This window comes from Propithecus coquereli, unplaced genomic scaffold (assembly GCF_000956105.1).
Source record: "Propithecus coquereli isolate 6110/MARCELLA unplaced genomic scaffold, Pcoq_1.0 Scaffold119, whole genome shotgun sequence".
NCBI classification, from domain to species: Eukaryota; Metazoa; Chordata; class Mammalia; order Primates; family Indriidae; genus Propithecus; species Propithecus coquereli.
Genome location: NW_012135969.1, coordinates 5,607,752 through 5,674,436, shown reverse-complemented (window position 1 = coordinate 5,674,436; position 66,685 = coordinate 5,607,752). Strand labels below are relative to the sequence as shown.

The 66,685-nt window shown below is 55.7% G+C and overlaps 5 protein-coding genes across 7 annotated transcripts; 4 read left to right on the top strand and 1 right to left on the bottom strand.

The window, feature by feature from the left end:
- Positions 1-14,591: 14,591 nt before the first annotated feature.
- SP6 (Sp6 transcription factor) lies at positions 14,592-25,306 on the top strand. Of its 2 annotated transcripts, none has more exons than XM_012662674.1 (2): positions 14,592-14,815; positions 21,660-25,306. In XM_012662674.1, exon 2 carries the CDS (start codon positions 21,713-21,715, stop codon positions 22,841-22,843), a length of 1,131 nt encoding a protein of 376 aa, XP_012518128.1. In that variant the 5' UTR covers positions 14,592-14,815; positions 21,660-21,712; the 3' UTR covers positions 22,844-25,306. The 2 variants fall into 2 exon arrangements, with proteins under 2 accessions (XP_012518128.1, XP_012518136.1); XM_012662682.1 differs by lacking the exon at positions 14,592-14,815 and adding an exon at positions 19,201-19,478.
- A 3,648-nt stretch (positions 25,307-28,954) lies between these two features.
- Positions 28,955-32,879, top strand: SCRN2 (secernin 2). Of its 2 annotated transcripts, XM_012662655.1 has the most exons (8): positions 28,955-28,996; positions 29,428-29,601; positions 29,906-30,087; positions 30,999-31,198; positions 31,649-31,864; positions 31,943-32,111; positions 32,209-32,389; positions 32,606-32,879. In XM_012662655.1, the coding sequence occupies exons 2-8, from the start codon at positions 29,428-29,430 to the stop codon at positions 32,762-32,764; spliced, it is 1,281 nt and encodes a 426-aa protein (XP_012518109.1). In that variant the 5' UTR covers positions 28,955-28,996; the 3' UTR covers positions 32,765-32,879. The 2 variants fall into 2 exon arrangements, with proteins under 2 accessions (XP_012518109.1, XP_012518118.1); XM_012662664.1 differs by lacking the exon at positions 28,955-28,996 and having other exon boundaries at positions 29,232-29,601; positions 31,946-32,111; positions 32,606-32,796.
- A 624-nt stretch (positions 32,880-33,503) lies between these two features.
- LRRC46 (leucine rich repeat containing 46) lies at positions 33,504-37,593 on the bottom strand. The gene is made up of 7 exons (XM_012659870.1): positions 37,451-37,593; positions 36,034-36,142; positions 35,211-35,257; positions 34,833-34,942; positions 34,555-34,624; positions 34,123-34,271; positions 33,504-33,874 (listed from the first exon to the last, which is right to left on the bottom strand). The coding sequence occupies exons 1-7, from the start codon at positions 37,591-37,593 to the stop codon at positions 33,504-33,506; spliced, it is 999 nt and encodes a 332-aa protein (XP_012515324.1).
- A 1,284-nt stretch (positions 37,594-38,877) lies between these two features.
- MRPL10 (mitochondrial ribosomal protein L10) lies at positions 38,878-46,039 on the top strand. Its single transcript, XM_012662642.1, has 5 exons — positions 38,878-38,967; positions 40,920-41,089; positions 43,391-43,555; positions 43,809-43,953; positions 44,685-46,039. The coding sequence occupies exons 1-5, from the start codon at positions 38,901-38,903 to the stop codon at positions 44,939-44,941; spliced, it is 804 nt and encodes a 267-aa protein (XP_012518096.1). The 5' UTR covers positions 38,878-38,900; the 3' UTR covers positions 44,942-46,039.
- Positions 46,040-47,311: 1,272 nt separating this feature from the next.
- OSBPL7 (oxysterol binding protein-like 7) lies at positions 47,312-60,310 on the top strand. The gene is made up of 23 exons (XM_012662630.1): positions 47,312-47,427; positions 48,713-48,867; positions 48,975-49,100; positions 49,281-49,334; positions 49,973-50,086; positions 50,426-50,536; positions 50,656-50,773; positions 51,382-51,485; positions 51,868-51,960; positions 52,046-52,178; positions 52,254-52,348; positions 52,525-52,620; positions 53,322-53,459; positions 54,020-54,113; positions 54,708-54,955; positions 55,146-55,283; positions 57,089-57,152; positions 57,269-57,347; positions 58,189-58,333; positions 58,444-58,588; positions 58,673-58,799; positions 58,996-59,118; positions 59,278-60,310. The coding sequence occupies exons 2-23, from the start codon at positions 48,793-48,795 to the stop codon at positions 59,384-59,386; spliced, it is 2,529 nt and encodes an 842-aa protein (XP_012518084.1). The 5' UTR covers positions 47,312-47,427; positions 48,713-48,792; the 3' UTR covers positions 59,387-60,310.
- Positions 60,311-66,685: the final 6,375 nt, after the last annotated feature.

Here is a 66,685-nt window from a genome sequence, read left to right as displayed (position 1 = left end):
CAGTTTTCCTGCAGGGGTGAGTGGATGGAAAAGGAGAGGGAGGCAAGCAGAGGCTGGGGGTCCCCCAGCTGATCAGACGCGCCCCTTTTCCAAAGGTGCTTGCTCTGACGATTTTTAAGATGGGGTGGGGGAGAAGAAGAAGCATTTGCGTTTGATTTGCATATCAGTTGTGTGAATTCCAGGCCTGGCCAGTGCTCTGGAATCTCCCTGGCTCCTGCTCCCTTCTCTGTGGTTTTCCCACCTGCCCGAGAGCCTCCCGGTTGCCAGTGTGTGGCCGCAGCTGGGGAAGGGGGGTTCAGAGGTTGGCCACTGGCTCCCCAGGACCAGCAGAGCCCTTCCGCCCTCCCCGGCCGGCCGGGTACCAGGCCACGCTAGCTTCCCTGTGGGGTGCCCGGGAGGCCTCCCGGAGGCCTTGTGGGAGGCTCCAGGCTGGCTGGGGGACGGCTCTAATCACGCTGAGAGCCTCCTAGCTCTGCCCGCCCAAACCTCGACCCCCTCTAAGGGTAACCTAGCGGGAGTCCCTCAGGGCCCTGCCCCTGCCCCTGCCCTGGGGGGCTGGTGAGAGTGATCCCGGCACCCCACCCTCTTCGTCCTCAGCGGAGGCCGGGGTGCTCAGCTGCAGTGGGCCGGCGAAGGGCTGTCCCCTCCCACTGGAGCCAAATAATTGCCTCCTGCTTTGTTGTGTGGTGTCTGGGGCCCGGGGCCTCTCATTTGTGGGGACGTGCTGTGGCGAGAGCCTCCCTGCGTAATTACCCTCCTCCCCATCGCCGCCGCCGCCGCCACAGAGCCTCCTGCGTCCGCTGGGCCTTACTCACCCTGCCCGGCCTGCAGCCCCCCCACGGCCCAGACGCGGGAACTCCCCTCGCGTCCCAGGCTGTCCTTTCCCGGCAAACCGGCTCGCTGGCTGCCTCGCCAAGCCCGCAAGCCGGCTGCGGGGAAGCAGACCCGGCCGGCGTCCGTCTCGGGGAGAGGGACCCCAAGGGCTGTTCCTGGTCCGAATACACCCCCATCCCCGGTTCTCCACCTGGGAACGGACCCGGGACTGGGCTCTGGGCACGCGCCTCGCGTTGCGCAACATCCGAATCGGAGTTGCACCTGTTGGGACTCGTTCCCAGTTAAGATTGGAGCTACCTGCGACCCTGATACCTGGGCGAAAACACCCCGCTATAGCTTCTTTTCCCCCTTTTCCTGTTTCTCAAGCACCTGTTTACCTATTTGCTGTAAAGGAAATGAAGGAGAGGGAGAGGGAGAGAGAAAGAGAGAGCGCCTGGGACACACACACACTCAAAGGAAGAAATAGAGAGGGGGCTCCCCAAGACAGACTCCTCAGTGAAGAAACAGCCACAGAGGGAAACAGAAGGGGACATATGCTACGCAGAAGCCCCAGACACACGGAGACAAAAAGACAGGGACATGGAGAGGTTTTCACTTCTCTTAAATGGAGACAAAAGAAGAACCAGAATGGACAAACAGAATCATAATTGGAGACAGCAACCCTCTTGTTCTTATTAAATGTTGAATATTGGACCAGCGGGGTTGAATGAAGGCTGGACTTGGAGGGGGAGGGGCACAGTAAGAGGCACTGGGACAGGCCGAGACTCTTTCAATTATGAAGAGGCAGTCACACTCACAATGGTTTGCACACAGTAAATCCATAAATGATGATTGATGGGGACAGAGGACTCCTCTCTTCCGGGGCCAGAATTTAAAGCTTAAATGGTAGTAAGAGGGATGTAGGGTGGACTTCTGGAGAGACTTTTTTCAAGCATAAGAACCATTCATTCAACCAACAGATATTTATGGAGGTCCTACTATGTGTCAGACCCTGTTCTGGGTGCCTATGATATAATTAGTGACCAAAACAAAGATCCCTGGGAATACTTGAGAGGGTTACAGACTCCGCCTGCAGAAGAGAACAAATCCCTCTTTTCAATGTGTTTTAGGGGAGCTACTTAAGGAAGATGAGTTCGAGAGGGGCTGGGATTTGCCAGAAAACTAGGGAAGGTGAGCTCTAGGCTCTAGGTTAGGTTATGGAGCCCGTCAAACCAGTGGAAAGCACATCACCAGTGGAACATCCACTGGTGAGTTCAGAGCAGGAGGGGCTGGATCCCTCTTGAGGTCACACAAAACAGGCAGAGTTTCAGAATCTGGTATGGCCATGGGTTCTGGGGTGCCAATTAGGAAACCGAAACATTTAGGATCCCTTTCCAGCTGGGTATTCTATATCAGGAGTAAGTACCACTATTGTGTTCATGCTTGGGTGCTGGGGTTCTTTGCAGTGGAAACCCAACTAGCTTAGGATCCTGTAGGGTGATCTCCTCTCTCCCTCTGTCCCCAGACAGGTCCGTCTTTAAAGCATCCTGGCTTCTTTCTCACCCACTCCAAGAACTTATCACAATCTCAGTTATCAGAAGTTCCAGCTCAAAGCCTTCTCTCTCAGTGGCAGCAGAGGAAAGCAAAGCCTCCTGTCCTGTTCCTGGGTGGAGGAAGGACAGAGATGCAGGGATGTCATTTGATGAGGTGTGGACCAGCGGCTGCTTCACAAACAGCCCTCCGCCTCCCCCCAGCTATCTCTTTTATGCCCTGAAGCAGAGGAGGGAGATGAAAGGGACAGAGCTGACCATGAAGGGGAGGAGAGGGTAGGACTTTGGGAACAGGATTTCAGGGCAGATAGAGGGGGTGGGGCAGAGAAGAGCAGTGATCTTGGCCATCTCATTGGTTCCCTTGGCATCAAAGCATCCATTGGTTTTCAACAAAGTAGAATAGTGTGTCTGTGAGTATTGGGGTGGGGTGGGGTGGGAGTAGGGAATGGGGTGCAGGATCCTATACCAACGTGTTGGCTCTGCACAGCTTCCTATCCCTCCCTTCTGACCCCCACACACAGTCAAGAAATTCCTTAAGAATCTGGTCTCATCGGGTCTTCATTTTGAGCAAACCCTGTGATATTCCAGCGGAGGAAAGAGACAAATCCAAGAGCCCCTTAAAGGAATCATAAAACAAAGTATGGGCTTGACATAGAAAAATATGTTAATGTGAATGTTTATTGAACTATGACATGCATATAGAAAAGTGTTATAAATACGGAACATAAATAAATCATAAGTATAAAACTGGATGAATTTTCACAAAATGAACACACTTGGGTAACCAACGCTCAGCTCAAGGAACAGAATGTTATCCCTAACACTACTCTTAAACATCCACTGTACCCCCTTCAAGTTACTGAACATCCCAAGGATAATGAATCTCTATGTGGACTTTGAAGGATGTAGATTAGTTTTTCTGCCTGTTTTTGACCTTTACATATGTGGGATCACGTTCTGTGTTTACTCCTTTATATCTGGCCTCTTTCACTCTGCACGTTTGTGGTGTCCATCCTTTGCTGAGTTTGAACCCAGCTGTGAGGGAAGGGATGGGGTGCATCTGGGATCATCCCCCTTTGGGTCTCAAATTCAGGCTCCCCTGAGGTCCCCGCTGGTCCCCCTTTCAGAGTTTGGTGTTAGCACCCACACTTTGCTGTTCCTCCAGACTGCCCAGCTCACAAACAGGATGGACCCTGGGAGATCTTGCCCTCTTGGGACTCCTATCCAAGCTGGGATCTGGGAACTGCTGGTCCCAGACCACACCCCTCCAAAGGGACTCCAGAGGAAGTCCCCGACCTGGGCGGGGTTAATTAGATGGCGCTTTGAGATCTCAGGATGAAAGGACTGCCTAGGGCCATTGTCCTTGGCCTCAGGTCCAGCTTGGCAAGGGAGGGGAGGGAGTACCCTGTCCCTTCAGGCCCCAGGGATGGGGCACTAGCCTATTGGGAGTGGCATTGCCAAGCTCTGGAGAACTCTGCGTTTTGAGAGGCTCCTGCCCTTGGAGGCAGGGAGTCCAGGGCCGAGATATGGGGGAGTGGGGAGTCAAGGCCTCACGCCCCTGGGGTCTGCCTCCCGCCTCCCGGGCAGCGCCCAGACAGCCCGGCTCTGGTGCCGTGTGTGGTTTCAGGATAAGCTGCCGATGCCACCCAGAGCGCCCTGCTGACAGACAAGGATCTCGCCTGCTTTCAAAGACGCCCTTTCATCTGCCAGGGCTAATTACACCTGCAGAGCGGGAGGAGAGGGCACTGGAGCCAGCCCCCTCCCTCTTCCCCCATCCCTGCTCCCAAGCCCCCTGCCTCAGGAACCTTCCCCCTCCCTCCTCTCTGCCTGTTCCAAAGCCCTGGTGGCAGCCTCAGCACCTGCCAATTATGGCTTCTCTAGTGACAAGTGGCCCTGTCTCCCAGAAAAATGGGCCTGTGTGCGTGCGTGAGGGTCGGGGTGGGAGGATCTGGGCATTAGGAGGCTGCTGAGATGCACCAAGGAGTGGGTGAGGGCCTGCGAGTATGAAGGGTCAGTCCCTGAGGGAGGCAGCTTGATGGTGGCCCTGAGTACTTCGGCTCGGATTCGGGCAGCTCTGGGTTGGCTGCCGGTGTATGGACACGGGAAGGTTCTGTGGGCCCCAAGACTGCAGCCATCCCCATAGAAATTGAGGCTTACTCCTCTTCCAGCCCCTCACGCACTGCTCTGTGACAGTCAGGACTCATGTCTCATGTCACACTCATGGCTCCTGAGTCTCCCATCACCTTGCGAACACGCTCTTTGGGGCACCATGTTGCTCTGTGTTTGCACGTCAACATCAGCCCAGTGCCGGAGCATCGTAGGTGCTCACCACACACACTGCCCCATGCGGGAGCGGAGACTGTGTGGGGGCACGTGTGTGAAGCGACCTCAGGAGTGCGGGAGGGTCTCTGGGAGTGGAGGGAGGGGATGTGCCTGCTCAGTGGTCTCTGTGGGCCAGTGAGGAACCAACCCAGTGTGGCCACAGCAACCGATCGCATTGGGGTCTGGATGAGCCTCTCAGTGAGCAATGACCTAGGAGGCGTCATTGCTGCATGGCTGAGTGAAGGGGTGTGTGTGTGTGTGTGTGTGTGTGTGTGTGTGTGTGTGATGGTGGAGGATCTACACGTGTGTGGTTGCGGGTGAGGCTCGATTGGGAAGAGCTATATCCATGTGTGTCTGGGCGCGTGAGGGGTGGTGGGGGGACACATGCAAGGGCGGCTGTGCCTGAGGCTCTGTTTAGGGCTCCGCATGGAGGTGAGGTCTTTAGAAGAGCAGATAAAGTCCCCAGACAGAGGATGTCTTCCTTCCCAGGCCCCTCACCTCAAAACCGGGAGAGAAAAGACACTGAGAGCTCACCTCCTTCCCCAGTGTGGAGTAAGCAAGAGGCAGCCACCACCCAGCCACAGCCCTCGGCTCCCCTCCTGGTCCAGGGAAACAGGTGAGATGCTGGCCATGGGCTTCCATGGGAGGTGCAGGAAGCTAGGTGGGTCCATGGGGGCTGAGGGCGGGAGGGCCAGAGCCCCCCACGGGCTGTGTTGGCGAGTGGCAGTCTACCCTCGCATGGGAGGCGATTCCAGACTTCCCGTGTTAGTTGTGGGGTCCTTCGTGCAGCCTCTTAATGATCCTACTACCCAAAAGCAAAGAAGTTCTTGGTGTCGCACCCACATCCTGTCTTCCAGGCCTAGCCTGGGCCCTGCCCTCCCACTGTCAAAATTCTTAGACAGACATGAACAACTGAGAGTAGGGACCTGGATCTTCAAGGCGGGGTCACTGACATCCTGTTCCCCACTTTCCCTCGAAGCCATCTCACTTTTCACCCTCCCATGTCCCCTCATCTGAGCCTGTCCATCTCCTGGGAAGGATCATCCCTAAGTGTCTCCGACAGTGAGACCTCCTGGGCACCTAACTGGCTTCTCTCCTGATCTCAGGTCCTGTCTCCGGGCTGGGTGCAGAGGGATCCCACTGGGACAGCCCAGTGAGACAGGGTCTGACTGCCCGGCTGAGGTCACTGGCTGCTGAAGTACGTCAGCAGTGGGTGTGTATGTCCCAGCCGGCCACACAACCTCCCTTTCATCCTTTGTTCTGCCAGCCCGGCCCATTCCCACCGCAGATTCTCGGATTCCCAGCGTGGCGTGTCCGATGAGCAGGAGTCTTCGCCCGGACACGATCCTCTCCTGGCCCTGCCCTCTGCTCGCCTCCCCTCCCTGCCTCCCTCACAGCCACTTTCAGCCGGGCAGTGGCTGTCAGTCTCCCTCTTCCCCTCTCCTTGGCGAGCCTCCAATGGCCACCAGAGGAATCGCGGTTGGACACGGGGGGGGGGGAGAACTTTCCAAATGGGCAACTTGGGCAGGTGGTGGGCCTCACTTTCAAGAGTGCTGATCATCGGGCTGGGAGGGAAAGGAACGCACGTGCTGGGGGCAGAGCGGTGGGCAAGGTGACTTTTCCCACCTTCCATCTTCCCTCGGGTGCCATCCCTGAGCCTTTGTTCACTCAGCCAATCCCCAAACATTTCTCCACTCACCCTGGCTTAAAGCTGGGTTGCCACGTCACCAGAAATGGCTGTGTCTGACCCTCCCAGATGACTGCTCATCTCTGGCAGGGATTTGAATTCCATGTCCCGGCTCCCAGCCCCTTCTTGGGCCCCCCCTAAGCCTCCCCAACCTGGACCCATTTTCCTCCTCGTCTCCAAGTAGTCTGTGGCTTGGATTTTCTGTTCCAAACACCTCCTCACCTCTCCCTTTCCCTCCTTCTCCAAGGAGCCCTCTCAGAGACCCCTCCCTGGCCTTGCTTCCTCCTTCCTTCCCCGCGCCATTTCCCCAGTCCTGACACCCACCACTCTTTGCAGCCAGAGTCCCCCAGTGTCTCCTAGGGGTGTTTTTGTATGTCAGGTCTTGCCTAGGTAAGTCAGGGCTTCCCTGAGGAGGGGGCCTCTATCTCCCTCACAGGACAGGAACCTTTATATTTTCCCAGATTTCCAGAAAAGTCCATGAGACCAGGGCTTGAGCAAGTGAGAGAGGGGATGAGGGCACTTATCAGGGGAGATGATGAGAATGAACTGGCAAGAGTCGAAGTACAGAGAAGAAATGTGTCTCCCCCGAGCTCTGGCCCAGGGATCAGGGTAGAGAAGAGAAAGGAAGGGCTGTGAAGGCCCAGTGGGGCGGGAAGAGAAAGATCCCTGATCATTCCTCGGGTGGGTCTGAAGGGAGGCTCCCTGGATGAGTTTACCGGGGCAAAGGCCAGGAGAGGTGACAGTCTTTCCCACAAGGGCTGGGGATGGAGGGACCTGTTCCACCTGGCATTTCTTTTGACCCTACCTGCCTAGCAGTAGTATTTGGATGCCTTGGGCTCACTGGAGCAACCCAGAGTCTTAAAAGTACTAACAAAATTCCCCAGGCAGCCTCCAATCTTGGCCTGGAAGAGAACCCACTGGGTTCTAATCCTGGATCTGCCATTAATTAATTTGCTGAGTGATCTCTGGCAAGTCCCTCAGCTTCTCTGGGCCTCCCTTTCCTGTCCCCACCCCTCTACGCCAGGAACAGGTGCCTGAGGGAGAAGGTGGAGCCTCCTCCAGGCTGGCTCTAAGGCAGGAAGATGGAGGGGATGATCCTCCCAGAGACCCTTTCGGTACTGGTGGTCTGGGCCAGTGGTACCTTCTTGGACCCTTTCACCGGTCAGTGCGGGAGGTTGACAAGGGGGACACAGTGCTGTCTCACCCCTGAGAGGAACGTTAACCTCTCCATACCTTCTCTTCCTGCCCCTCCTCGGGTGGCTCCCCAGGAACCCCGTCCTGTGCCCTGGGTCCCCTCCCCTAACACCCCCACCCTTCTCCTGCCCAGGGCCCGCAGGAGCAGGCGCACTCCCTCGGGAGAGAGACTAGCCCAGCACTCCTGATGAGCAATAATTTGTTTTATGACAGAAAAGGAAATTGTCTTCAGTTTCACAAGAGCGAAACGAATTCGTTTGAAGTAGTTTGCCCTGCGGCAGGCAGGAGAAGAAGGTTTCTCTCTAGAGCTTGCCTTCACTCTCCTTCTCTCCCCCTCTCTCCCTCTCCCCTTCTAATTACTGCAGCTTCCAAGCTGTTGGCAGGAGTCGATGCCAGGCTGTCAGATGCCAACTGCCCCAGGATCTCACCTCTTGGGTGTGGGTAGGGGGATGGAGCCACAGGAACAAGGTGGGGTGGCTCTCGGTTCAGCCTCTGCCATGCTGGAAGCCTTACCTGGCACCCTTAGGTAGGGAGGAGGAGGGCCAGGGCAGCGGGCAGCATGCCAGGGCCCAGGAGAGCTGTCGGTTCCGGGGCCTTGGGAGAGCACGAGCACCTTGAACCCCGGGAAGGGGTCTGTTGTGGCCTGGTGGGCTTTCCTACAAGGACTGCCCATGTTTCCTGGGCAGCTCTCCCTCCTCATCCCCTGTGATTACAACCTAGAAGCTGAAGTCCCTGGGGGTGTCTGAGCAAGAGACTGGACCATGGCCACCTACTGGTGTCAAGACTCAAAGATTCACCTGGGGGTGGGCAGGAGGGGGAGCAGAACACTTGTCGGTCATCACTGCTCCCATTTAGAAAAGCCACGGGACCCTCCTATGCCCAGTCTACGGCACATTTCCTTCCCTCCCTCTCTCCCTCTCTTCCTTCAGTCCTTGCATCTATTCATCCTTCCATTGATTTATTCAGCAAACTTATAAAGCACTTACAGAGTGCCAGGCACCGTTTCATGCGCTGGGAGTAGAGCGCAACCCCTGCCTCCACAGCACAGGGAAAGGGGTCTTGCCCAGCACGTGCCTGGAACAGAGAAGGCATTTAAAAATATTTGTGGAATGAGTGACTAAATGCCTAGTCTGAATCAGAGGGGACACTATAAAAGTTCAGCTGGTAGGTAAAAAAAAAGAAAAAAAAAAAATCACTTGCTTAATCCCTTCCCTGCCATGCCCTGCCCCATCTTCCCTTCCTGTCCAGAGAGCGCTCTTGCCTGCCACGGTCCTGTGACAGGGTGTGAAGGGGTGGCTGGCTGTGCAGAGAGCAGGCAGACACCAGGCTCCAGGGCTGCCAACCTGGCACCGCTGCTTGGCGCTGGGCGCCCTCTAAAACAACAAACTTCATGTCTCTAATTTGGTGCTTCCTGTTTGTTTTGATATTATCGCCTGTCCTTGAAGCCCACAGGCCCTATCAGGGATAAGGCAAAGGGCCGGAGATTTGGGGACTTGGAGAGGCGAGAGGCGAGGGTGCTGTCCCCCACGGGTTGCTAGGCTGCGCCCCAGGGCACCAGGCAGAGGTCTGACACCCAGCGCTCAGGGCACTAAATGATGGGCCTGAGCCCCTTCCACACCCACACTCCTGGAAGTGCCTCGATGTTGGGTTCTAGTTGTCCCAGGTTCATAGATCAGTGCCACTCTTCGCCTTTTATGACTCTAGGTTTTCTGAACACTGCAGAACAGGGAGGACTGAGCGTGGGAATCGCCCAACTTCGCTGCTTGCTCTTTCTCGTTCCCAATATGGCTGGAGCCTCTCCTTGGTGTCTAGCTTCAATTCCTTTCACCAGGCTTTGAGGAATCACTCAGACTTTGGGTGCTTTATTTCCAAGGCCTCTCTGTCTCAGGTTCTTGACACTCTAGGCACTTGACGGACGAAGCTTCTTCTAGACTTTGAAGCCCCCTGGGACCAGCTGTCTCCCAAGACTGAGTGTGTCCACCATGCTGGGGATCAAGATGGTTGTCCTGTGGGTGGTAGGATCAGGGCAGATTCCAGACAGGCCCCCGCCCCGGCCAGAGGGGCAGCCTCCGCCACCCCCAGAGCTCCAGGTAATAACCCAGGGGCCACGCCAGGCTCGCCAGCACCTGAGCCACCGGCAGCAGATAATGACGGGGGAGCTGGGCAGGCAGAGCCAACCCCTCAATCAGGAAGCAAATTAAAAAGGGGAGGAATCTCCCAGACAGACCACAACAATGAGACCGGCCCCCTTTCCAGGGCACTGCCTGTCCTCCCCCCTACCCGCCTGATCCCGCCTGCCAGGTCCTGGTACCCAGCCCTCCTCTCTAATTCCCTCTCGTGGGATCCAGCTGGAGATTCTCTGGGCGACCCTGGCTGCAGGTTGGTGGTAGTGTCCAGCCGGCCAGGACACAGGATGTTGGGCCTCTTACTGAGCCTCGTCTGCCAGCCCTGACCTTGGTTTCCTGACTGGGCACTGGGTAGAGTGTCAGGGTGAAATAGGAAGGGCCAGGGAATGTTTTTGGTGCAGTCTCTTGAAGTCCCTGAGGCAAACTCTGGGTGGCTGTGACAAGGAGATATATAGAGAACTCGCCAACCTCTGACCTGGCGGCCTCTTCTCCTCTGCACAGGGCACAATTCAATCCAACAATATTTATTGCACACTCAGTACTAGTCACTGCATGAGATGCTGGGGAGCTACAAAGATGAGCAGAGAACATTCCAATGCCTCATGGAACTCATGATTTGACACACGCACAACTAATCGTATCACTCATTAGACACCTATCACCCATTAAGCCCTCCATATTTTAGGACTCTGAGAGCACAGAAAAGGGTAACTTGGAGAACTAGAGAAGGCTTCATAGAGGAAGGAGGCATATGAGTTGGGCTTCAGAGGATCAATAGGAGCTCACCAGGCAGAGAAATGGGGAAGAGCATTTCACACACTGAACAGTATGGGGTGTGAAAGTATGTGGACAGTAAGGATGGAGTAGAAGCCTCCTGTGGCTGGAATCTAGGGAATGGGAAGGGATGCAGCCAGAAAGGTAGGCTGAGGCCAGATGGGGAATGGGGCTTAAATTCCAGGCCAAAGAGTGCAGATTACCCTGTAGGTAATAGGGAACTACTGAATGTTTTTGAGCTGAGGCATGACATGATCAGGATCTGCCCACCCTTGTAAGAGGAATTTTAACTTCCCACAGAGGGACTAAGGGGAACCTACTTGTTCTGCCTCTGTCTTTCTCTACGGTTGCCAGTCAGCCAGCCATTTCGCCCAGCTCCCAGTTACTGCCCTTGTTCTTTTTTTTGTCCCCAAACTCTAATTTCTCGTTCTAAGCAGCTTGATAGGGTAGGAGGCTTCACCCTCTCTTAGCCCCTCACCCCAACCCTGCAGGTACCAGATACCTTCTGGGTCCTTCCATCTCCATCACACAACCAGAGCTGGCCAGCGGACAGCAGGAAAGCTCTGCTCCATTTCTTCGTGGATCTTTGGGTTTCAAGCTCCCTGCTGGGTCTTCCCACCTGACCCAGGCTTCTGCCTTCACGGTTGTCCTCCCAAACTGAGGAGCTCCTGGAAGCTTGAACTCCAGGGAGACATTTGTCTAATTCAGTCAACCACGGCTCATCCTGTTCCTTCTCAAAGAAAGGCCCTGGGCTGAGGACCATAAGGCATGAAAAGGACATAGTCCTTGCCCTCGAGGAGCCTCCAACCACTAGGGAAGATAAGAGGACAACCCGTGGAAGCAGGGCATGAGGCGATAAATGCTAAGGAAGTGAAGAGGAACAAGGCAGTGATGTTCTGATAAGAGAAGACCTTGCGGGGGAGCAGCCTTAGTGCCGGCGGGTGATAGGCTTTTCCTGAGGCAGGGATGGGGTGGCAGGGGTGGAAATTGTTTGAGCAAAAGTAGGAAGGCCGGACATGTTTGGTGAATATCAAGTCTATCTGGCTGGGCTGGGCCGGGCGGTAGGATTCGTACAAGGACCAGCAGGAGTGAAGGCTGCACAGGGGATGGAGGCCAAGCGAGAGGGTCTTGGATGTCACAGTTAGCACTGGGGAGCCACTGGACGTGTTGGAGATGAGAAGTGCCAAGATGGAGTGGCATTTTAGGATGCTTCATCTGTCATTGGTTAAGCGTGGAACAGCTCAGGTGGGTGGGCACACAGGTGGCAGAAAGCCCACGGGAGATGCGAAAATCAATCCAGACAAGAAGTAATTTCTATCAGCAAAAGTGCCTCTTATTCTTGGCACTTTCCTAGAATTTTCATAGACAGTATCCATTTCTACTTCATTCATTCATTCATTCATTCATTCAACAAATATTTATGAAATACTTGCTAAGGACCAGATACCGTTTCAGGCTCTTTCTTCATCCTCCCTCCCCTGACTCTAGGGTCAGAAGAGGAAGGTAAAGTCTCACTCACACCCCTGGGGGACCTTAGCCCAGCCTCCCCCTCTCCACCTAAGCTAATCAAGTAGCTTCTGGCTTCGGAGCCGGTATATGGAGAAAAATTAGAGACAGACAGTAGGATTTGGTGGACAGCATGAGGTGGGAAAGTTAGGATGTGGGAGAGAGTAAGTTAGGCAGCAGAAGGCAGTCGGGGGGGTGGGAAAAGGAAAGTTGACAGCTGAGTGTTGGGGAGACCTGGGATCTCCGAGGGAGGGAGGCTGGAGAGGAGGAGAAAGATGGAGGGAAGAAGAGCAGGAGACAGGCCTCTGGGGCTGAGGACGGGGGCCACAGGGAGGGAGAAATTAGAGAGCTGGAGAAGGAAGTAGAGTCTTAGCAGCTAGGGCTGGGGGGAGGAGGTGGGGGACTGAGAGGCGAGGGCAGAGGAAATGGGCCCAGGCACTGGAGACAAAAGTCTGGGAGTCTGAGCCGCTGAGGAGCCACCTGGAAGGTGCAGGCAGCGGCAACATCAAACTTGAGATCCCAGGGTTGGCTCTGGGAGTGAGCTGGGGGGGCGGCTGGCTCCAGGAGGAGCTGAGAGCAAGAGAGAGGGGCTTGACTCTACCCTTAACCCTGCTGGGTCTTCGGCATCCTCAGCCCCCTCCTCTCTCTGCCTCTGAAGGCCCAAAGCCAGGACTCCAGAGCCCACCTCCACTCTAGCTATAGGCCCCGTGGTGCCCACCCCTGGCTGTCCCACCTCCTCTCCCGCCCGTCATTGGTGGTGGGAAAGCACATTGTTCGGAGGTGCGAACGGAGTAGGGAAGGGGGTCTCCTGCCACGTAGGGTCCTGGTCGTGGCCATTGCTTCCTTCCCCACAAACCAGGCAGGGTCTCCACACACCCTTGACTGACCCAAAGGCCGGGGAAGGTGAGTGGGCCGGAGGGTCCAGGCCAAAGGCCGGGTCTTTTTTCTCTCCCAAACTCCCCCACCCACCCCAAGATTCTCCCATCTTTTGGACTGGACCTGCTACCTAAGCATATGGAACCGATTGAAAGAATTTGTATGCTCACCTTATAATTTATGCAAATCAACTCTGTAATTAACTATAATTTGGAGGCATCCTTTGGTATTTGAGACATTTATCCATGAGGAAATGCCCTAGTGATAATGCTCCCGTATTAACATTATTTACTCCACCTGTGTGGTCTCCTCTGCTTGTTTCTCCCCCTCACTCTGATTTTCTGGGCTGGAAGGTGGCGGGGTGGGGGGGAACAGGGAAGCCCCTCCCTGGAGCCTACCTCGGTCCTGACGCCTAGGTTCCCCCAGCGAGCTGTGCTGGCCCTGTCCTCCCGATTTCACCTGGGATTGAAGGGAGGGGTGCAGCTCTGCCTCCTAAGTCCCCCACTGCTCCATTCTCTCCTGCTTGATGGGTGACTCTTTCCAGAGCTTTTATCTCTTAAGGGCCTCAATGTTCTCATCTCTGAAATGGGGAGAGGAAGGACCTGTCTGGGCCTTTGTGGGATAATTGCTGGAAAGCTAATGAAGAGACTGGGAATCCCCCATCCAGAGATTGCTGGGGGTGTAGTGGGAGGAGCACAATAAAAGTCTGGGGTGAAGCCTCCCTGGCTACCCTGTGGGAGGGAGGTAACATGCAAGCCTCAGGGGGACCGGGATCTGTGTGCAGAGGGGGTGCATAGCAGCTCCTGGCCTCAACACCAAGGCCTCTGGCAGAGAATGGGATGCCATCCCCTGAAAAGTCCCCAGGCCACTCTCCTATGTGGGTCAGAACTCCCAGCTTCAGAGAGCTTTGAGAGACTGGTATTATTGTTTCATCTCCTTTCCCCTTCCTGGTCTTTTGTCCCTCTCTGCTCCCGGACATGCTTCTGTTAGCCAATATGTGGAGACTTAGAGCCACCCTAAAATTTGGCTCATGTAAATAGTTGGGGATGTGGGGGCTCCACCTAAATTCACCCCCAGGTCCCTTCTGCCTTTTCCAGGCCACCTTCCCAGCCTCTTCACTCTCCTGGAGTTTCAGGAGTCGCGAACTTCCCTAAGAGTTCTTGGCTGGACTCTGCCTCTGCTCTGAGGTCACCCCTTGTCCATCCCAAGCTGCCCCTCCCTATTCCAAGTCAGGGAAAGGGTCTTCCCTTTGCTCTTGACACTGAGAGATCCCAGGTCCAGACAGTGGATTACACCAGACCCTCCTGGGGGGTCCAAGTTGGGAAGTGAGTATGTGAAAAGAGGGTGAAAGGGGAGAGGGAGGAATGAGGCTCCTAAGGGACGGGAGAGACAAACAACTCTGATGCGGAGCTCTGCAGGGCAGGACCGACTTGAAGCTCTGTGTGTATGTGTATGTGTGTGTGTGTGTGAGCGCCTGCATGTGTGTGTGTTTCAGGTCTTAATAGTGGAACTTCTTTCTTTCCCACCAATCCATGGAGGAAAGCTCCGAAGGGGGTAGATGGAATTTGGAGCGTTCCAGCCATCCCAGCTCTCTCCCCTAGCAATGCTCTCATTTCCTCCATCCCGCAAGAACCACTTTGTCCCTCTCCTACTGCCCAGCCAACTCTGGGGAAGGAAGTCCCCCCACCCCCCAGCCCAGCTGCCTCTTCCAGCTGAAATCCTCCCTTCCTGGCAGACCTCAGGGACTCAGATCTTACCCCCACGACTCCCCCAGGAGAGCCGGGGGCCACTGTTTCCTGGATTATCCTAAAAAGCTTCCGAGGCCGTGAGGACTTGGCAGCATCCCTGCCCGCTCTTTCACCTCCCCCTTTGGCTCTGCCTGTCGCCTCCTTTATAAAGGAGCCTGGCTCTTTTATCACCACCACTTGCCCTGTTCCGCGGCTGCCAGCTCTGGGCTCCATGGACTGGTAAGAGAGGCTGTTCCCTGTCCAGGGCAGGGGACCTCCGCAAAGAGGAGCAGGTCTCCACTCTAAAATGAGGACCACAGAGAAGAGTCTGGAAGGCTTGATTCTCTCTGAATTGGGGAAGGGGAGATAAGAGGGAGATCTTGGTGGGGTCTGCATGGAGAACCAAAGGGGTTCCTTGGAGGTCTTTTGACTGGGCTGGGCTGAGATTGGGGGAGAAGAGGGTTAGGGATTCATGACTGAGGGTTCCACTCTGAAAAGATGGGCAAACACTAATAGACCCACAGGGCACACACACTCATGTATGGAGGCTCATGAATAACAGAACACCTTCAGAGGTAGTAAGGGAGAAGCCACCGTACGTGTCCTGTGGGGAACTCCCTTTGTGATGGATGAGAGAGGACAGACACCCTGTGCTCAAGCCCACAGGTACACACAGGCACAACATGTACACATAGGCATGATGTGCCCACACATTTGCAGATACACACACACACCAACACACAGACGCACTACCCTCAGTTGGGTTCATCTTTTAGACTGAAAAGAGACGGTGGATGCTAGTGATATTTGAATTATAATAGAATTAGTGTTCAGTATAGTGCTTGGCCTTGGACAGATCCTCAGTAAGTGTTTGTTGAATGAATAAAGGACAAATGAAAGAAAACTATTTGACCTCAAGCTCTGGGCTCTGCCTGGTTTTCCAGGAAATCAGGAGAGTGGGGCAGGGAGAGGAGGGAAAAGGAGGAATGTGTTTGTGTCCAGAGTTACTAGTTCACAGTCTTGGAAGTGCAGCCTGGAGGTGGGAGTAAAGGAGAAGAGTGAACTAGGAAACCAAGAATCAAGAGACTGGGATTCTGGCCCTTGCTCTGCTTCTAACTTGCTGTGTGACTTTAAGCTACTCGCCTCCCTGTTTTGAGGTTCAGTTTCCCTATCAGTAAAATTATGGCTTGGACTAGACAATTTTTAGGGGCAGATCAGCTTTGATATCCTCACGGTGCAATTTCTACAGGGCCGTTGAGGTTTAGAAGGGACCAGAGGTGTAGAGTGTGACTTATCCGAGCAATTCAAGACGGGATCAGTTTGTCCTATTAGACTTAGGATGACAGATGGCTTTGATCTAGGGATCGGTTTACAAATGCTGTCCCCTCCACCTTCAGGATCTAGGGGAGCCAGACTCCCAGGGTCATCACTTCTGCCATAGTGAGTCCAGATGGAAGAGCAGGCAGAACACAGGGTTTGGAGGCTGACCTATCTGGACTCAGTTTCCTCCTCTGTTTCTTAAACTCTATAATCTGGGGCAGGTCATTTAACTTCTTTGATCCTTGGCTTCCTCATCGGTACAATGGGAATGTTAATAATTATTTTGCTGCATGCTCATGAGAATTAGAGATATTTGTGTAAAGCACCAGGAACCTAGTAGTGCTCAATTAACAAATGCTGGTTATGATGAACACACAGACTAATGAAGCTGTTCCAGGTACAAAATGGATCGTCAACTATAAATGAGGCTTGAGGAGAAGAGGGGTGGCAGAAATGGGAGGTGGACACTTATGGGGGAAATCTATTTAACCCCTTGAGGGAATGAGGGAGAGGAAGAGAGGAGAAATTGCCCAACTCTTGGGCAGATCTCATTTAGTGTAGGAGACATGGTGGGGGACATTGTTCAATTTTGAGTAGAGGAAAGAATACGAGCAGTGGGCTGCGGCAACCTTGGTGGTCATGTCGACGTTAGACCATGGCCATTATTCAGTGGAAAAACATCTAGCAAGTGGGAAACTGCAAGGGCTGGAAGCAGAAGACAAGCAGAGGGAGATCCAGAAGAAAGAGAGTGATGGTAACCTGAGCGAGAGGCAGAAACATAGATAGGAAATCAGAATGGCTGAGTTTTTCCAGAGACAACTTCGTTATTGTTGAATTTCATGCTGATGAGCCGCAGGAAGATGGAGGGTCTTTGCTGCTGGAAACCCCAGGTGGCTGTGGGTCTGGTTGGGGCATGGTAGGGTTAAAGGGGGCCTGGGGGGAAAATGGGATGGAGTATCTGCCATGCTAGGGCTGTATTCCCTCTCCCTGTTGCTTTCTAAGGAAAGACAGAAGGGCTGGGAAGATAAGGCAATCTGGCTTCTATAAATGGGAGGGGGGCTCAGTCCTCCCAACCCAGAGTCAGACTCCTGTGCAGGTGTCAGCACCTTAAGAGCAGGAGACAGCAACAGTAGGCGGCTGAGAGGAGAAGCAGCAATGCAGGAATGCCATGGGGTCAACCAGTCATAACCCAGCAATCGGAGTCCCTGAGTCGGGTCAGGGGCTTTGTTCTGGACATGATGAGCCCCTACTCTGTTCCATAGGTGGCTGTGAACTGGGATACAAACCCAGCTACCCAGCATTTGCAGGCAGAATGGATGGAGATAAAACTTGATGAAGCTGATGAAGAGAGTTATCAATTTAGCAGTGGCCACATAGATCCAAAGGTCCAGAGCACCCAGGGTCCCAAATACGGGGAAGGAGATCCTGGCTGATCAGAAATCTCAGTTCCAAATGTCTGCCCTTCGCCCTGCAGGAAACTGAGGCTTAGAGCCACCTGACCCACCAGGGTCAGATTAGCAATACAGGGCTGGGACTAGAATTTAGGTTCATCAACTTCTAGTTCAAATATCTTTGTGAATATACCTTAATACAACCACCATTTGCCAGAAACTGAATAATTTAATAATTATAACAGGGATATCTTCCATTTACCCTGTGCTTACCAGGGGCCCCAGGGGCTAAGTATTTTTAGGTACATTAATTCCTTCAAGCCCCAGGAAACCCTACCAACTTGTATCCAGGTTGTCCAAGATAAGGGAATTGAGCCTTAGAAAACAGGGAGATGCACAGATGACTCATACATTGACTCTCGATAAGAATATGTGCGTGTTTGGGGGGAACCACACGCACACAGATTGATTTCCATGTGGCTTGTGGACTCAGTTTAGTGGTTTTAAAGTCATGCTTAGTGCACCAAACTGGAATGCAGGACAGGTAAACTAATGGGGGTGGAGGAGGGGGTGTAGAGGCAAAATTGAATCAGCCCCAATTCCATTCCAGCAGCTGTACGAAATCCACTGTAAAGACGAAAACGAAATTTTGAAACGCCAATGGCAAAGAGCATAGCCGAAGCCAAACCGAGGGAGGACAGAAATAGGGAGAGTGATCAGAATCTCCCTGCAAAAAAGGGGCCACCGCCAGAGGTCAACCAGTTGGCAGGGAAGGCACGTGGGGGGTGGGGAGCAACCGGCAACCTCAGCGCGGGAGGACAGCAGGGTGTGGGGGGGGACTTCCCTACTGACCTGTGCTTGGAGGGTCTCGGAGATCTGGACTTATCCAGATCTTGACAGAAGCATATAGATGAGCACCGCAAACGCCCTGAAATTTTACCAGAATGTTGCATTATGCATGTGCGTTTGTTTTTCTCAAAGGAATCCAAGACCTTTCTCCAAAGTTAAGAACCTTGGGTTGAAATATTCAGGTGAGAACTGGAAAGGAGTGGTGGCAAAAGGTCGCTCAATTCTTTCCAGAAGTGTCCCTTCCTAGGGCAATTCAGGGACCTGCCCAAGCTTCAGAACCTGGTGTGCCGGGGTGAGGATGTGGGGCGCAGGCTGAGCTCCTCCGGGACCGAGAGGAAGAGGGTGGGGAGCGGACTTGAGAGCTGGATTTAGGAGGCTCTGGGGTTGCTGCCTAAGGCGAGGTGTAGAGTGAGAGCTGCGGGGGGGCCTGGGAGACGAATGGGGGCGACAGAGACCGGCGGTGGTGGGGACATTGCCGGTAGGGAGGAGAGGAGATGGTTGCCCAGAAAGGTCAAAGAGGGAAAACTGGAAAGCGAGAGGGAAAAGCACGGGGGTGGGGCGTGGAGAGAAGTGGTGCCGAGGGGGAGGGGGGGTGAAGGAGAGCAGCCGAGACAAAGTTCTTGTGGCCTGGGTCTGCACCCGACACATACTGGGCGCTCAATCCCATTTTTTTCTTTCCCCTTAGTTCCGGGCAGCGCTGCGGAAGGGCCGTCGGGTGGGCAAGGGCCGTCGAGGCAACCTAAGGGTTGCCACCTATGGGTGGCTCAGTGTCACCTCTAGGACCCGCCCCCTTCCGCATTCCCCCAGGGTCTGAGCCCTGCGTCCCCTGTCACACCGGGCCCCTGGGGCGAGTCTCAGAACCTGGGAATCCCCGCGCCCGGGCCCCTCGCCCAGCGAATGGAGGGGACAAGGCAGGAGCGAGGGAGCGGGCGGGATACGGCCTAGTTAACCCTCCCTCCCCCACTCCCGCCCGCCCCCTCTTCGCCGGGCTGGGCCTCCGGTCCGGCCGAGCCCGCAAGGGTTAAAGGCGGCCGCAGGTGAGGTGGGCGGGGCCGCGAGTTCGGGAAAAAGCAGCGCTGGGGAGAGGATGAAGGCAGAGAGCGCGGGTGAGTCACGGGCGGAGCTGGCCTCGCTCGCTCGCTCGCTGGCTCCCGCCCGCCCGCCCTCCGCCCCCCGCCGGCTCCCACCGTCTCCTCCGCCGCCGCCCGCCGCCCGCCGCCCGCTCCGGCTCGCCCTGGGCTCCTGCCCCTCGCCGCTGCAGAGCCCGCCGGCGCGCGGGGCCCGCGAGCGCCCGTCTGTAGCGCACCAGCCAGCCGCGCCCGCAGCCCGAGCGCAGCCTCGAGGTAGGAGCCCGAGTCCGGGTGGCCAGGGGTGCGCACCGCGGAGATCCCGTCGGAGAAACGCGCCGCAGCCGCCGCCGGCCTTGGGAGGGGGGTGGTTCTAAAGGATCTGAGGGCCTTAGAGTCCCGACGGAGGGAAAACCAGGAGAACGGGAGAGACTGGAGGGACCAAGGAGGTTGGAAACTAGGGGAACAGGAGCAACTGGGACAACCGGAGGACTGGAACTTTGGGAACTGGGAGTACTGAAGTCCCGACCACCTGAGCGCCGGTGATCCGGAAAGGCAGCGGTGGGATGAGACACAGGGTGTCTCTACTCGCCTTCCTGCGTTGAGGAGCGGGAAGCCTGAGATGTGCGCCCCGCTCTCTCCCATCCTGAAACCTTGGTAGCAGGCCATTGCATCTCAGGCCTGGGCTCTCTGGCTCTCCGTCGGGAGAGGCCACTCTGGAGTCTGGGTCGTCCTAGCCTTCCCACCCCCGAGCCCCTGGGGCAGTTCCCAGGCGCCAAAAGCTATTAGGGTCCCAGGTCTCACTGCTGCCGCCCAGCCCCTCCTGGGCTGCCCCGCCCCGGCCTGAGGCTCCATTACTGCCGCTTCACCCTGTTCCTTTCTTGTGGTGAGGCCGCTGGAGCCTGAGTAGGCGCCCCGTCCTCTCTCCCAGACTACCAGTGCCACCTCCCTGATCCCAGAGGCAGAAGTTGGGAGGGTCAGTTGAGCCCTGCTGTGGGAAGGGAAAGACCCTACCCTGGCCTTCTCCGCTCCTACCCCCCTACCCCCATCAGAGAAGGCCCAGGCACACAAACTCACACAGCTGAAGCACCGGCCATGGCTCCCAGACATTTGGGAGAGGTAGTGAGAAGAGGGGGACCTCCAAGTCACAGATATGTGAGGTGGGGGTCTTCAGGTACCTAATGGTTTAGGGACAGAGTAACAGACTAGGAGTCCAGGAGTTGGGAGACTTGGTTCAAGGAGGCACTGCGCAGTACATGTTTGTTGACTGAATGAATAAATGAACATCCTTGTTCAAGTCACTGCTCCAAATTCAGCCTGTTCCCTCTTCTTTAGAAGAAGAATGTGGGCCTGGAGCAGTGGTTCTCAACAATTGGCTGCATATTACAACCATAGCATCTATCTGGGGGACTTCTAAAAATGACCCATGCCTGGGATGCACCCCCTTATATAATCTAATCTCTTTGGGCAATTTTTACTCTTAAGTTCTGTGATTATGGCTTCTCTTGTTGCCCTCCTCTTTCCGCACTCTGACCCTGCAACCCTTAAGGGGGTGGTAATTGTACCTTCCCAAGCTTGCTGGTAAGTTCCTCTCTGGCTGCCCCCTTCTCTGGCAAAGCCACTGTCTCCCAGCTTCATATCTGAGTCTCCCTATCACGGAGAAGAGCATGGGTGGCAGTCAGAGAGTTGGCTGACACTGGCGTGGGTCAGGACAGGGAAGGGGACTTGACTTTCTCTGGTGGGGGGAACTCCCCCAGAAACTGGCACTGCAGCTGCACCCCAGGGAGGTGAAGTCCCTGCCCGAGAGAAAGGGGGGGGCAGGCGGTGGAGTAGGTTTTGTGGGGCTCATGCAACTAGGCTAGGCAGGAAGCTGGGGGGAGCAGTACAGAGGGGTTTTCTTCACAGAACATGCCTCGGTTGATTGCATGAGAACTTTATCTCTAAAAACTCAGGACCTGCTTTGGGCTTTCTGAAGGGCAGGTCACCTCAAGTTTTGGGTTTTGGAAACAGACCACCCCCTCTCCCTGTCTGTTTCAGGAGTTAAGCTGGGGAAGCTGAGATGAGTCTCGATGCTCCATTTGGGCTGGCAGCAGGTCTGCAGGGGGAAATGCCACTGCCCCTTGTGCTGGCCTGGGCAGCTGGGCTGGAGATGGTTCTAGCACTGTAATGTTGATAGGTCTGACCTACCAGCCTAGGAGCAACTCAACTCCAGGGATGAGCTGGGTCCTATGGGAGAGATCACCTAGAGGAAGTAGACCTCCATCATCCTCTGCCCTTGGTTAAGAGCCTCACATCGTCAACCTTCCTGGCACTCCCAAATTCTCTTATCTTTAGTCCCCACCCAGAGGTGCATCTCTCTTTTTCACTTGGGGGCCAGAGAAGAGCAGGGAGGGGATCTGGGTTAGGAGGGAAAGTGAGTTGGTTACTTTCCTTACTTCTCTTCTTTGCCTCCTTTAGGTCCCATCTGAGGTGCCGCTGACCGTCCCTGTCCCCCACCCCGGATCCCGGCAATGCTAACCGCTGTCTGCGGCTCTCTGGGCAGCCAGCACACGGACGCGCCTCACGCCTCCCCGCCGCGCCTTGACCTGCAGCCTCTCCAGACATACCAGGGCCATACGAGCCCGGAGGCCGGGGACTACCCCTCCCCGCTGCAGCCTGGAGAGCTGCAGAGCCTCCCGTTGGGCCCGGAGGTGGACTTCTCACAAGGCTATGAGCTGCCGGGGGCCTCCTCGCGGGTAACCTGCGAGGACCTGGAAAGCGACAGTCCCTTGGCCCCGGGACCCTTTTCCAAGCTCCTGCAGCCGGACATGTCACACCATTATGAATCATGGTTCCGGCCAACTCATCCAGGCACCGAGGATGGCTCGTGGTGGGACCTTCATCCGGGCACCAGCTGGATGGACCTCCCCCACACTCAGGGCGCGCTGACCTCACCTGGCCACCCGGGGGCGCTTCAGGCTGGCTTGGGGGGCTACGTCGGAGACCATCAGCTTTGTGCCCCGCCACCCCACCCGCATCCGCACCATCTCCTCCCACCTGCCGGAGGGCAGCATCTCCTGGGGCCGCCCGACGGGGCTAAGGCCTTGGAAGCGGCCGCCCCTGAGTCCCAAGGGCTGGATTCCAGTCTGGACGGGGCGGCCCGGCCCAAAGGCTCCCGGCGGTCAGTGCCCCGCAGCTCAGGCCAGACCGTGTGTCGCTGCCCCAACTGTCTGGAGGCCGAGCGACTGGGGGCTCCGTGTGGGCCCGATGGGGGCAAGAAGAAGCATTTGCACAATTGCCACATTCCAGGCTGCGGGAAAGCCTATGCCAAGACGTCGCACCTGAAGGCACACCTGCGCTGGCACAGCGGCGACCGTCCCTTCGTGTGCAACTGGCTCTTCTGCGGCAAGCGCTTCACGCGCTCCGATGAGCTGCAACGCCACCTCCAGACCCACACGGGCACCAAGAAGTTCCCCTGTGCAGTTTGCAGCCGGGTCTTCATGCGCAGCGACCACCTGGCCAAACACATGAAAACCCACGAGGGCGCCAAAGAGGAGGCTGCTGGGGCGGCCCCGGGCGAGGGCAAGGCCAGCTGCGCGGTGGAGCCCCCGGGGGGCAAAGGCAAACGGGAGGCCGAGGGCAGCGCAGCTCCTTCCAACTGAGCTTCCTTGGTGCCGCTTCCCTGCTGATCTCTGGAGGGCATTGGATGAGAGCCCCCAGGTCTGACACCCTTTGGGGGGCGACTTAAGTAAGAGGGGAAGGTGGTTATTTATTGAGGGGGGAAAGTGGTGCCGGGACAGGGAGATGAGGCGCTAGGGTTTTTTAGTCTCTGGGGCTGGACGCGACGCGTTTGTTGGGGCCGGGAGGAGCTGCGCGCACCCCTCTGTTCTTCCCTTCCTCACTATTTCACTCGTCCCTGGGCTGGGGGGTTAGGGTGAGACACCCCTACTGCAGCTGGAGGGTGGAAGGGACAGGCTGGAGGAGAGGGTGCCTCCCGCATCCCTGGAGGCATCCCGGGAGCCGAGAGGAGTGGGGCCGGCCGGGGCGCTGGGGGTAGATGTCTGGACACGTCCCCAGCGCCTGGGAACCGGAACATAAAAGCGCCTCCGGAGCCTCCCTGCGGCCCGGGTCTCTTTCATTCCCCATAAAGTGCTTCTGCCCCTAGGGTTTCCGGAGGGAGCGCTGAGATGGGGTGGGGGAGGCTGGGGGTCTCCCTTGGCGGGGTGTCTCTATCTGGCTTGGAAGGTTGTTGCTGTAAAAATAATTCCTTTGATGTGCCTCCTTATTAACCCTTCCAGACCCAGGCTGATGGAGCCATGAAGGAAGAGGGGAAGAGGGCTGAAATCCTTGACAGCCTCCCAGCCAGGGCCGCGGTGGAGGGCAGTTAGATGTGGGGGTGGGGGTGAGCGGGGGAAGTCTCCTAAAACAAGAGAAAGGGATTTGGTGGGGGAATGGAAGGAACTAACCCCTTCCCTTTCCAATTCTCATTCAGCCCTTAACTCTTGGTCTTTATAAAAAATACAGTTCAGTGGCCCACAGTCCCCATTTACTACTCTAGGTAGATTTTCAAGGCAGCCAGTAGCCCCAGCTGTAGAATTGACGTAGTTCCTTACCCTGGGTTCCCATCCTTTGCCTTTCCCTTGGGGATGGAAGGAAGAGGGTTATTTGGGCTATTTGGGGGCATTAGCCCCAGCAGAGGGACCTCCAGAGGTTCCCACTCAGAGTGGAGGACTCTGCCCCTGCCTGCCAGTCTCCTGGCCATCTCCTTGCCACCTCCTTGGCCATCACGAAGAAGCTGGGCCGCACTCTTGCTTCAGCACGGCCCTTGCCTTTCCCTCGCACCGGCAAGCCTTGCCCCCATGGTAGAGTGTGCCTAGGATGCTCCTTCCTCCCCATCTGATCTCCGAGTGTGGGAAGCTCCCGTTCTACATGAAGGTGTTCTCCTTCCACTGCAAGGGGTTCTGCCTTCTGAGGTGACATCCAGGAAGCCGTCCCCATTCCCTTCTCCTTTAGATGCTAGAAATACATTTTGATTATGATCATGGGGTTGGGAGGGAGGGATGGAGGGAGGGGAGAAGCCCAGCAGAGGCTGAGCCAGGCAGAGGGGAAAGAAGCTGACATTCGGAAGGGTCTGGCAGGCCACAGGCTCCTGGAGCTGGGGGGCTTTCCCAGGCTCCAGGGTGAGGCCTTAGATTCCCTCTGACCCCTCCCCCTCCCCTTGCTCCCTTTCTCCACCCAGAGCCCTCTGCGGGATTAGCTGTGTATTGATTTTTAAGTTATAAGCAAAGGGTATTTTATTTAATATTAGGGCATGTATGTGTGCACGTTGTGTGTGCCTGTGTGTGTGTGTGTATGTGTGTGTTTCTCTACTGAGCCTGGGGTCTCCAGCCAGGGAGACCCCATCTTGTTCACCCTGTCCAAGTTCCTGGGGCCTAGGCCCACAGCATCTCTTCCTCCCTTGGGGATGCTGAAGCCCAGTCCAAGGTCTGGGAGCTACATGGGAAGCGGGGCTGGGATCTGGGTGGGAATATGTGTTTGTGTAGAAAGGGGCCCTCCTTAAAAGGGACAGGGGTGGTTTTCCCTGAGGGACTCATTGGCCTGGGGTAGTTTAAGAGGTAATGTTCTTTCTTTCTTCTCCCTCTCTTCCCTACTTCCTGCTAACCTGAGCAGAGGTCACCTTCCTGGCTGAGAGAGTGGGGGGCAGGAGGAAAGCTGACAGTGCCTGCAGGTGGAGGGGGCAGAAAGGGAGGGCACTGTGGGTGTGGGATGCCTTTCTCCTCCACCCATCGAAACCAGCCACCCCCTCCTTGTGCCACCAAAACAGCCTTTTCCACTGGCCATTCTAAGGGGAACTCCCAGATGGGTGTTGGTGGTGGGAGGACATGGATGTTCCCCCCTATAGAAGCCCCAAGTTCTAAGGTATGCGCTGGGGGCTTTGGATAGGTTTTCTTCTGCTCCCCTGTCTTATAGATCTAGGTCGCTTGGCTGCCTGCCTTTCTAGGCAGCCCCCCTAGAGGAAAATGTAGGAATTTTTTTCTTTAACTGCTGTGAACCCACTTTGGGGGGGAGGAGGAGGAGGAAGAAACAGCCTGTGTTTTTTATGCAAAAATAAAGTCATCAACCACATCATGCCTCACTTGTGTTCCAGCTCCATTTCCTTTTTGACTCCGTGTCCCTCAGCCGTAAGGGCCAGGTCTGGGCTGCAGGGAGGGGTGGACACTTCCCTTGGGTGCTGCACCTCCATGGGGTTGGGTCAGAGCTGGGACCCTGGGTCTGATCCTTCCTGGAAGTGGCTGGTACAGAAGGTGGGGGAACATTCCCTTTAGGTTGATAGCTGGGCTGTCCCTCCCTGGTCTTCACCTGTGGGGATGAGAAGGTTCTAGGTCTTTCCTCCCTCCTCCACATTTAAGCCCCTTCTGTCTCCCGCCCTGCTAAGAACACTGGTTCCCTCCCTTCCCAGGCATAGCTGGCCTCTTGGCTCCCTCATCCCGCCCTCACGGGGGTGTGCATGTCAGCCATCCCTTTGGTGAGGGTGACTGGCAGTGATTTCTTCACCCAGGATGATCCTTATCAAGGACAAGGTGATGAAAGGCAGCCGAGATATCTGATGGGCTCCCGCCCAGCTGGAAAGTATGAGGGAAAGGCCCCTGCTACAACTCACAGCTCGAGACCCGCCACAGTTACACAACCGTGGTGTGCACAAACATACCCCCACCAGACCTATGGTGGGCCCGCCCTTGCAGATATGCAGAAATACCCATGCGCACGCATTTTCCCAGGCCTCCTGATGCCTGGCACATAGTTGGTGCCTAATTCATGTCAAATGAGTTAAAAGCCTCAAGACTCCAGAGCTTCAAAGCTAGGACGCTCAACAGAAGATCGGTTTTCGGATCCAAAGGGACAGGGTGTAGGTTATTGTGTTCTTTCACCTTTCCACCCTACTTTTTGCCAAAGTTATTTTCTCCTAATGGGATTCCTATTTCCCCCCATTCTAACCCTAACCCAATTTCTCGAAAGCAAATCTGGTATTCAGGTTGGCCCATCCAATCACTTATCTGGGAGACTCTGGGGTCACACGGTTTAAGGCTAGCTTGGGATGAGGGCATGACAATGATTTAGGGCTTACAGAGGAAACAGACAGGTTTGGGGGCCAGTTGTTTGTTTCCATCTGCTCCTGACTGAGAAGGCTGGGAGCAGGAGGGACAGGTGTGTTTTCCTGTGACTGCATGCCTGCCCCACTCCTGCAGGTGCCTCTTTTGTCCTCCTGGTTCTGAGGGAGTTAGACCCCAGGAACCTGGCGCACGCCCTCCTCCTCTCCCCACGGCTGCCCTAGGGACAGGAGGGCAGCTGCAGTCCGGCCGGGCCTGTCTGGGCAGGGCTGGGGCCGCCCCTCCTCCCCTTGCAGCTCCTCCCTCCCGCTGACCTGCATTCTTAGCGGGGGCCTTTGGTGGGGCTCTGACGCTTGCTTCCTCGCTTGCAATGCTGCCTGGCTGGCCTGGCCCCCCTGACAGAGCCCAAGGCCACTTCTGACCCCTCAGATGTGGCGCCTTGGTAGAAGGATCTGGAGGGAAATCAGAACATCTGGGCTGGCTCTCTGAGTGACCTCTCTGAACCATCTCTTCTCCTGGGAAGTGGGAGTCGAGTCTCTCTGGGGTGGTTGAACGAAATAAGGAATGGGAAAATGACAGAGAAGAAGGCAGCCTGGGAGCTGCAGCTTGGGGCTGCGCGGCCTCTCCTCCCCTCTCCTCCTGCCCATTCCCGTCCCCCAGCGGACAACCGGGGAAGTGCAGGAGGCGAACCACCTTCCCTGCAGGTTGCTTTGCACGCCCATGTTCGCCGGCACACAGCCTTGACGTTTGCTTCTGGAATGACACCCAATGGCAACCTCAGAACCCCTCCCCGACATTGCACCAGAAGCAGGCTTCACCTTCCCATCCATTCTGGTGTGCCTGACTGCTCAGCGTCCTGGCAGTGTAGGTTTGAAAGAATCCTTGAAACCAAACTCTACCAAATAACTGTTAGAACTAATAAGCAAAGGATACAAAGTCAACATACAAAAATCAGTAGTGTTCCTGTACGCTAGCAACGAAGGATCTGAAAAATAAACCAAGAAAACAATAGCTTTACAACAGCTATCAAAAAAAAATATTTAGGAATAAATTTAACCAAGGAGGTGCAAGATCTGTACACTGAAAACGATAAGACATTGATGAAAAAAATTGTAGACACAAATAAATGGAAAGACATTTTGTGTTCATGGACTGAAAGAACTAATGTCACTAGGCCTATTGCAGTGGCTCACGTCTGTAATCGTAGGACTCTGGGAGGCTGAGGCAGGAGGATCACTTGAGGTCAGGAGTTCGAGACCAGTCTGAGCAAGAGTGGGACCCCGTCTCTACTAAAAATAGAAAAAAATTAGCTGGGAAGCTAAAAATAGAACAAAAAAAATTAGCCAGGCGTGTTGGTGCGCGCCCGTAGTCCCTGCTACTTGGGAGACTGAGGCAAGAGGATTGCTTCAGTCCAGGAGTTTGAGGTTGCTGTGAGCTAGGCTGATGCCACTGCACTCTAGCTCAGGCAACAGAGTGAGACTCTGTCTCAAAAAAATAAATAAATAATATCGCTAAAATGTCCATACTACCCAAAGCAATCTATAGATTCAATGCAATCCCTAGAAGTAGATAATCTGCAGCATCTCCCCTCCTTCCATTCCTGGAGAGCTCCACAGAGCAAAAGAGATGCATTTGCTTAAATGCTGGTTATGGAGAGATGGTTTATGGAGAAAATGAACCAGAAACCAGAACGTTAGGGATCAGAGCCCACCTCCACATGGCCGTGTGTCCTCTTTGGCCAAGCTTCTCCTTTGCTGTCTCAGTTTCACTACACTGTAAAGGCGCCAAATCTTTGAACTAGAAATTTCTACATTTCCTTTCAAGGTTATCTTCCTATCAGTTTGAGCACTGTGAGACAGAATAGGCTTTTTGTGCATATGTGCCTTTTTAAAAAAATGCATTACCAGACCACTCTGCTATGTACAGGTATCTTATTCCCCTGGGCGCTGCTACCCTTGCATCGAGCCTTTATAAGTCAAGCCAGGACTCAGGTAGTTGAGGTTCTTTCTTTCTTTTTTTCGTAAAACAAAGTCTCACTCTGTTGCTAGAGTGCTGTGGCGTCAGCCTAGCTCACAGCAACCTCAAACTCCTGCGCTCAAGCGATCCTTCTGCCTCAGCCTCCCGAGTAGCTGGGACTACAGGCATGTGCCACCATGCCCGGTTAATTTTTTAAATATATATATTTAGTTGTTCAGCTAATTTCTTTCTATTTTTTTAGTAGAGACAGGGTCTCGCTCTTGCTCAGGCTGGTCTTGAACTCCTGAGGTCAAACGATCCACCCATCTCGGCCTCCCAGAGTGCTAGGATTACAGGCGTGAGCCACCGCGCCCAGCCGAGGTTCTTTCTTAATCTCCAGATGTACCAGCAATCTCTGCTCTCTGACAAATCCTCCCTTTTAACGCAGGCTTCTTTCCACCCCCAGCTCCAGCTCCCCGCAGCGACCCCATTGGATGAGCCTGCAGATTAGTCCCAGCCTTTACCAGGCCTGAAAGCGGTACCAGAGTAGGGCAGGGAGCCAGGTAGGGCTTGCAAGGCCGCTCGGCTCCTACAAGTGGTGCTAGCGCGCGCCCTGGTGGAAAGCGGCGGAACTGCAAGTGCTCTGTTCGGCTCCGCCCCCTAGACCAAAGGCCTTCCAGGTCACCTGGGAGTCTCCGCCCAATGGGACCAACCTGACCCGAAGCGGAGGAGGTGGCGCCGGGGACCAAGGTGGGGGTCTTGTGGGGAGAGATCGTGAAAGGCATACAGCACTGGGGACGCGAGGAGTGGACAGAAGAGGGGTGGGTGTCTGGGCATGCGCAGTACCGTGGGACTCTTGGAGACGGGTAGGCTCCCGAGAGAAACAGTCCCACAGCGGCCCCAAGGGCCAGGACTCCCAGTAGGGGCAGGACCCTCAGAGCGTGCAGTGTCTGCGCCCGCCTGCTGACTCCCGAGCCTGGATCTTGGGGAAAGCGTGTGCCTCCGTTTGTGCACTGCGTGCATCGCGTGTGCGTGAGGTGCTGAGCGTCCCGGAGCCAACGGCAGCGTCTTCCCTGGGTGTCTGCTTGCACGTGTTGGGGGAGGGAGCTCCCCACGGCTAAGCCGTGGCCAGGATCACGAGAGGTGGCAAGGGGGAGACACACATCCCCACCTCTCCCCAGATGGCATCGTCGAGCCCTGAAGCCCCATGTTCCTGCGACTGCTTTGTCTCCGTGCCCCCGGCCTCAGCCATCCCAGCCGTGATCTTTGCCAAGAACTCTGACCGACCCCGGGACGAGGTGCAGGAGGTGGTGTTTGTACCAGCAGGCACTCACACCCCTGGGAGCCGGCTGCAGGTGGGTCAGGCCTTATGGGGTGCTGGGAGAAGTGGCAGATCTAGGCATTCTTCTAAAACCTTCTTCTCCTGCTCCCCACATCTGAGAGGCTGCCAGAGGTAGTGGAAAGAGCGTGAGCTTCAAGTCTACCAACTTGGACCTTGAGCTGATCACTTGGCCTCTGTCGACCTCAGTTTCCTCCTCTGTAAAATGGGAATAAGACCTTCCTCAAAGTGACGTGTAAGGTGATGGGCAAAGTGCCATCGTGTTGTAGGTGCTACCCCCTTTCTGAGTGGCGTCTTCCTTTCTCCTCCCTCACCTCCAGTGCACCTACATTGAGGTGGAACAGGTGCCGAAGACGCACGCTGTGATTCTGAGCCGCCCTTCTTGGCTGTGGGGGGCTGAGATGGGTGCCAACGAGCATGGTGTCTGCATTGGCAACGAGGCCGTGTGGACTAAGGAGCCAGTTGGAGAGGAGGACGCCCTGCTGGGCATGGACCTACTCAGGTGTGGACAGTGCCCTCCCTTATCTCCCCCCAACACACCAGAAATCTGGGAGCGGAGCCTCTGTGGACCTCAGTTTCCTCATCTGTAAAACAGGAAGACCTGGGCTCATCCTCCCTTTCCCCAATATGGTCCTCAGGGGCCTCCTCCTCTCTGCTCTCACCAGGAAGGCTGCCTTGCCTCTCCTCTCTCTGGGACCCTTCTCCACAGTCTGATAAGGAGACTCCAAATGTAGCCACTTTTAGGCCTCTCCTGGACCAGAAATAGAGCAGTGTTTTAAAATTCTTTTTCAATGGACGTAAAATTATTTTCAATTGAAATCTATGTAGGCCAGGCATGGTAGCTCACGCCTGTAATCCTAGCACTCTGGGAGGCCGAGGCAGGAGGATTGCTTGAGGTCGGGAGATTGAGACCAGCCCAAGCAAGAGCGAGACCCTGTTTCTACCAAAAATAGAAAAAATTAGCCGGTTTAGTGGCACTCGCCTGTAGTTCCAGCTACTCGGGAGGCTAAGGTAGGAGGATCGCTTGAGCCCAGGAGCTGGAGGTTGCAGTGAGCTATGATGACACCACTGTACTCTACCCGGGGTGACAGAGTGAGACTGTCTCAAAAAAAAATCTCATATAGAGTCCTGATTCATAAAATTTATAATCGTGGAGCAGCTCTGATTAGAGAGAGTTTGGGGACTCAGGGCACTTCCTTCCCTGAGACTGTTTCAGGCCTTTTCATGGGACACTGAGAACACAGCTTGGAAACCACTGGCACAATTGTGTTTAATACAACCAATACCAGAGGATTTGCTGTGTGACCTTAGCCTGTCATTAAACCTCTCTGGGCCCCTTCTGTCTACCGGGGCTTCTGCCACCAGCCACTGATACCCCCGTCACCCTCTGTCCCCTGTTGCTCTCTCTGCCAGGCTGGCTTTAGAACGGAGCAGCTCCTCCCGGGAAGCCTTGCATGTGATCACAGACTTGCTGGAGCGCTATGGGCAGGGGGGCAGCTGCCGGGAAGACCCCGCACCATTCTGCTACCACAACACCTTCCTGTTGGCTGACCGCACTGAGGCGTGGGTCCTGGAGACCGCTGGGAGGCTCTGGGCTGCACAGAGGATCCCAGGTGAGGGACCAGCCTGGGGTCTGCCCCCTGGAGGTGTTCCCCCTTTGCCAGCCTTGGCAGGTGGGAGAGAGGGTCAGGGCAGGGAAGGGCCCAATCCAAGAGCAAGCCTCTTGGGACATCCAGGGAGAAGAGAACTTTAGGAATTCTCTTCCCTCTTCAGCTGGATAAGTCCTCCTTGTGCCTCAGCCTGCCACCTCCTCTGGGAAGCCTTCCTGGACTTCTCTAGGTGGTCAGGTTTCCCCCTTATGTGCAAACAGGTTTTTCATAGCACTCACCATGGTTGCAAAGTTACATTTATCTCTGTGATTATTCTGTCCACCTCCCCCACCACACTAGGCTCCACGAGGGTAGGTGGTTCCCTTCACCAGCATGTTCTCAGCTCCTAGCCCAGTGCCTGGCACAGCATAGGTGCTTAATGATAAAGGAACGACTCCCACATCTCCTCCACAGAGGGGGCCCGCAACATCTCCAACCAGCTGAGCATTGGCACGGACATCTCGGCCGAACACCCAGAGCTTCGGACCCATGCCCAGGCCCAGGGCTGGTGGGGCGGTCAGGGCACCTTTGACTTTGCTCAGGTCTTCTCCCTGGCCCGGCAGCCTGTGCGCATGGAGGCTGCCAAGGCCCGCTTCCGGGCTGGGCGGGAGCTGCTTCGGCAACAGGCAGGTCAGTGAGCGGTGCTGGCCCCTCTCCCCTCCCGCAGAGTCCCCTTCTGCCCCAGGGCCCTCACCCTCCCCTCTTCAGCAGGAGGCATCACAGCAGAGGTGATGATGGGCATCCTCAGGAACAAGGACAGTGGCATCTGTATGGACTCTGGAGGCTTCCGCACCACCGCCAGCATGGTGTCCATCCTGCCCCGGGATCCCACACAGCCCTGCGTGCACTTCCTCACTGCCACACCTGACCCATCCAGGTGGGAGGGATGAGGGCGAGGAAGACTGGGGAGGGGGTACCACAGGGGTGATGAGAGGATGTGATACACCTCAGCCCTTCCACCCGTGTCCCTCTAGGTCAGTGTTCAAACCTTTCATCTTTGGGGTGGGGACGGCCCAGGCCCCCCAGGTGCTGTCCCCCACTTTTGGAGCACAGGACCCTGTTCGGACCCTGCCCCGATTCCAGACTCAGGTGGATCGCCGGCACGCCCTTTACCGTGGACACCAGGCGGCCCTGGGGCTGATGGAGAGTGATCAGGTAACCCCAGGCAGTGGGACTCTGGAACCATGCAGGGACCCGGGAGTGGAGGAGAGACTCCAGAGCTGGGGGAGGGCCCCTCTCTTCAAAGCTAGCTGCCCAGGACAGTGCCGGCTCCTCCCTCCTTTCTCCTGCTCCTGCGAGGTGGCATACAGGCCTCGCTTCCTCCCGAGGGAAGCCCGTCCTGGGCAGACTCATCCCGGCTCCTCCCTGCAGGACCGGGGGCAGCAACTCCGGCAGATGCAGCAGGATCTGGAGCGGGAAGGCCTGGAGGCCGTGCGGGGGCTGCTGGCTGGAGAGTGGGCCCCACCCCCCCAGGAGCGGGGCTGCCTCTTCCAGACCTTCGTGGAGAGGGAGTGCCAGGCGTACACCTAAGCGCCGCAGCTCCTCCAGGACCCGGGAGCACCTGCCCTGAGCCAGAGCGCGGGGCCAGAGCAATCCCTTCACGCCCCTCAGCCATGTTTTCTGAGTGGCCAGCTCGACCTTTGCCTTAATAAATGCATTTTGTGTCCTTGTTCAGTGAACTTGATCCCAGATGCAGTGGGGGTGGCAGGGCCAAGTGAGGGCAAAAGGCGGCCTGGGGCTGGCTGTGGGGCCTGTGGTTGTCCCGCTGGGCAGCAGATCCTTATGACTTAGCTAATGGGGACTAGAGGAGAGGACGGGGAGGGGCTTCCCCGTGGTGTGCGCATGTGTGCGTGAGGATCATGCCTGGCACAGTAGCTGGCTACTCTTTGGGGAGAGTTAAGACCACAGGTCTTTGGTCCTTGGCTTGGGTCTGGGAAGGGCACTGCCTGGGGGTGGCAGTGAGATGTGCCCACCGTGAGAGGCACCCTCTGTGGAGGAGCCAGGAAGCCATCTGTGGGGCCTGAAGTGCGCTCGCCCTTAGGATAGTTCCTGAAAGATTAGAAACTTGGTCTGTAGAATCAGCCTGTGTGTTAAGGCACGAATTTTCTGTTTCCTAGTGCTTTTACTGGTTGCTTTCCCTGAGATGCCCCCAAATGACACGAAAAGCATATTCAGGGCCTGGAGCATTTTACTGGGGATGGGCTCCTGCCGCAGGTGAAGGAGGGCAGGCCCCACTCCACGCCACTCACAGAGACAGGCTGATAGAGAATCATTTCTTGACTCTCTTGCCTGTAGTTTTGGTTGTGTTGGGGACCCCAACCAGAGAGGCCTTGGGGGCTGCAGCTGTTTGGGCCCCCTTCCTTGCCTGGACAGAGCTTTGCTGGCCCCTGGGAACCAGAGTGCTTGCTTTCTTGGTGGGTGAGGCAGCCTGGGGTGAGGAGGCAGCCTCAGGGGGTGTCTCCTTCCCTTGCCTGGGAGTGACAGAAAGGCTGCTGTCCCCAGCCATGGGCACCACAGGCAGCAGGGGCAGGTCCGTGAGGACGGGCTGGGTGTCCATCCTCAGAAGGTGCTCTGTCAGGGCTGCCTGCTGCCTGTGCTCCTGGTGCCCGCTCATCTCCTGCTCCAGCTCCTGGAGGAAGCCTAGGAGAGGAGGGGTGGGGAAAGGGAGCCCCAGGCTCAGGGAGGTCTCTGGTGGACCCCCTGCCAGCTGTGGTGGGTAAGAGCCTGAGGCTGGGGCCCAGGGCTGCACTGTCTACCACCTCTGGCCCAGATGCTGCTCTGAGCTTGGGGTCCCCTCCCCAGACACCACTGCCATCTTAGCTTCCCCCATGCCCCACAGGGCAGGTGTGGGCTCCAGGGAGGCTGAAAGCCTTAGAAAGTAGGGTCACCTCGCTCTGAGCAGAATGGGCCACTCAGCTCCGGAAACTCTTCATCCTCCTCGCCAGAGGCTTCATCCTCCTCGTCTGAGGCCCAGCGTTCCAACACAGGCTGCCTGTCCAGGTCCAGGAGCAGCGGCAGGGCTTCCGTCACCAGCTCCCTGCAGGGCAGAAAGAGCAGCGGCTACCCAGGAGGGCACCCAGTGTGGAACCTGGGAGGAGTCAAAGACAGGCCACAGCACCCACGTGGAGGAATGGCGGTGCACGAGCTAGGGGGCAGGCTTGGGGTCAGCCTCAGAGAGCTGAGGGCTGGCTCCTGTGGGCTGATGGGGATGAAGGGGGAAGGTGCCATGGACGATGACCCCGGGGTTTGCAGCTGAGAGGGAGCCCGCATGGGCCAGCAGGGGAGCTCAGCCATCCACTCTTTCCTCCCGCTCTCCTCACCGGTAGCCGTCCTGCTTGGTGCAGCTGTTTCCTGTCAGGTTGAGGATGAGCAGGCTCTGGGGGAACTCCTCTGTGCATGCCAAGCGTGGGAGAATGAGGTTCTTGTACCCATCTTCCCATCCAAAGCCACCACCTCTCTGCCCAGCCTCCTGGACCCCCTGAGGACGAAGCGTGGACCTTCGGGGCTGTGGCTAATGCAAGCACAGGGAGATGGGTGCAGAGAGGACGGTGGGCCCCATGAGGACATGTGCCACGAGCCAGGGAGATGGTGTTCCTACCGAGCTTCAGTGTTTCTATCAGGTTCTCAGAAAGGTCCAGAAACTGGAGGCATGGGAGGTTGACCAGGTTTTCCACCTGCCTGATTTGGTTTCCTGCCAGAGACAGGAAGCTGTAGGGGAAGGAAGGGGTACAGAGGCAGAGCTGAATCACAGAACAGCTGGAGGAAGGGAGAGGGCACCAGGCACCTGAGCCCCTGGCTAGACAGCTGGATGACACGTGGGGACACATGGCCTTCTGGGGCGAGGGAAGCATAGCTAGGCTTGCTGGGTCCTCAGCTCACAAGGAGCCAGGCTTGGAGAGATCTGAACCAGTTCTCTGGGGTGTTGCTAGACTCTCCCCACCCACGCCTCCCCTGCCTGGGCCCTGGCACGACATACCGCAAGGAGGGTACACAAGCCAGGTTCTCAATTCGCTGGATCTTATTCTATGGGAAGAAACAGAGGTAGAGGTCAGCTGAAGTCAGCTGGGTGGGGGACTCTTTAAGGGGACGAAGCCCCAAGACACTGTCTACTCTTGCAGCTGAAGATCTGGTACTTTCGGAACGATAACCCCAGTCCTTGAATAGAATGCCACTACCTCAGAAACACGATTTGCTTTCTGAGTGGATGGTTAAGGGTCTAACTTGGAGTGGTTAAAGTATATGTTTCTGACCCCACAACCAAAGAGTGACCTGGGAATCAGAGAAGGAACCAAGAGGCCACCAGGGAAATGGAAAGGGCGTTGGCAGTGGCTTGCATACAGAGGGAACAATGAGCATACTTTCATTTGATTGGTAAAAGTTTCTGGGGGGAAAGTTTAAGGGAGCTGGGCATATTCAACCTGGGGAAGAAGATCAACCAGCCACCCCCAATCACCACCAAACAGCCTTTAAGGATCTGAAGGGTGTAGAGGAATCCTCATAGTTTCCGCATCATCTTCTTCAAAACAAGAAATGAGCTTGAGCTACATAACATGAAAGATTTAGGGTAGACACCAAGAAGAACTTCTAGACCAACAAACGTGCCTAATAAAGAACAGTATTTCAAGAGCATTCAGGAACTCTTTGGGGGGAATCAGTCTTTCAATTCAGCGGAATTTTTGATTCACCTGGGAAAGGTTTAAATGAAGGTCTGCTTGCCTGAACAACAGGGAATGGACAGGATGACAAATTAGCTCCACAGCAGGTGGGGAAAGAGGAGGCGCAGAGGGGCAAGAAGTTACCGCTTGCAGATAGAGGCTGTGAAGACTCCGGAGGGCCTCTAAGTTCCTGATACTGGTAATCCCCTCCCGGTCTAGGCGGACAGTCTGCAGTTCGGCAAGAGTATGAAACCTGGGAGAACAGTGGGCAAGGTGGTGTGATAGAGCGCCACTTCCGCGGTCTCTTAGCAGGGAGGATGGAGGTGGGAAGGTGTTTCAAGGAGGGGTAGATGGCTGAGTGATTTTGATCAGATGTCAGGAACAGCTTCTAGACATCTTGAGGTGGAGTCTAGATCATGAAACTGGCTTGACTGGAGACCTGGATCTTTGTCAGCAGCACGGGGAGGGGTCAGGGTGAGAGAGGGCAAGGGCCCTCTGGGAAACTGGGTGATGGCAGCTCATGGTTCTTGGAGAGATTCAGAGGTAAGAGAAGGCTTCCTCTGGCCAGCTCGGACGGTGGGGGCAGGGCAGGGACAGAGATGAGACAATCTCTGCAGGAAGAGCCTTCCTTGCCTCCATTTTGGGCGGCCCATGGAGGGAAAATCACTTGTTCCATCCCCCCATTCATTAATTCCACAACATTTACTGAGTGCCTACTAGAGACAAATGACAGAATCCCTGCCCATAACTATGAGAGAGGTAGGACAGACATCTATGGCAAGAGGATGGCAGAAGCAAGTACAAGGGACTGAGGGAGTACATGGGCTGTGCACCAAGTCCAGAGTAGAGGGATCAGGGAATGCTTCCTGGAGGAGGTATGACAGATGAGTAGGAACCCAAAAGATGGGAGAGGGATGGGGAGAAGGCATTTCAAGCAGAAAAAATAGTATGTGCTAATCCAGCCTTTCTCAAACTTAGGGTGCCCTGGAATCCCTTGGAGGGGGTTCATTAAAATGCAGATTCTGATTCAGTAGGTCTGGGGTGGGCCTGAGATTCTTCATTTCTAACCAGTCCCCAGGTGATGCCAATGCTGCTGCCCCTTCCCACCCTGAGTAGGAAAGTGCTAATGTATGAGAACAGGTGTGAGAAATTGCACACTTGTGGAGAGTGGCCAGAAATAAGGTTGAAAAGCTAGCAGAGGTCAACTCAAGCTTAGGTGTTCGGATTTTATTCTGGAGGTAATAGGGAGCGAAGGAAGTTTCTATCAGGGAGTGTCTGGTCAGACTTGTCAGTTAGAAGGATCACTTTGGCAACAGTGTGGGGAGGCGGACTAGGGGCAGGGAGACTAATGAGGAGTTTGTGGAGAGCTCATAACAGCCTATCTAAGGCAGTTGAGTGAGGATGATGAAAAAGAAATAGAATAGTTTTTAAGGAGGGAAAGTCAATTGGACACCCCTGATTGGATATGTGGAGTAAGCGGAGAGAGACAAGTAAAGCTCAGGGAACCGTCACCCTGGGCATTTCCGTCTCCCAGCTCCCCTTTCCTCCCCCGTGCACTCACATCTTCTCTGACAGTTCTTCATCCTCAGGGAAGGTCAAGTTCCGCTTAGTGATGAGGGCTTCAGTAATGCAGAAGCCCCCTTCCTCTGGACTTTCGGCAAGCTTAGCTGTGAAAAGATGACTCCAATTGTCACATTTCCTCATTCTTGTGTAACCAGCTCCATAAGCAAGAAAATGTATTCTCAATAAGATTTTTACTCCCTTATATTTCAAATAAGTTTTCAGTGTTCACATTATGGTTGGGGCTGGCAGCTCTAAGTGACCTTGATAAGTGAGTTTTATCTCAGCCCTGCTAGCTTAGCAGCTACGGTCTCATAATTGGCAGAAAATAGAGAGCTCTAGGTAAGATTTGCTGACCAGAACTTTGTAACTTTCTGTGGCACTGAAGCATTCTGAGTTTCTTTCCCAGAAACAGTGGAACCTCCCTGCAGCCATGAGATAGCTACAAAGCCTCACACCACCTGTTTGTCGGGAGAAGACAAGATAAGCGACACTCCACTACAGACCGTGCCCAAAGACACACTGAGCCTGCCCACAAGGCTGAAAGAACGACCAATATTAACCCCTAGCTCATTATAATACTAAAATCCCTGCCTTGGGACTTATCCGCCATTTTTGGATCATGGGATGTATGTGCTAGCATGATTTCTCACTGTGCTTGCGTGCCCTGCACTCCATCCCAAACATGCAATGATGCTCAACACCCCTCATGCCTTATTCATTTTGCCTCCAGAAAAACCCCCTGACCCCGTTGGTTGTGGAGGCGGATTTGAGGCAGTCCATACCTCCCACCTCCCAGTACATGCACATCCACTGAAATAAATCCTTCCTTGACAATCCTCGTTGTCTCAGTAATTGGCTTTCTGTGCGGCAAGCAACATTGATCCCCCTTGTGGGTTCATTAACACTTGGAGGCCTGCCCCCACTGTTTCCAACTGTTCTACCCACCATCCCACCTCCCTGACTCACCTCCAAGCATAATCTAAAATAAAAGGCTGCGGTCTGAGGCGGGAGAGGAAGGAAGAGGAGCCTAATGGCTTTGGCGGCTCCTAGGGATGACAGAACCCAGGATGGCAGGAGGAGAGAGAAACTCAGACTTGGGAGACAAGGGACAGGGGTTGGTTCAGAGCAAATCGTTGGAGCGGGGTCGAAGAAAACAGTAAATTGAGGTGGAGGGTCTGAAGTTTGAGGGGTGTGGAGGGGCTTTGCTGGCAGCAAACTAGAGGGTTGTGGGCAGGAATGGTGAGAGAGGAGCAGTTCCTAGTGTTCAGGAGTTGTTGCTAGGAGACCGGACGCCAGGTGGGGGGGCGGGGTCAAAGTGAACGCCAGAGCCGGGCTCAGCGCATGCGGATTACGGCTCCAGCTCACTGCTTCCGGCCCCGCGGCTCGCTGCCCCACAATGCTTAGCTCTTTCCGTCTCCGCTCGGCTCACGTCCGTTCTTCCGGTGGAGATGGCGGCGGTGGCGCCCGTGTCGGCGGCGACTGGGGTGCTGCGAGGGGGTCTCCTGCCCCACGCGGGTAAGGAGTGGCCCAAGTCTTCATGGTGTGTCCGGTCGGCGCCCTCTTGTCCTCGTCTCCCCTCGTCTACTAGTAATCCTTCCCGTAACCTCTGACCCCAGACAGCTCCCAGTGACCCCTAACCCCAGCCAAATCGCTGCCCTCTTAGCTGATCCAATTCCTTGTGACTCCAGAGTCTGGTAATCACAGAAACAGCGTCTAGCTCTTGTCCGCCTCCAGAGTTTCCTTTGCTTGGACCACTCCCCGCCTAGACCTTTGCATTATGCCTCCATCTTAAAATCTCAGCCTAATCGCCGGTCGCGGTTGCTCACGCCTGTAATCCCAGTTTCTGAGGAGGCCGAGGCGGGAGGATCGCTTTAGGCCAGGAGTTTGAGACCAGGGCAACATAGTGAACCCGTCTCTAAAAACAAAACAAACAAGGTCTCAGGCTAAAATGTCACCTCCTCAGGCCTTTCCTCACCTCCCTCTGCAAATCAAGTTTCTTCAGTTAAAGCTGTATTTATGCACCCTGTTTACTGACCCCTTAGCCCCATCACTATCTGAAAATTTGCATTTGTTTATTCGTGTGTCTCCTATTAAACTCCATAAGGGCAGAGCCATGTTAACTCAGTATAGCCAGCAGGTGGCATGGTGCCTGATGTTAGTAGACATGCAATAGATATTTGTTTAATGAATGAATTTGAGTACTTAATATAAGCCAGGCTCTGTGATAAATGTTTTACATGTATTATCTCATTTAAATCTTAAAGCACCATGTGAGAAAGGCATTATCATCCTCTCTTTATAGACAAGGAAACTGAAGTTCAGAACAGACCAGTCAAGTGACTGGTCAAAGTCACAGCTAATAAGTGGCAGAAAAGAATGAAATCCAGTTTCATTTGATCCAAAGCCTGCACTCTTAACAGGTTTTGTGGCCACTGGCAATAAAACCTCTTACCCCAGCAAATCTCCATGTTCTCTAATTGTTAGAGCCACCTTCTGGCTGAACCTTTTCCAGAGGTCCCGTCCCAGCCTTGGGAATGCCCGAGAATGGGAAACTAGTCTTGGCCCTTGTGTTAAGGATGAAGGGGTCACTTTGGCTGAGGGTTTTTGAGTGCCTCCCTTGTTTTCTGAGGGGTGCTCTCCAGCATTTCCCGTAAACAGGAAGAGAGGAGGAAAGACAGACTTGTCTGAGAGAGCTGTGAGGGTGATGTAACGTTTTCTTCCCCTCTTGTTTCAAATCACAAGGCCTGAGAGCAGTGGTTAGAGCACTGGGTTTCGAACTTTAGTATCCATCAGCATCACAAGAAGGGCTTATTAAAACACTATTTGCTGGGCCCCACCCTAGAGTTTCTGAATCGTTAGGTCTAGGGCAGGGTCTGAGAATTTGTATATCTAACAAATTCCCAGATGATGCCGATGTTGCTGGTGGGGGTGTGGGTGGGCATATTTTGAGAACCACTGGCTTAGACTAGAGGTTGGCATATTGTGGCAGGGCTGGTCACCATGTTTTATAAATAAAGTTTTATTGGTACATTCCTTATCTGTTTCTGTACATGTTGTCTATGGCTCCTTTTGGCATAGCTGAATGTTTGTGACAGACCATATGGATGGCCCCCAAAATTAAAATATTTACTATGCGGCCATTTAAGAACAAGTTTGTTCAACCCTCTCCCTCTTTTCTCAATGTGTTCAAAATACTTTCTCTTTTGTTCTGTCTGCACATAAAGAACAGCTGGAGAAATGGGAACCTCAAGGAAGGGTTCAAGCAGTTGACCTAAGGTCACCCATTAGAAAAGAAAAGTTTGAGAATTCAGGATTTCTGGCAGACAATTCCTTATCCCACGCTTGTGCTAAGTGTAGCTCAGCGAGTCATGATTGCCTCTGCCCAGAGGGTGTGCTTTTTCTCCATCTGGGGCAAACTAAGGCCTCCAAGAGGCTACATCTTACCATGTTCCCATCTCCCCTCCCAGGCCAGCTGCCGACCCTCCAGACTGTCCGCCATGGCTCCAAGGCTGTTACCCGCCACTGGCGTGTGATGCACTTTCAGCGACAGAAGCTGATGGCTGTGACTGAGTATATCCCCCCTAAACCAGCTGTTAACCCAAGATGCTTGCCACCTCCTCCCAGCCCCCCACCGGAGGTAAGGAGGAGTCTGAGTACACGTCACTTAGTGGCGGGATGGTAGACTAAAGCAATCTTACCTCTGGTTGTAGTGAAGTAGGACTCCAAGCTACAGTCACTCACATCATTATTTCACTTTCTCACTTTGACTGCATGGTCCAGATACTTTGAAATGAAATCTGCACTTGATTCGATTGGCCTTTGGGCTCTGGATTGGATGGGCCTCCGGGACTTCCTTCTTCTTTACTTGTCCCCAGAAATGTGTGTGTGTGAAACCTACTCAAGTAGGTGGGGTAGGGAGAGTATCTCTCCTGTCTTAAAAGGAGTTAAAGATTCTGTGTTTTCCTAGAGGAATGATAGAGGTTTTCTCTCCTTAAAAAAGAACAGAAAGATCAGTAGAGAATCTGTAACTTTCGTGGTGGTTCCCGTTATCGTAGTACATAATAAATTCCAGTTTTCTAGTTGTCTGCTGCTGTTTAAGGACTAGTTAGTTGTCACTTCCTGCTAGGGGCTAGAATGTGGGGAAGCAATGGGCAACTGCAGCCTGAGGGGTCTAGGTCGGATGTCTAACACTGATTGAAGAGATGATATGAGTCATTTGGCAGCAATTCCTCAAGGACAAATAGGAGGACAGCCCACCCATCCCACCCATCTGGGTTTTCTCCCCGAGAGCAAAGAGCTGTCTGAAATGAGCCCTGAAAGTTCAGCCTATAGAGTAGTACCTGGCAAACCATGTTTTAGTGGCTGGGTGTCTTTTACTAGCTCTTAGCTTTTGCCAAGCTAACATCGATTGACAGCATTTCTCCCCCAATTGGGACAAAAGTAAGGTCATTGAATGGAATTTACTTTTTTTTTTAAATTTATTTATTTTATTTTATTCATTCATTCATTCATTTGTTTATGAGACAGTATCTCGCTCTGTCACCCAGGCTGGAGTGCAGTGGTGCGATCATAGCTCACTGCAGCCCGGAGCTCTGGGCTTAAGTGATCCTCCTGCCTTGGCCTCCCCAGTTGCAGGGACTACAGGTGCATGCCAGTACACTTGGTGAATTAAAAAAAAAATTTGTATGGAATTGCCCGGTCAGATTTTTTTTTCCCATAATTGTTTCTTTTTTTTTTTTTTTTTTTTAAGACAAGTTCTTCCTCTGTTGCCCCAGCTAGAATGCAGTGGTGTTATCATAGCTCACTGCACTCTCAAACTCCTGGGCTCAAGCAATTCTCCTACCTCAACCTCCCAAGTAGCTGGGACTACAGGCTCACGCCACCATGCCTGGCTAATTTTTCTCTTCTGTGTAGAGACAGGCTTTTTCTCTTGCTCAGGCTGGTCTCAAACTTCTGGCCACAAGCAGTTTTCCTGCCTTGGCCTCCCAAAGTGCTAGGGTTACAGGTACAAGCCACCACACACAGCCCATAATTTTTTCTTAAGCCAATGGTACATACTACCTCATAACTATAAGAGAATCTAGAACAGCACTATGCAATAGAACTTTCTGGATAATGGAAATATTATGTATCTTTGCTGTCCAATATGGTAGCCAATAACCATATGTGACTACTGAGCACTTGAAATGAAGCTAGTGTGACTGAGGAATTGAATTCTTAATTGTATTTAATTTTAATTAATTTAAATATAAATAGCCACATGTGCCTAGTGGCTATTGTATTGGAGAGGGCAGAGCTAGAACCTAGATTTAGCACAATAGTGTATCTTCCATAATTTTACCTCATATATATATTAATGTTTTCATGAAGTTCTGCAAAGAGCACCATGACTTCCAGGTAGTCCACTGTTCAAATAAATCCTAGAATCATTGCTTCGGGGAAAAGAATCTCTTAAACAGTGTTTACAGAGCTTATATTCTTGGGTCCACAAGTTCTCAGCTTTGAGAAATACTGTCTAAGGAAAGTGAAGTGTCGTTCTGTGAAAATATCTCAATTTCAAACCAATACTGCAACAGTTATCTTGTGTTTGTAATTGGTAAAATAATTCAACGTTAGTAGAGTCAGATTGATGATTGAAGTAATTTTGACAATATTACTGTCCAGCATTGTTGACTGGGGCATACTGCTGACCTTTCGTGGGCTGGGGAACTGAGTGTTCTCAGGCTTGATGAACACCTCTCTAAAGACTGCAATTATCTAATGAAAACAAAAAGGTTAGAGTGGTAGATGTTAGACGTCTCTGAGAGTCAAGGGCCCAATTTTCCTATCTTTCGCACATTTGGGCATCACTGGAAGCCCTTGCACCTATACTGGAGGAGCAAGGGTGCCAGTAGAGGCAACAGCTGATGTTCCCTTGGTCATCCCTTCCTGACTTCAGGAGACAGGCCTCATCCGGCTCCTTCGCCGAGAGATAGCAGCAGTTTTCCGAGACAACCGAATGATAGCTGTCTGCCAGAATGTGGCCATGAGTGCAGAGGACAAGCTGCTTATGCGGCACCGGCTTCGGAAACACAAGATCCTGATGAAGATATTCCCCAACCAGGTAGGGAGCAGGCGCCTGGCACAGGTTGCCCATCTTCCTCCCATCCCCACCAGACTCAAACTTCAGCATCTGCTCCCTGGATATGATACCTTTGACTTTCCCCCTCCACAAGCCACCCTCTAGTCTGGTGCTTAACATGCGATTAGGAGCTGAGAAGATCCTTAGGTTGCACCCTCAGCCTGACACAGCCTGTGATCAAGGTGGGCGACTCTTCCACTCATCCCTGCTAAGCCATTTTTTCCTGCTGTCCTAGGTCCTGAAGCCCTTCCTGGAGGATTCCAAGTACCAAAACCTGCTACCCCTTTTTGTGGGGCACAACCTGCTGCTGGTCAGTGAAGAGCCCAAGGTCAGGGAGATGGTCCGGATCTTAAGGAGTGTGCCTTTCCTGCCGCTGCTGGGTGAGCAGGCACCCATGCCAGTTAGGGGTGGTGGTGGTGGTGGAGCAGGTGCTACAGCAGCCTAGTGCCGTCTGCTAGCCTTGTCTGGGTAAAACTGTGGACATTCGTGGAGGGAACAGCCTCTTGCAGATGGGACCTGAGTCGACAGCGCATTTATTGAGGGCTTCCTGTGCACTCCCACCCGTGTTGTCTCACTACCCCAGGTCACTTCTGCACTGGAGGGAAGACTAGGAAAGGCAGAGACAGAGCTTGGGGAGGGGGTAAAGGGAGAAAATCAGGCACCTTGAGTCTATCAGTAGGGTAGTGGGTGCTGAAACCCACACGGACGAAGATATTTAGAACAAGTAGCCCAAGGGAAAGTTGCTAAGGGACAATGGCCAGTGTTTCGCAGATTTCCTTGATGCTAAGACTCACTGGAGGAACGTATTCTCTAGAGAATGCTGTGCATTCCATTCCATGATTCTTATCTTCAAGAAAGTTTAGGAAACACTGACTTAAAGCGGGTTGAGGCCAGGTGGATATATTATGTAAGGGTTTTCTGAGAGAAGAGTCAGGAAGAGGGCGATGGATCCCAAGTAGAGTGGAAGTGGGGCGGGGCACCGTGGAAGCCAGGTTCTGGGGAAGGTGGGAGGTGGAGAAGGACGACGGAGAGCGAGTTCCTAGGGTCCGAACATTGTTTTCAGAGAGGATGGGCATTAGCGGGGAGCCCCGCTGACCCTGTGTTCTTCCAGGTGGCTGCATCGATGACACCATCCTCAGCAGGCAGGGCTTCATCAACTACTCCAAGCTGCCCAAACTGGCCCTGGTGCAGGGGGAGCTGGTAGGAGGCCTCACTCTCCTCACAGCCCAGACCCACTCGCTGCTTCAGCACCAGCCCCTCCAGCTGACCGCCTTGTTGGACCAGTACGTCAGACAGCAACGCGAGGGGGACTCTGTTGTATCGGCCAGCGGGAAGCCAGATGCTCTTGACCCTGTTCTGGACTCGTAAAGAGCCTGTTCTCCCCAGCCCTGCCCGTGAACATGCTCCGGCCTGTTGGCCGTGCTGTCTTCCGTGGGAGAAGTGGAAGAACTTGGGGTGGGGGAGTGGCATGTGCTACTTGGCTTCCACTAACAACAACCTCCTGGGGTACAGGGCCACTCAGAGAAGCGGAGGGATTGGATTCCATTTCGGAATGGAGGCTGTTAGTCACTGGCCTTATCCTTAGTTTTCCCAACTTGGGACCTGATAGGAACACAGTCTCTCCCAGCTCTCCTGGTCCAAGGCAAAGAAGCTGAAAAGATGAAGTCTTGTGCCCAGCCTCCTTGTTCACTGTGCCTTGCTGCACATGGCTCCTCAGCCCACCCGCTCAGTACACAGCCTGCCCCAGTAGCTCAGCTGAACTGAGAGCCTGCCACAGCCAGGCCAGCTCTGTGCTGAGTGTTATATTCGTGGTAGTTCCTTTATTCCTTTCCACGTTTGCCCATTGCACAGAGAAGAAAACGAAGGGGCAGAGAAGTTAAATAGCCTGCACAGGGTCATGCAATCAGTAAGTGGCAGATTAGGGACTTGAACCAGGCTCTCTGTTCTGAAGGCACACCCTGAATTCCTACACCAGAGCTTCCTCACGAGGGTACCCAGAAGTGGGTCCCAGGTGTGCTCGGATGGCAGTTCTCTGCCCGCGGGCCATGCCGTGTTGTGGAAAGTTTGGGAGCGCTGCTTGATGACAAAATGAAACGCATTCTCCTTACACTTACCTCAGGGCATCTCTGTCCTCTGTCTTCTGACTCTTTCACTTCCCTTCCTAGAAAATCTTTCCTCTTCCCTTTACCTGTTCCCACAAATGGCATTTCTTTGTGCTTGTCCTGTTGAAGGCAGCTGACAGCTGTGTCCAGTAGCTAACGTGTCTCAGGTGGTTCTGAACAAAAGGGCCTGGGGGAAACCAGGATTCTCTGTTAATAAGGGGTTCTGGGGTGCTGGAATAGGAGGCCTCACCCAAGTCTTGGGGATCCAGAAGTTCCTAATAAAGGATCTAGGATGCTTAACCAGCAGCCTGCCATCGTCCTTGACTGGAGCACATTCTGGGTGGATCCAGGGTGACACCCTGAGGGTGGCTGTTCAGCATTCCTTCCCGGAGCAGTGCCACAGTTTCCTTACTCTGGACAGGCGCTGTCTGGCAGGGAGGACCTGCCGCAGCTTTTCCATGGCCTGGGCCAGGACCAACTTCCCACAGTGCTCAGCTGCATGCCCAGGGATGTTCAATCACTGTGAAGTGAATTAAAAGGCCTTTGAGGTTCCTGGATGCCAGAGCTGGTCTGCCCAGTGCTGCACTGTGGCTCTCCCTGCCTCCCAGAGCCCTGCCAGCTGTTAACAACGCCCTCCCCCGGGGGTGGCTGGAGCCGAGGTTCTGAATGGAGCCAAGGGGACAGGCGTCCTGGAGAGGTGTTTGACCCTAACATAACAAACCAAGCCCATATGGGGATAAGGTGGAGGGAGCAGGTGGCCTACATCCTTTTGGGACCAGAGAAGAACCTCGAATCACATCCTTCACCTGCTGGTGGTGCCTGAGCCCCCCCACCATTAAAAGCCTGCTTCTCTCCAGAAAGAAAATTTCACTGCACTTAAAAAGTGCGGTCTGTGCAAGGTTCATATGAACGCATTTTAGATCTTTCTCAAGAGCAAGTTTTTCATTAGAAAAGCTGAACACAGCACTCCAGAAGGGGAAGATTCTCTGAAAGGGAAAGGAGGGTACCAAAGTCAGCTCCAGCCTGCCGCTTTGACTGCCCCAGACCTGCTCTCCATCCGGACTCGCTCGGGTTTCATTTTACTGCACTGGCACTTCCAGACCCCGAGGGGGCCGGACCTGGTGGGGGATCACCCCTGTGAAAGGCCTTGGTATGGGGACACTGGCTGTCCTAACGTTGCCTCGACCGCCCCTGCTGAGTGTGCTCTTGGCACTCTCTCTTGTGGTCCCAGAGGGGGATCTGTCCCTTCCCCATCAACCTGATACCTTTGCTGGCTCCAAATTTTGCAGTCTATTTTCAGATGTAAAACGAGAGGCAGGGTTAATAAGGAAATGGCCTTGGGCACTAACAGGGTCAAGGCCACGATGGTGTGAATAAATCCTTTACCACCATTGGCTTGAGGCCAGCAGTTCCCAATCCTCTCATCTATCTGGAACCACTCCCAGTGGGGACTGTGCCCTGACTCCCAAGCCACATCGGTGCTGGGGGAGTCTGCTCAGCCCTGAGTCCTCCGGGGAGCAGGGGGGCAGAGCTGAGCGGCCGCCCGGAGCTTGGCGGGAGGAGGGGATGGGGGAGGGGGAGGGGGAGAGATCCGGCTAGAGGGGAGGCTCCGACGTCTCCTTCCTTCCTGGTTCCCGCAGCAGCTGCTGCCACTGCTCAGCTCTGTGAGGAGGGAGCCAGTGACTCGGAGACGGTGACTCAGAGGCAGAGCGCCGCGAGGGCCAAGGAGCACAGGCGTCCATGGACCCTGGGGTAAGGGGGCCGCGTGGCATCAGCTGACATTCCCTGAGAAGAGCTTCCTCCCACCTGAAGCTGGTGGGTCTGCTCCTCCAGAGATGGGAGCGGGAATGGAGGTGGAGGGGGGCACCCACCTGGCTCACCTCGATTCCCCACCTTCCTACTGACAGAGCCTGCCCTCCACCCACAAGCAGTGGGGGTCAGGATCCCAGGGGGCCAGGATGAGGGCACAGAGGTACCCAAATACCGGAAGAGTTTGGGAACTTTCAATGGCTGAATGCAGGAGTTTCCTCCCCGATCAACCTCTCACTACATGGGCCCCTCTGCTCCAACCTCCCGGCCACCTTACCCTGCCACATTTCTGTCCCCTCCGGGCCTCAGCTCCTCAGGTGCTTGCTATCTCCATAAGAAAGTCTGAGCTGCTTCCCCAGCCTCAGGCCAGCCTCGCCCCTCCAGTCCCCTCCCCCGTCTCACACACACACAGCCTCATGCATTATTGATCTCCCAGTGGAGCCAGGATGGCCAGGGCTGGTGCCAAGGGCGCCTGTGGGCACTACTGCGGGACCTGTGCACGCCTCGGCATGTTCTTGGCCGCCTCTTCTCCCACGCATAGGGTCTCCATCAGCCCAGTGTCCTGCTTGCTCTGGGTGGGCGGCACTTCTCAGGAGCCCCAAGGATTAGGATGGTAGAAAGGGGATGGCAAAGATTGGGGGGCGAGGGGAGGAACTGAGGGTCCAAAGTGGGACTCCTAGGGGCATGTTTGGTGGGAGGAGGCACAGAGAAAAATGGGGGCTATCTCAGGCCTCAGGGGGATCGTGGAGAGGAGTCTCCAAGCCGTGGTGGTGGAGCAGGTGGAGGGGTCCTGAAGGAAGGGGCAGCTGGACTGAGACCTTTTTTGTCCAGTCTCTGAGTCCCATCTTTTCCCGGAGCCTCTTCCTTCCCTCCCCAGCCTCACCTCTGAGCACCCCCAGGGAATCCTCCAAAGAAAGCGCTGAGTGTTTTCTAGAGCCCGGGAGTGTGTGCCCAAGGTGGGGCTGGCCATACTTCCTGTGGCTGTCTCTTGGCACCAGCCTGTCTGCTGCGCGCTGGTTCACCTTTCTGATCAGTGGCCATAGCAGAGGGTGTAGGCAGGGAGACCTACCCAGGGTGGGGTGAAGACAGAGGGACAGACTCTGGGAGAGGCATGGCAGGTGAGGATGTGTTGACCAGCCTTATCTCAGAGGATGCAGGAGCAATTGAAGGTGGGAAGAGGTGATAGCAGGGAGGGTCTGTGTTAATGTGATCTCTCTCTTGCTTCAAGGGCCCCCCCAGGACCAGGTGACATCCTTCCCCTTCTGCCCTGCTCTACATCCTCAACAGGGAGTGGCATTTCTCTTCTCCATGGACTTCCAAGAGAGGGACTCTCCCTCCCTGGCCGAGAGCGCTCAGTCCTCGAAGCCCAGCGGTGCCCAGCAGGTCTGAGGGTGGGACAGCGGACAGGGGGCAGGCAGTGTGCAGGCCTGGCCTGGGCCGGAGCGGGACTCACCAGCGCTCCCCTCCCTCTGTCCTGTCCTGGACTGCAGGCCTCTGAGCTGTGGGAGGTAGTGGAGGAGCCTCGGGGCAGGCTGGTGGCAGAGGGTATCGCACCTGAGAGGCAGGAAGGCCACCTGCTCAAGAAGAGGAAGTGGCCTCTGAAGGGCTGGCACAAGGTAGGGGGGGCAGGGCACAGGGAGGGGCCGGATGTGGAGGTAGGATGGGGGGAGGCTGCTGGGCAGTCCAGGGTGTTTGCGTGTTGAGAAGGGGAAGAAAAGTCCGAGTGTGTGGCTGCTCTCCCTCACACCCTTTCCTCTCTGCCTCTCGGGTCCCGTCCCTCCTGGGCACCGTCACAGAGATACTTCGTGCTCGAGGACGGGATCCTTCACTATGCGACAACTCGGCAAGATGTGAGTCGGGGCCACGGCTCGGGGTTGTGGGAGGTCTGGCCCCGGAGTCCCTGGGCATCCAGTGGGGTCCCGAAATCCACCCGGCAGGGTCTGAGTCCCAGGTGCGCCATTCACTGAGTGTGCGATCCCGGGCAGGGCACTTCCCTGAGCCATAGCGTCCCCATCGCTAACTTGGGGAGAGCACGATCACCCCCATGTGTAGAGCTGTTGTCATTTTAAGGGACATAATACAGACGAGGCTCTCTGGACAGTGCCGGGTCACTGGGAGCTTTATCACCCTCATCCTTGTCCCATTCTCATGCAGGGGACAAGGAACTGAAGGTCTGGACGCCCAGGTCCTCTCCAGGAGGGTGTTTTGTTCTGCCACCTTGCAGGTCCCTGAGTGTGGGAACATTTCCCCTTGCTCTGTGACTCCCTGGAGCTCAGAATGGGACTCGACATAGTGGATAACTACTTAGCAGGGAACTACTTGATGTGGTTCTGTACACAGGAGGGTGACAGAGAAGTCCCTACTGACTCACACATGAGGGTGAACCTGCTGCCTGCCCTTGAGCCTAAAGTGGCCTCAGGGAGATGGTGGCTCTGTGGCCCTGGGAGCCTAAAACCAGTCCCCTGTCCCCACCAACCCTCCACCCCAGATCACCAAGGGGAAGCTCCATGGCTCCATTGATGTCCGGCTGTCAGTCATGTCCATCAACAAAAAGGCCCAGCGCATTGACCTTGACACCGAAGACAACATCTACCACCTCAAGGTAACATCCCTGGGTGTTTTGGCCCCCAGCCTGGCAGAGGCGCTGGGGCACACAGGGGCAGGGGCTGAGGGTCCCTGGAGCTCAGGGTCTGTCTCTGAATTTGACAAGAGGGAAGTTCCCATCGTGTAAAACAGCCAAGGGCAAACACGCCCCTGTTGGTTGTTAAGTGAACAGGCACGGAGCTGAGGGCTCAGACACTGGGGGACATTGTGCTCTGCCTCCCTGCAGTGGGCTTTGCACAAACGGGGCGCTATTGCCTGGGGACCACAGCCCTGTCTTCTTGCTCCTAGAAAACAGTTCCCCCCTTCAGGCAGCCCTCCCCCTCCGTCACTTCTGCAGATCAAGTCCCAGGACCTGTTCCACAGCTGGGTGGCCCAGCTGCGTGCCCACCGCCTGGCCCAGCGCCTGGACATGTCCCGCAGCCTGCTGCCCGGCACCATGCACCGGAAGGTAAGGTGGGCCCTGGGGTGGGGGCAAGTGACGTGACGATTCAGGGGTGGTGGCTTTGGGGAACTGTGAGACCCAGGGAGGTGGACACTATCCTTTCTGACCCTTGGCCCACTCCACAGGTTCCTGGCGCCCAGCTTCCAACAGTGGGTAGCACCTCAGCCCTGCCTGGGGTTGGACCTCGGGAGAAGGTGTCTTCCTGGCTAAGGGACAGTGACGGGCTAGACCGCTGCTCTCATGGTGAGGGGCCCCGCACAGCACCTCAGTGGGTGGGGCCCATGGTGTTGGGTTTAGGTGGCATCAGCAAGAGGGAAAAGATTCCCTCCCTGCCTCAGGGAGCCCCAGCCTGATGGGGGAGGCAGCCTCTGCCTCCAAGTGATCGAGTCTACTTGGGCCCTGTCCTGGGGAGCCCCCACCTTACAGAGGATGGCAGGGCTCACACCTTAGGCACGTAGACAGACATGGACAGAGGACTGGGAGTCATGGCAAAGTTACTGAATGAAGGATCAGCGCCAGGGAAGGGGTGTGCTCTGTAGTCAGGCTACTGCAGTGAGGGGTGGTGACGTTGGCCTGGAGAGGGAAATGCAGACCAAGTGGAGAGAGAGAGTGACCCCTGGCCTGTGTATGCGGCAGGGATGAGGCTTGGTCTGGAGCCAGAGTGGAAATTGGGCTGCAGACTCTCCCAGGAAAGCTGAGGGAGGCCACACTGAGGGATGGGGGCCTGGAGCTGCTCTGGGTTCATGCACAGGGGAGGGGAGCAGTGTCAGGATCTCTGTGGGTGCCAGCGAAGTCTTTGGAGGAGGAAGCCAGGGTTGAGACAGTGATGGCCTCGTTCATTCTTCCCCCAGAGCTCTCTGAGTGTCAGGGCAAGCTCCAGGAACTACACAGACTCCTGCAGAGCCTGGAGTCCCTGCACCGAATCCCCTCAGCCCCTGTTATCCCCACACACCAAGTAAGGCCCAAGGGTCTGGGGGGAGACGGGACCTGCCCAGGGCCCTTGATCCCGTCACTTTCCTGGGACAGGTCCCATTCCTCTGTGTATGGCTGCAGTTTCCTGGAAAGCCACACGTCCTCCTGGTTGCTTCCCCACCCGTGTCCAAAGTATGTCACAGTTGTCTCTCTGCTCCTTCCTCTGTGCTCACGCCGCTGCCAGGGTGTCCATCTTCTTCCTCTGGGATGTCAGTTGTCCCTGTCACCTTGCCAGGCTGCCATGCCCTCTGTGCCTGGGGTCACCTGTGCCCTCTCCCATGGTTGTCTGCCTCTCCCGGGCTTTGATGGTTACTGCCCTTTCCCCCGACCCTGTGAGTGAAATTGCCCCCACTTCCACTTGCCAGGCCTCAGTGACAACCGAAAGACCCAAGAAGGGGAAACGGACCAGCCGCATGTGGTGCACACAGAGCTTTGCCAAGGACGACACCATTGGACGGGTGAGGTGGGGTGTGGACCCCACGTTGCTGGGTCGGGATGCTCTGAAGGAGGCTGTCTCCTTCAACCCTTGTCCTTCACCTACAGGTGGGTCGTCTCCACGGCTCTGTGCCCAACCTGTCTCGCTATCTGGAGTCTCGGGACTCCTCGGGCCCCCGTGGGCTGCCACCCACAGACTACGCCCACCTGCAGCGCAGTTTCTGGGCCCTGGCGCAGAAGGGTGAGTGCATGCTGGGGGGTGGCGGGAGCAGGCGGGAGAGGGCGAGGGGTCTGACGGTCTGCCCTGCCCCCACAGTGCACAGCTCCCTCAGCAGCGTCCTGGCCGCCCTCACCACCGAACGGGACCGACTGAGGGACCTGCACCAGGGTTCAGAGCTATCAAGGATCGGGGTGAGGCCTAGGGGACAGCCGGCTGGCGGGAGGGGAGGGCTTGAGGCTGAGGACTGCAGGCCTCGGTCCAACAGCAGATCTGGGTTGCAGAGAGGCAGTCTCTGCAGAGGTGAGGATGGCAGGGTGGGGAGGACCTCATCTTGCTGGCACCCCATCCCCTCACCCTCTCCCTGCAGGTCTCCGAGGCCCCAGCTGGCCAGAGACGCCTCCACTCGCTGTCCATCTCCTCAGACACCACCGCGGACTCCTTCAGCTCCCTCAACCCCGAGGAGGTGAGAGCCGGGCCGGGAACCTGCACTTTCTCTCCCAGCGGCAGTGAGGGCCCAGGGTGCTGGGCACGGTTGGCTTTTAGTCCGGAAACAGAGCCCAGAAATCCTGGCTCCAATGTCTTTCACATAACGCTGGCAGCAGTGCGCGAGGTGCTTTTACTTTTAAATCGGAGTCCTGCAAGGCGGGATTCTTGCTCTCAAGACAACAAAACTGAGACTCAAAGAATTTTATTGACAGGCCCAGACTCCCACAGTTATGGACTGGCAGAGCTTGGACTTAGGGGTTCTGAGTGCAGTCTCTGGGGCTGTACATGCTGCCCCAGCTTTGTGACCCTGAGCCTCAGTCTCCTGATCTGCAAAATGGGGGTAATAATCGCACCTACGTCATAGAGTGACCATCAAGACTAAATGAGTTAATACGTGCAAAGGGCCTGGGGCAGGCTTCAAGGTCAGTGCCCAGGCAGTGTCAGCAGTTACTGTGGAACCCGCGTCCCCTTGCTCCCAGGCCTGGGTTCATTTCACTGCACCTTCCTACCCCCCTCGCTGCCCCCCCCCGCCTCTTCTGCTGCTCAGCAGGTGTCACATGCAGACAGCAAATGTCCCTGGTTATGCTCTCCTCTCAAGGAAGCTGTCAGGGAAGGGGAGCCCTGTCTGGCCTCCTGGCCTGGCCCCTGGGCCTGACACCCATCTGGCTGCCCTCACAGCAAGAAGCTCTGTACATGAAGGGGCGAGAGCTGACCCCCCAGCCGTCCCAGAGCAGCATCCTGTCCCTCGCCGATTCCCACACCGAGTTCTTCGATGCCTGTGAGGTTCTCCTCTCTGCCAGCTCTTCTGAGAACGAGGTGAGGGAGGAGGGACGCTGGCAGTGAGAGGGGAGGGGCCTTGGGAGGACAAGGGTGGGTCCAGAGAGACTAGAGGCCATGGATTCCTGAGTCTTTTCTAACCCCTTTGGCTGCTATCTCTGGGAACATGTCCAAATCTGCTAGGTTTGTGTGGCCCTGCTCAGAAATCTCTGCTGGGGACTCTTCTCCCAGTTTGACATGTTTCATCCCACTGGGTTCTCCTGAAACTGCTGCCTCAGTTCCAACCCTGGTCGTCTTCCCTGACCCCCTTTCAGCTTCGGCGCCCCCTGACTCCTCTCCCCATACCCCGCATCCCAGCAATTCCCAACTTCCCTTCCCTGTGTGTCCTGCCAAGTCCCTGAGCTCTCTCCCAAGGTGGCAGGGCACACTCCGTGATGCCAGGCCTCCCGGGGCAGTGTCTTAGGGCTCAGAGCCCCCCAATACATTCTCTTCCCCTTCCCACCAAAGCGTAGCTGGGCAGATTCTTGCCAGGCCCTGGGCACTGCCCAGCTGCCCGGGGGAGGCCCAGTCTGCCCGGCCTGTCATCTGTCCCGGCCCAGGGCTCAGAGGAGGAGGAGTCGTGCACCAGTGAAATCACCACCAGCCTGTCTGAGGAGGTGCTGGACCTCAGGGGAGCCGAGCGCTGTCAGAAAGGTACCAGCCGGGGCACGCGGGCGGTGGGTGCTGGAATGGGCTGGAGAAACGGGGTTTGTCCATGGCCAGACCCCACGCGGAGGCCGTTGCTTGTGACTGGTGGCCTAATGGCTTTATCATGATCCTAGAGGTGACCCCAGGAACTGAGGAAGGCTAAGCCATGAGCTGGGGAATGTTCTGGAGCAGCTGTGGGGGGCGGGCCAGGCTGAGGCCTGGGGGCCAGCCTCCGTTCTGGCAGGCTGGAAGGCTCGCGTAGGGCCCGACGGAGAGGCAAAAGATCCCACTTTGCCACTTGTTAGCAGTGTGGCTTTGGACCTGTCATTTTACTCCTCGGAGCCTGCTTCCTCATCTATAAGATGGGCCGAGTGATCTGCATCCCGACGTCTGTTTCTGTGTTTCTAAGGGGACAAAAGGCAAGGGTGGGGACTCGGGAAGGGCTTCTGGGGTGCGGGGTCTCTGGCAGTGGGAACTGGGTCCTGGGAGTGAACAGACCTAGGAGCTTGTCCTTGTCGGGAGGGTGGGAGGAGCACGCCGTGCTGTGTCTGGGCTGCGGGTGCCCAGACGGAGAGTGACATGGTGGGTGGGGTGGGCCAGGGGGGTATGTTCCAGGGAGAGCCGCAGGGCCACCCCGCCGCCGCTGCCTGCCGGCGGCCAGCGGGCCCGGGGCCGACGTGAGCCTGTGGAACATACTGCGCAACAACATCGGCAAAGACCTGTCCAAGGTGTCGATGCCCGTGCAGCTCAACGAGCCGCTCAACACGCTGCAGCGGCTCTGCGAGGAGCTCGAGTACAGCAGCCTCCTGGACCAGGCCAGCCGCACCGCCGACCCCTGCGAGCGCATGGTACCCACCCTGGGCCCCGGCCCATCTGCCTCTTCCTCCCCCAGGCCCCTCTCTCCCAGACAATCCCGGCCGGACTGCTCCTTGCTGCCGAAGTTCCACCCCAAGACCCCAGACTTTGCTTGCAGTGGGGTGGCGTCCCCATCCTCAGGCCACTGCCACCGTGGTGTTCTCTCTGTCCTGCCTCCCGCAGGTATACGTCGCGGCCTTTGCTGTCTCTGCCTATTCCTCCACGTACCACCGAGCGGGCTGCAAGCCCTTCAACCCCGTCCTGGGGGAGACCTACGAATGTGAGCGGCCTGACCGGGGCTTCCGCTTCATCAGTGAGCAGGTGTGGGTCCCAGGAGACAAGAGCTGGCCTCAGGTGGCCGGGACAGGGAGGGACCTGGGCTTCAGGGGCCAGAGCTGGGCCTGAGGAACCAGGGACTAGCAGAGGAGTGTGGGCAGTTGGCCCTGTGCCAGGGTCTGTGGCCCACGCTGGGGGGTTGAGGGCTCTGCTCGAAGGTGCCCCCAGCTTAGCATGGGGTCAGCCTTGAAACAGGGAGTTCCTGGCCCTCGTCTGAGGCCTGGCCTGGCCGGGGGATCCTGGAAGATCCACCTGGGAAGAGGTGCTCTAGAGGGCAATCTTGGGCTAGGATGAATTGGAGGGTGAATTGGAGCGAGCCAAGGGTACGGGGGTGGGGAGGATGGGACGTTCCAGACAGTGCAGAGGAACAGATGGGGCAGGTTTGGGAAGGGAGAGATGGGGCTGGACGATGATGCCAGTCAGACCCTGAGGGGCCTTGTCGGTGAAGGCAACGAGGGCTTTGGGGTTTTGTTTGTTCGTTTTTAAATCCTGAAGGCAGTGGAGTGGCGTGCTCAGACTGGCACTCCATAAGGCACATTGGGCAGCGCATGCGATGGCTGGCAGAGGCCCTCAGGGGCTGTTGTGGTCCTTTCCGTAAGAGCTGATGGGGACCTGCACTCAGGCTGTGGCACGTTGAGTTCCAGAGCTGTTCATGTGTTGCCCTCGAGAGGACTCGGGGGTCAGCAGGCTGGGAGTCGGGGGTGGCCAGTAAGAGGGAGAAGTCTGGGGTGGCCTCCTCCCTCTGGCTGGGGCATTCAGTGGAGCATGGTGGTGCCAGTCGGTAAGGCGGGGACTGTATGGGAGAAACTGAGGCAGGGAGCACGCTGTGTACATAGGCTTGACTTCCACGGAGAGACGCCCAGGAGGCTCTGTGGTCCGCAGGCCTGGAGCTCTCAGCACCAAGGAGAGCTAAGAGATTGGGCGTGGCCAGCTTGTGGGGAGGGGGACGTCATGGGGAGACTGCCCCTGGGAGGACTGTCTGAGGAGGTGGGCAGCCGGGGTGCTGGGGGAGCCCTGAGGGAGAGGGACGGCAGATCCCTGGGACCTCGGGGACATCATTGGCTTCCTGAACAAGGGAAGTTTCAGAGAAAGAATGGGGACAGAGACTGGATTGCAGTGCATGTAGAGTGGAGGATAAAAAAAGAAAAATGCAGACTGTTTCCAAAAAATTTTGCCGTGAGGGAAAGAGGAGAGAGAGGGTAGCCAGTTAGAGGCCATTTGTTTGTTTAGATTTTAAGTGATCTTGAAAACACACAGTACAATCGTGTGTACAATAGAAAATAAGCCTCCCCTTCGAGGGGACTGCTGCTACCAGTTTTTGGGAATCCTCCCGGAAATGTTTTATGCATATGTGAGCAATAAATATATGCATCTAGAGAGGGAAGGTTTACTATTTTTTAAGGTGGAAAAAACAGAAAATCTTTATATTGAGAGAGAAAGACGATATATAGAGGGAAGGACTGAAGGTGCAGGAGGAGGGGACGTGGGGGATGGGAGCCCAGGAGCAGGGTGGGGGTGGGGCAGGGGCAGGTGGTAAGGCCCCAGCAGAAGGGGCTGCCTTCCCCCGCACCCCCCTTCTCCCTCTTACCTTGGGCCTCATGGGAAGAAGAGAGGACGAGGGACTTGGGTGTTGGCCAAGGGTGACAGGGACAAGAGACCTGGACCTAACTGGTCTTCTGGTTTGCAGGGGAACTGGGGTGGGGGTAAAGGACTTTGGGGGGGCCCTGATGTCAGGAGTAGACCCCACCGTCCTCAGGGGCAGCTTCAAGAGAACCTGTTTGCTCACCCAGGTCTCCCACCACCCCCCCATCTCAGCATGCCATGCGGAGTCTGAGAATTTCACCTTCTGGCAAGGTGAGGAGTGGAGGGCAGGGCGGGGAGGCTCTGAGGGTAAAGGGCAGATAGGGAGAGGCTGGAACACTGTGGGGCCTTATCTCTGTTGTTCCCTCTCCCTCCCAACCCCACTCCAGACATGAAGTGGAAGAACAAGTTCTGGGGCAAATCCCTGGAGATTGTGCCCGTGGGGACAGTCAATGTCAGCCTGCCCAGGTGGGTACTTTTACTCCCAGCAGCCAGGCCCAGGGATCCTCCAGGCTGGAGGTGGGGCGGGTGTCAGGGACAGGATGGGAAGGTCTGAAGCTGCTTGCGGTGAGGGCCATGTGGAGATGTTTGACACCTATGTTCACGGCAGTTGCCAATGAAGAACGATGAAAAGCTTAGAAGGTAGAGCTGGAAGGGCCCGTCGAGGTCATCTGACTCAGTGGCTTTCACAGGTTTTTGACCCTGTCTCACAGTAAGAAATGCTTTTGAGACTTTAAGCCAGCACACACACAAACATAGAAACCTGAACTGATTTCAGGACTAGTGGGTCACAAACCACATTTGGCTCATGTTACAGGTGGGGGACTGGAGCCGGAAAGCAGGGGCTCATTGAGAGCAGTCTGGGAGTTAGCTAGAAGCCAGGGGAGGGGGCTGGAGAGATCCTGGGCTTTAGAGTCAGAAATCCCAGAAATCCTGGGTTTGAGTCTCAGTTCTGCTGCTTGGTAGTTACTCAGGCAGCAAAAGACTCCCCGCCCTGGCGCCTTGTCTGCCTGCCTGTAAGATGAGAGCCGTAAGTAACACCCAAGAGAAGTGGGGATGAAACAGGATGATGTATGTGAATGGCCCTACCATTGTCCCTGGCACCCAAGGACAGGGACCCTGTCTGTATTTGTACTCCGATTACTTAGGCACTCGGAAACTTTATAGATGAGTGGGGATGTGCTAGCCAGAACCAGGACCCCAAGGTTCCTGCCAAAGACCCACATGACTTGCCCTAGCAAGACAGGCGCCCCCAACTCACTTGTTCCTCAGGGTCAACCAGCTCCCTCCCATGCCCTGTCTCTCTCAGGTTTGGGGACCACTTTGAGTGGAACAAGGTGACATCCTGCATTCACAACATCCTGAGTGGCCAGCGTTGGATCGAGCACTATGGGGAGGTCCTCATCCGAAACACACAGGACAGCTCCTGCCACTGCAAGATCACCTTCTGCAAGGTGGGTATGCCACCCTGACCCCCCCATTCACCCCCAGCAGCCTCTGCCTCCGGAGGTCACCCCGAGTAAGGAGGAAGGGACACCCGCTAAACCTCTCTTCCCTACCCCAGGCCAAGTACTGGAGTTCCAACATCCATGAGGTGCAGGGTGCTGTGTTCAGCCGGAGTGGCCGTGTCCTCCACCGACTCTTCGGGAAGTGGCACGAGGGGCTGTACCGGGGACCTGCGCCAGGCGGTCAGTGCATCTGGAAACCTAGTAAGTAGGGTGGCCAGGGAGGGCCGGGCAGGGCGAGGGTGACTAAGGCACAGTCCACCTGCCCCAGCCCTTTGCCTTCCCCAGACTCAATGCCCCCAGACCACGAGCGAAACTTCGGCTTCACTCAGTTTGCCTTGGAGCTGAATGAGCTGACGGCAGAGCTGAAACGGTCACTGCCTTCCACCGACACAAGGCTCCGGCCAGACCAGAGGTCAGTCCGGGCGGGTGCCGCCCTTGAACCACCTCCCTCCTCCCGGGGATCCCCAGAGCTGGGACTTTGTCCTTCCTGCTCTGAGTTGCCTCAGGGAAATGGCGCCTGTTTGGGGGAGAGCTAAGGCAGGGACAGAGGCCTTGGACTTGGGCCCCTGTGGGTGGGCAGTTCTGCCAACTGCCATCTGGGTCCTCAGGTACCTGGAGGAGGGGAACATACAGGCCGCTGAGGCCCAGAAGAGAAGGATCGAGCAGCTACAGCGAGACAGGCGCAAAGTGATGGAAGAGAACAACATCGTCCACCAGGCCCGCTTCTTCAGGTGCCTCAGCCTCGCCCTCTGCGCTGGGTCTGCAGTCTGGGCCCCTCCTGTCCCGCAGGCCTGGGTTGAGTGGGGCAGACCGTAGGAGGGGTGCCTCTGCACCCCGGCCTCTGTGCTGGGCGCTCACCCTTCTCACTTCCGCCCGCACTCTCCCCGCAGGCGGCAGACGGACAGCAGCGGGAAGGAGTGGTGGGTGACCAACAACACCTACTGGAGGCTGCGGGCCGAGCCCGGCTACGGGAACCTGGATGGGGCCGTGCTCTGGTAGCCCTGGCTCCGGGGGCAGGAGGCTCTGCTTCCCCACTCCTCCTGCCTCCACCCCCACCACGGACACATGGGTGAGGCCAGGCTCCCCGCTCACTGCCCTTGAGACCAAAGGGGCAGCCCTGGCTCTGGCCCTCTCTTCCCTCTGCTGGCCAGAGGGGCTGCACCCCGCCCATCCCCACCTCATGGTTTGGGGTGAGAAGCAGTATCTGTGCTTCCCCAGTCTCGTCGCCCCAGACAACCGGCATGTAAGACCCTTCTCGCTCTGTCATTCCCCTTCCTGTCCCCCTTGGGGTGTTTAGGGGAGATTCCAGACTCCCAGGATCTGTTCCCCATTTCAGTGCCTTCTTAGGACACAGGGGACCCCTTGCTGCTCCCAGGCTTTCTGTGCCCAGGGCTCTGTCCCCGGCCGTGAGATGCCAGCGAGTGAGGAAGAGGAGATGGCCTTTCCTTCCACCTCGTTCCCACACCCCATCTCCAGTGTCTTCGCCTTGCCCTGGCCCAGCGGGGCTTTCTCCGGCTCCCTGCAGTTGGTCCCTGGGCAGCCTTCCCATCCTTCCAAACTGCAAAATGCCTGCAGCTTCCAGCTCCTTTGTCCCTGATCCTCAAGTGGTTCCCTTCAGTCTCAGCAGATTCCCCAGAGGGGACAAGGCCCCTCCGAGAGGAGGGGAGCAGCTCGAGGCGCCTGGCCTCTGACCCACGGGCAGTGAGCGTGAGCGTCTGGGTGTCTCGGCTTGCATAGGAGAGTGTGTGCGTGTGCGTGTGTGCCCGTGTCCTGCTTGCAGGCGAGCAGGGTTCCTTCATGTAGCCCGGACTCCCCCCTGCGGGGTGTCCGCCAGCACTGCTGCTCACTTTCCCACAGTCTGCCTCTGAGGAAGGTGAATTGCTCTGACATTCCAAGCTCCAATAAAGACTGTCCCACAATTTGGCCTGTGACCATTCATTGAAAAACACGTGTGCTTTAGCACAGTACCTGTGGATGCTACCTTATTTGGAAATAGGGTCTTTGCGGATGTGCCAAGTTTAAATGAGGTCATCTTGGATTAGGGTGGCTCTACTCTAGTGACTGGTGTCCTTATAAGCAGAGGGAAATTTGGGCACGCAGACGTATACAAGGGAAGACGACTGAAACGCACATGGGAGTGGGCCACGTGGAGACGTAGGCAGAGACTGGAGCGATGCGACTACAAGCTGAGGATGCCAAGGATTTCTGGCAGCCACCCGAAGCCACCTGAGGCTCACTCTGAGCCTCCAAGAAGGAGCCAAGCCTGCTAACAACTTGATTTCAGACATGCAGCCTCAGCTGTGAGAGAATAAATTCCTGTTGTTTTAAGCCACCCATCATGTGGCGCTTTGTTACGCAGCCCCAGGGAACTAACCCGGCCACTGCTCACCTGAGCTCAAAGCCAGAAGGCGCCTCCCTCCCCGTGGGTTCTCACACCTGTCACTTCTGCCTCGAGTGTCCTCCGCTCCACCTTCTCTCCGTTGCACCTGGCTAGGCTGGGCCCTCCTGAGCCCTTGCCTGAACCGCTACGGAAGCCCCCAGTCCCTTCCAGCCTAACGCTGGCCTTCAGGGAAGCATTTCAAAAGAGAAAATATGGCGCTTCATGGCCAGGCGTGGTGGCTCACACCTATAATCCTAGCACTCTGGGAGGCTGAGGCGGGAGGATCGCTTGAGGTCAGGAGTCCGAGACCAGCCTGAGCAAGAGTGAGACCCCCCGTCTCTACTAAAAAAATAGAAAAAATTAGCCAGTCAACTAAAAATAGAAACAAAAATTAGCTGGGCATGGTGGCTCATGCCTGTAGTGTCAGCTACTTTCAGCTACTTGGGAGGCAGAGGTAGGAGGGTCGCTTGAGCCCAGGATTTTGAGGTTGCTGTGAGCTAGGCTGACGCCATGGCACTCACTCTAGCCCAGGCAACAAAGCGAGACTCTGTCTCAAAAAAAAAATGGCTCTTCGTGCCTGCTTAAAATACATCCATTGCTTCCCAGTACATAGAGGAAAAATCCAAACCCTTCAACCAGTGGAAATCTGCACGGGCTGTGTCCCCCCGTGTGGCACGGAGTGCTGACAGCCACACTAGCGTCCTCAGCCAGGTCTGTGCCACCCACCCAAGATGCAGGCGTTCCAGCAAGGGCAGGAGGGAGGATAGGGCAAGCTACGGGTCCTCCCACTCCCCCGCCACAGAGGCTGAGCTCAGACCCGGTCCTGTTATTCCAAAGCTGCACGATGTGGGTCAAGTAGTCTTACCTTTCTGTTCACAGGCATCCGTCCCTCACGTGGCCTCGTCTGTGTCTTAAAGGAGAGTGTCTATGAAGTGGCCCAGCCTCCTTACCCTGCTCCACCCCACCCTCCGCAACAACAGCCTGCCCCAGTCCTGCCCCGGCCTAAGGGATGTCCCCATAGGAAGTCCTTCTTTCTCTGGGTGGTGGCAGGGTGGCAAGAGCAGAGGGAACCCCAAGCTATGACAACTGTCATCCTTTTCTTCTGCCCCCTCCCCCGGCGCCTGCGGAGGAGTGGTGGTCCACATTTCCACAGCTATTTATGGAGAGTGTTAGAGTTAAAACGCACACACTTGTCCTGACACCACATGCCACAAATAACCTCCACCCATTCCAAAAACAGCCAAAGCCCACACACACTCAGGGTCTTTCTGAACAGTCTGCACCACCCTCCTCCTGACCCTCTCCCCTCAAAGCCACACGGTGCTCGCTGACTGACCAGCCTGTGTTCAATTTCCACATATTTTAAGAACTGGGGTTTAAAATAAACCAAATTCCAAAGTGATTTTTCCAGTGGAGACAAGAAACCAGAAACGCCTCTACCCACGGGAACCACAACATGGCCTGTGCCGTCCAGGCCAGTGTCTTCCCAGAGTCTTCCCAGCCTCAGCCCAGGTGGGAGGGGCGTGGGAAGGTGGGATGGCTTTTGAGCTCGCTGGGCCCAGCAGGTGAGGTGCATTTCCTTCTGAAGGATGGTTGTCTTCTTAGAAACCCTCCCCATCTGGCCAGGGTGTGATGAGTCATTGTTGATGGGGGCTCTGGCTCCAGGCCGGGCTCTGTGGACAGGGTTCCAAGGGCCCAAGGCGGCTGTGGGTTCGGGGAAGGGTGTTGCCTCCTGGCAACCAGGGTGGGGTGTTCACGTTGGTGGTCGGAGGAAGGAATGGTAGGCCCCTTTCTCAAGCCTACATCAGCCTAGTCCAAATGACCCAAGGACTGGGCCTTGGGGTAGCCCAGCACAGACCCAGAACTCCTGGCTTTGGTTGGAGGACATAGAGGGCCTGGAGGGGAGGGAAGAGGAGGAATTTGGGGCTTAATGGCCCCAAATCTTTTTTTTTTTTTTTTTGAGACAAGGTTTCACTCTATCATCTGGGCTAGAGTGCAGTGGCATCATCATAGCTCACTGCAATCCCGAACTCCTGGGTTCAAGAGATCCTCCTGCCTCAGCCTCCCAGAGTGCTAGGATTACAGGTGTGAGCCACCGTGCCCAGCCTAATGGCCCCAAATCTTGACTCAAAGTACAGCAGTTTGTAAGGCCAGAGACCTACTTCCCTGGCTGAGCAAAGGACAGAGCAGGAACAGCAGGCAAAATGCTCGGGCCGAACAGTGGGGGCAGAGGGAGAGGAAGGCAGGCAAGTGGTGTCACAGACCTCACTTCACCTGCTTGGACCCTCCAATCCCAAACTCCTCCACCCAGAGAAAGATTTTTTTTTTTTTTAATTTCAGCATGTTATGGGGATACAGATGATTAAGTTACGTATGATGCCCTTACCCTCCCTTCCCCCCAAGTCTGAGCTTCAAGTGTGTCCACTTCCCCGGAGGTGCGCATCGCACTCATTGTTTGTGCATATGCCCGTCCCCTCCTCCCCCCTCCCCCCCCACAGAGAAAGATTTTTAAAAATTGTTTTTAATTTAGCTATTGAACAGCTGATGGGGACACCTGGGTTATAAGGGGCAAAAAAAAAAAAAGGTCAAAATACTTTTAACCCCCAATTTCCTGCATCTTCCGAATAAAGGGCTTGACCCAGCTGAGGGGCCAGGGCTTTCACATTCCCTCCGTGAGGTCAGAGTGAGGTCCTTCCCACCCTGAAGCTGGAGTGGGTGTTCGAGGCTGGAGGCCGCTGGGCACCTCCCTGCTCCATCCTCATGGCACGTAGCCGAAATGGATGTGGAAGTGTGCGGGGGTCCCTACCTTCTCTGTCTTGGGGAGAAGGAAGGCAGCGGGGACAGTGGGGAGGGGGGACCCGCAGCCCCTGACTGATGCCTGCTGAGACTACAGAGGCCTTTATGTCTGACCTCAGTTCCACTGGCTCTGGTCTGCCCCCAGAAGGGCGCACAGCTCTCCTGCTATGGGGTGTCCTAGTCTAGTCCCAGTTCTCCCACAGGCACCTTCAAGATCCTGGGCTACATTGCCTGGCCCTGACCAGCCTCTTCCGGGAATGCGCGAGGCAGTCTTGCAGTTGGGTCATTAATTTAATGACGCCTCCTTACTGGAAAGGACACATTTTATACGCCATTTCCCCTTTTAGAGGCCCTCTAGTTCTAGCATGGGCAGAAAAGGTGGTGGGGCTTAGTTCTCTCGCCCTGGGACCCACTTAGGGTCATCAGAGAGACCCTCACAGGCCAGCCTGGGCCAGATCTTGCTCATCTGATGATACCTTCCTGGCACAGACATGTAACCAGGTCACCCTGCCCTATATGATGGTCCAGGGACCTTAATTCTTGCCTCACCCTCATCTTTTCCTCATACATACTCTTAAGAACCAATGCCATTAGGGGAGAACACCGAGTGCTCTTGAGACCCCCAGCAGATGAGAGTCAGCTCAGCAGCTCAGCAGGGGGCTCTGGGGCAGGATGGTCCCAGGGGCTGGGAGAGCTTGGCCCCAGGGGGTGGGGCTTCTAGGGTGCTACCACACCTCATTAACACAGTCATCACATGGGGCAAAGTCTGCAGGTTGCTGAGAGATGCTTCCAGGCCCTAACGTATGTGTAGGGGGTGGTTTTGCATGGGTAAGTCCAAGCCGTTAGCACTATGCCCCAGGACGCCAGGAGCCTGGGGTTGCTGGGCCTTGTTGACTGCTAATATAAGAGGCCCTCAACATGATGGATCTGTCCCGAGGATGGTAGGTGGGTGAGTTGGGCTATGGGAAGGGTGTGGGTGGAAGAAGAGATTAGAAGGGCCAGGGCAGGAGCAGGAAGGAGAGAGAAAAGCCAGGTCAGTCTGTGTGTCCAGGACCAAGGTGGTGAGATTCTCCAGGAGTCCTCAAGAGGGCACCCCGGACTCTCGAAAGGACCAATTCAGTCAATCCTGAGCCCCACCTGACAGGTGGCTGCACCCACCATCTGCTCAGTTTCAGGCCTACAAGAGTGGGCGGTAGCTGGTCCCAGCCCAGCGGTGACGCATGGGGCAGCAGACACCATTACAACCCGTATTCCTACAGATTGCCCGCCACACCCCCACAGCCCCTTTTACTCTTTGGAGACTCATGAATCAGGAAACCCCCAGTTCTGGGAGACCCAGGTGCCCCTAGCTACTCCCAGAAGCTGCCCAGATGGTCTGGGGGAGGATGGCCAGGCCCCCTTTGTGGGGGCCTCCTCACTGCCAGGTAACAGCTGCCGCAGGACAGCTGATCCAGGACCTCCCCTCCCCCCCATCCAGGGATCCCTCATAAAAGGACTTTTCCCTGTTTCTGCTAACATCTCTCCTGCCTCTGTGCCCCAGAGCCCGTCACACACTGGGGCAGGAACCCCTGAATTTAATCCTATACCCTAACTTTGGGCTTCCAAAGAGAAAGGCAAGTCGAGCGGGGAGCAGGAAGAGCAGCACCCTTCGATCCAGACAAGAGGCCTCTGCTTTAGGGCTCTGTCTGGTGTTCCTCCAGCTGCCCCCCTCACCCCCCGCCACGGCCTGGGGGAGTAAGTTTACCTGGCCCCTCACAGACAACATTCTGAGTGCCTGGGACCCTGGAATTCCCGACCAATCAGCCTCTGGCCCACTGCAGGTCCCTTCCTTAGGTACACCTTCTCAAGGGCAGACTGTGCCTGACAGTACCCGATAGAGCACGGCAGAAAGGGGGCTGGCCTTGCCCAGGTCTCCCTGCAGTGCCCCACACCGACTGCCTGGAACGCCAGCAAGTCTGAGAATTCTAAAATCAAACCTGGGTTTTCAGTTCATGGTGAAGTTCTATTTGTCAATGTTGGAGGATAGAAATTATTTAAGTTGTTAATTTTCTAACTTTTAAATATTTAACATATTATATATGTGCCCGCATTTGCACTCTTGTCCTGGACCCTCCAGTTGTTAGGGGCGGGCCTGAGAAATTCCCTGTGTGCTCCTGAAGGGTGAGGCGTGTGCGTACGAATGTGCGTGGTTTGGAGGAGGGAGCGTCCATTGTGCCCCCCTGGGAGGGACGAGAATGAGGATGGAGAAGGAAGGGACCCACTAAGCCAGTGCCAGCTTAGCAGAGAGTCGTGGCTGCTGTGGGAAGTCATCTCACCTAGGACCCCTGGGATAGAGAAGGTGGGAGGTGGGGAAGGCAGGTCACCTCAGCCCTCCCTCCCTTCTGCTCCACTTAGCAAATACCACAGGCCCGGGGCAGCCGCTCTCCTGCAGGCTGGGCCTGGTGGGCAGCCTTGGGGCCACACACACCCCTCCCGGCACCTGCAGTGCAGAGCGGGCAGGAAGAGCGCGGCTAAGAGCTGGAGACCTGAGCTCTGGCCCTGGCTCTGCTGTGTATTCCCATCACCTTGAGCCTCAGTTTCCTCCTCTGCAGTGTGGGGACAAGGATGCTCGCCGAACTCCCTCATGGGTATCTTGTTTGTCAAAGGACACAGTGGGACTGAGGATTGTTCAAGCTGCGTAGCACCAGACAAGGGTAGCTTCAGATGGCCTGGGCCAGAGTCGCCACCAGCTCTGCTGCCCCCCGCCCCTGGGTGCCCTCCCACTGCAGCGGCAAGTCCTCCCTGGGACAGAGACACATGCAGAGACACCAGCTGGAGCCTTGAGTTTGCCAACACTTTTGCCAAGAATAGGAGGGTGCAAAGCATTTCCCCAAAAAGGTGGAGGGGCTCGGACATTGGTCAAAGGGGAGGCAGCATCACCCTTCATCTCTGTGGTCCCCTCACCATCAGTTCCTGGGACAGACACCAGCCTCTGCCAGCTGACTGTCCCCTCCCCAGCTAAAGAGCTTCAGATTCTGGGGAGTTCCCGCCCCACCACATCAGACAAGGGACCAGAAGGTCTTGGAAGGCCAGGAAGTCCCAGGCTGGCAGAGGCGCAGGCTGAAGGGCAGAAATGGGCGCCT

What these genes read in the sequence shown, in the direction of transcription:
- SP6 (XM_012662674.1), top strand. Translation starts at nt 21,713, where the DNA reads ATGCTAACCGCTGTCTGCGGCTCTCTGGGCAGCCAGCACACGGACGCG.
- SCRN2 (XM_012662655.1), top strand. Translation starts at nt 29,428, where the DNA reads ATGGCATCGTCGAGCCCTGAAGCCCCATGTTCCTGCGACTGCTTTGTC. An exon ending in GGCTGCACAGAGGATCCCAG is followed by an intron (nt 31,199 to 31,648) that starts GTGAGGGACCAG and finishes TCTCCTCCACAG; the next exon opens with AGGGGGCCCGCAACATCTCC. An exon ending in GCTGCTTCGGCAACAGGCAG is followed by an intron (nt 31,865 to 31,942) that starts GTCAGTGAGCGG and finishes TCCCCTCTTCAG; the next exon opens with CAGGAGGCATCACAGCAGAG.
- LRRC46 (XM_012659870.1), bottom strand. Translation starts at nt 37,593, where the DNA reads ATGAGGAAATGTGACAATTGGAGTCATCTTTTCACAGCTAAGCTTGCC. An exon ending in ACAGCCTCTATCTGCAAGCG is followed by an intron (nt 35,258 to 36,033) that starts GTAACTTCTTGC and finishes TTCTTCCCATAG; the next exon opens with AATAAGATCCAGCGAATTGA. An exon ending in CCCATTCTGCTCAGAGCGAG is followed by an intron (nt 33,875 to 34,122) that starts GTGACCCTACTT and finishes CTCCTCTCCTAG; the next exon opens with GCTTCCTCCAGGAGCTGGAG.
- MRPL10 (XM_012662642.1), top strand. Translation starts at nt 38,901, where the DNA reads ATGGCGGCGGTGGCGCCCGTGTCGGCGGCGACTGGGGTGCTGCGAGGG. An exon ending in CTCCCAGCCCCCCACCGGAG is followed by an intron (nt 41,090 to 43,390) that starts GTAAGGAGGAGT and finishes TCCTGACTTCAG; the next exon opens with GAGACAGGCCTCATCCGGCT. An exon ending in TGAAGATATTCCCCAACCAG is followed by an intron (nt 43,556 to 43,808) that starts GTAGGGAGCAGG and finishes CTGCTGTCCTAG; the next exon opens with GTCCTGAAGCCCTTCCTGGA.
- OSBPL7 (XM_012662630.1), top strand. Translation starts at nt 48,793, where the DNA reads ATGGACTTCCAAGAGAGGGACTCTCCCTCCCTGGCCGAGAGCGCTCAG. An exon ending in GCTAGACCGCTGCTCTCATG is followed by an intron (nt 50,774 to 51,381) that starts GTGAGGGGCCCC and finishes TTCTTCCCCCAG; the next exon opens with AGCTCTCTGAGTGTCAGGGC. An exon ending in TCAGTGCATCTGGAAACCTA is followed by an intron (nt 58,589 to 58,672) that starts GTAAGTAGGGTG and finishes TGCCTTCCCCAG; the next exon opens with ACTCAATGCCCCCAGACCAC.